Below are 72,089 nucleotides of genomic sequence, written 5' to 3'. Positions count from 1 at the left end.
CTACATCACACGCACCTGCCGCCTCTTCCCGTGACTCCTCCTCCTCCTTTTATTGTATTTAAGGCGGGTCCATTGCGCGACCGCGGGACGCGAGCAGGACGCCGGGCTAAGCCCAGGCAAAGGGCGGGCGGTTTGAGGCCGTTGGAGAACGGTCGAGACCGGGACTGGGCCACCCCCTTTGCTTTTGTCATTGTTTTCTTTACCCTTTCGCCCTGCTCCGATAACGAATTATGGTGACTAGAGAAACCAGGAGTAAGAGCACGCTGGCTGCCGGAGCAGCAAAAGGTACTATTGACAATTATTTCGTCAAAGCGGGGTCTCTCCTGATCGACACTAATACAATGAGACCACGAGTGGGCCCCAGACTATTTACAGCTACCGTTTCTTCCTGTTTTTATAGTGATGGAAAACCTAGGGCGGAATAACTACCTCCTACGGTGTTACAATCTGAGCTTGCTTTGGTACATATGTAGGTAACAGTTCGTTGCAGCCCAACGTGAGCTAAAATGTTTGCAATGTCTGTTGAGTTTGTGGTTTAAGGGGTACAATTTATATGGCCTTTGTCTTCCCCTTCAGAACTCTGATGACCATATTGGCATCATATTGTCCTCCGAATTTACAAATGAATTAATGGATTTTCATTCGGATTCCTTGATGTACCCCGTTTTCGTTCTCCTGCCCGTGTTGTGAGCTCAACAGCCCAACTTTCCATGGCGATTAAATCTTTTCAATTGATTGTGTTGTGGCGCTTTTTAGCATGTTTTTAACCAACAATTTTTAACATTGTATATAGTAATACACATTTTTACCTTAAACTTTCACAGAGAATCCAGTGTTCCCCTGGGCTTCTTTTGTCCTGATGAAGACCCCTCGTTAAGGTGTGACGTATACCTACCACTGTAGTCTTGGGGTCGAAACGTCGACGGCTACGATTACACACCAGTTGACGCAACCATCATTATAAATATTAAATATTAGCGTCAATAACATGGTTTTCTTATAACTATTGAGCATTAGTTGCTCCCCCATGCCACTGGCTCAGTGCTCTGAAGCCAGTTATATCGTTTTCGTATGAATTATATACTGATATTATTGTTTGCACTATGACCTACTTTGCACATCCCTCTCTTTTTACACAAACACTATTCCTTACCCTTCCTTCCCCTGGGGCACTACGACAACTGTGTTATTAATCTGTTATATGTAACTTGAATAAGCACATTGTGATTAAATAACAGTGTGTTGAAGTACTTGTTTGAGATTTGTTTTTGGTTAAAAATATTTTCCATAAAGTGTTTGCTTATGTACTTTTGATACTTTTCCACTGGGACCCCTTATTCATGTGAACAGTCCAGCCCGAACTGCCAAGCCATGTCTTTCCTGGACCGGAATTAAGCATACTAGGACCGGTTTCTGGCTATCAGCCGTCTTCAGCCAGGATAGCTTGACTCCACTGGTGTGGAGAGCATGGGACTCACGTCTGAGCATACCCATCCCACTCGGGGTGACAAATGCAAAAATAACAGTTGATGGACAGAATGCAGAACAATGTCATAAATTCACCCAGTACAGAGATCTGGGCCTAAATCCATCGTTTTTTTGCACTCCACACCACCCCAGTTCAGACATGGCCATATGCAAATCAGCCTTGACCCTGTGCCTCATGGGAACAGTCCAGCCCGAACTGCCAAGCCATGTCTTTCCTGGACTGGAATCAGTGTTTGAGGAAAAGTTGCCGGCAAGGGATTTGTTTAATACTTTGAGTTTCACAGTGTCGTGAAGTCTGTATTATTTAGACTAATCAGCTGAATGAAACAGCAACTGTGCAACGTTTTATCAATTTTTTCAGAGATCTATAGAAGCTACCACACTAGCTCTATAAACAGTACAAGGACTTGAACTAATTCACAGTCGCTTATATGGTTATACACAATGCAAAATGTGTTGAACAAAAGAAAAGAAGTAAAGCAACACGAGAAGGTTTGTTCTTCAAAAAGATTCTTGTTTATATTTTTATAGAAATAAATTGTCAGAAGATAAAGGGTATACAATTAATAGCGATTGCATATGTATCTTAAGTAAATGGAGCTGACAAAACAATCCATTAATACAAAAGAAAACAATCCAGTCTATAGCAAAGTAGATAAAATTGACTTCTTTTAAAAGATAATAAATAGAAAGTCAAAAGAGGACAAAAGACTTGGATTGATGTGTCGACGTTTCGGTCTCAGTGGTGAAATCCAGAGACCATCATCAGGACAAGAAGATAATGCAATGAAGATGACCCTTTTAATGTATTAAAGACCCAATTATTGGTGAACTCAGCGTCGGGTCACCCTTGACCCGACGTAGAGAAGACGTTTGTTACGATTTCCGAACTATCGTGGATCCTGACATTGATGCTACAGGTTTACTCCACCATAAGGATTTAATATTGATTTGGCCTGGACATATGGATACAACTAAAGGGCAAAACTCGTAGTTCCCTTAAGGTCATGAACCTTGATTTTCTGCCTGAGTTCACCAATAATTGGGTCTTTAATACATTATAACTATCGTGGATCCTGACATTGATGCTACAGGTTTACTCCACCATAAGGATTTAATATTGATTTGGCCTGGACATATGGATACAACTAAAGGGCAAAACTCGTAGTTCCCTTAAGGTCATGAACCTTGATTTTCTGCCTGAGTTCACCAATAATTGGGTCTTTAATACATTATAAGGGTCATCTTCATTGCATTATCTTCTTGTCCTGATGATGGTCTCTGGATTTCACCACTGAGACCGAAACGTCGACACATCAATCCAAGTCTTTTGTCCGCTTTTGACTTTCTATTTATTATCTTTTAAAAGAAGTCAATTTTATCTACTTTGCTATAGACTGGATTGTTTTCTTTTGTATTAATGGATTGTTTTGTCAGCTCCATTTACTTAAGATACATATGCAATCGCTATTAATTGTATACCCTTTATCTTCTGACAATTTATTTCTATAAAAATATAAACAAGAATCTTTTTGAAGAACAAACCTTCTCGTGTTGCTTTACTTCTTTTCTTTTGTTCAACACATTTTGCATTGTGTATAACCATATAAGCGACTGTGAATTAGTTCAAGTCCTTGTACTGTTTATAGAGCTAGTGTGGTAGCTTCTATAGATCTCTGAAAAAATTGATAAAACGTTGCACAGTTGCTGTTTCATTCAGCTGATTAGTCTAAATAATACAGACTTCACGACACTGTGAAACTCAAAGTATTAAACAAATCCCTTGCCGGCAACTTTTCCTCAAACACTTTGACTGCCCAAGCCCGCAAGGGTTTATTGGGTTACCCACCCCTATTACAAATGGACTGGAATCAAGCATCCTAGGACCGGTTTCTGGTTATCAGCCGTCTTCAGCCAGGATAGCTTGACTCCAGTGGTGTGGAGAGCATGGGACTCACGTCTGAGCATATCCATCCCACTCGGGGTGACAAATGCAAAAATAACAGTTGATGGACAGAATGCAGAATAATGTCATACATTCACCCCAGTGCAGAGATCTGGGCCTACATCCATCGTCATTTTGCTCACCACGCCACCCCAGTTCAGACATGGCCATATGCAAATCAGTCTTGACCCTGTGCCTCATGGGAACAGTCCAGCCCGAACTGCCAAGCAATGTCTTCCCTGGACCGGAATCAATCATCCTTGGACCGGTTTCTGTCCATCAGCCATCATCAGCCAGGATAGCTTGACTCCAGTGGTGTAGTGAGCACGGTATCCACGTCTTGGCACACCCTTCCCACACAGGGCGAACAGCAAAACACACAAGATGATGGACAGAATGTTGCACATTGGCAGAACATTCACCCCCAGTTACAGATCTGGGTTTAATCTATCGTCACTTTGCTCACCACGCCACCCCAGTTCAGACATGGCCATATGCAAATCAGTCTTGACGCTGTGCCTCATGGGAACAGTTCAGCCCGAACTGCCAATCCATGTCTTCCCTAGACCGGAATCATGCATTGAGTTTTAAAACGGCCTTGGCATAAACTAGATACAAATCTTTTTGGGATCTATTGCTAAGGCACAAGCCTCAGTTACCACCCAATGTAGATGCTGCCAATACGCTCTTCTAGGACTGGATTACTTAAGTCTTGGATAGTTGCATCCCTGCTAAACTGTGTGCAAAAATACATGGACAGTCCATTCCTTGGTTCAATGGATCCTTGAGTAAAGCAAAAAACATTGTAAACAACTCGAGCGAGCCTGGAGGCGCACCTATGATGGCGAAGCAATAAACATAAACCGTGCATCTATAAAGTCATACCACAAACTGTCTCGGAGAGCCAGAGCTGAGTATATTGTCGGTAAAATCTCGAGAGTAACAATCCCTCCAAAATTATTTTTACCCTGCTCAAGGCCATAAAGAGTTCCAGTCGGAAGGCCGATTCTTCTTTAACCTCCAGAAATCAGTGTGACAAATTGGCCAGCTACTTTGTGAACAAGGGGGAAACTATTTATAACAGTCTCCCACTGGTGATTGCCAACACTGTCCCTGTAGAAAGACATTGGGATAGTGGACTCACGGCGGAAAAAATACTGCCTCTTTTCCTCCACTGTCTCCTATTGAGTTTGAATCTCTGTCAGAAAATTAAATCAGGCTCCACAGCAGATCCGCTGATAAATTTCGCCAGTTTCATACCCTCATTTCACCAGTGGGTAGGAAATTGATCAATTTATCGCTGACTTCAGCGTCCTAACCTTCCTCTTGGAAGCACGCCAAAGTAATACCTCTTCTGAAGAAGCCGTCTCTGGAGCCTTCTGAGCCGGGTAATTACTGTCCCATATTACAACTTCAATTCTGGGCCAAGGCAGTGGAATCGCATGTATATACTATCCTCACAGAGTTTATCGAACATAATGAAATTCTGTATCCTTGGGGGCGTGGCCAGCCGGGCAACATGGTGGAGGCAACTCCTTAGAGCTCCGTCAGTAGGGCCCGGACTTCTCCATAGTTTATCCTTGGAGAGGAAATTGTGTTCACCCACGTCGGGCGGAGCAGCTGCGGGACTGCATGGGGAGCACACTGGTATGAGAAGCGCTCGCAGAGTCGACTGTAAGCCTGAGTAATCCGCCGGCGAACTGGGCAGACCTGCGGGCGCTGAGGGGGCGCGAACCTCAGCCGGGCTCTGGTGGTGTCAGAGCGGCCGGCGCCGGTGTTGTAGGAGCCGCGGGCGGAGGCGGGTCCGTTACACATCGCCGACCCCCTGTGAGAGCCCCGTGACACCAGCTGGTGTGAGGAGAGCCAGAACCGGGACCGCAACGGTGCACTGCCGGTGTTGTGTAATATGTGGTATCCCACGGTATCCTGTATCCCCTGCTCCTTCGGCACTTTTCGGAAACGAAACTCAGCCCGGGCAGGTTCAGACAGAAGCAGCTGATCACCGCTCGGGCAGAGTTAGGGGATACACGATTTAACAGAATGACAAACTCGGCTCTGGCGATAAATCACCTGAAACATTTGCACGAAGAGAGACAGACAGAAATAAATAGAATGAATCATAATGGCAATAGAAATTAAGTTAATAAACATTGTGAAATCAAAGAAACTATTGCTGAAGCATATCGAATCGTAACAAAATAACATGAGGGAAAGAGAATAAAAACTGGCATGGGTTCAAATAAGGGGAAAAATAATATCAAAACGAGCGAAAGATTAAAGGTCAAAAAAGCAATGAAAAAAGCATAGAATTAAAATGGGGTGTCGCACGCCCCCTTGCATAAGAAGACATGGGAGTCGAAGCTTCAGGGTCACACTTCTTTATTACCCTGCTACCAGCATTCAACTAACTTCAACTTCCCTAGTTCCGGTTCCTGTTTCCCGTTTCCTGTTTCCCCCGCCCCTTCCTACATACCTGCCTTGTCCCTGGACAGAGGTCAGGCATAACGATATGACACCTCCCCCTTTTGTACAAAGTCTTACTGTCTCTTATATCTCTTCGATGAGTCGTGCTGGCCTCTTAGCTTGTCGTCTCGGGCGGCTCAGTTGCTCTGGTGCCCTGGTGTGATGATCCGTGTTGTTGTCAGATCTCTCGGGGCTGTAGTGACTGCGGTTACTGTTGTCGCTTTGACCCGTCGAGTCGGTCGATGTTTCACGTGATTGGGTCTCGTGGTGACTATTAGGTTGCACTTTTTGAAATGTGATATGTTTCTTGTGATTTGCTTGTGGTGAGCTTTTGCTGTGATCATAGTCCCTTTTCGTCTGCATACCCGGAGGGGAAGGTCGAGATATCGACTGTCTGCTTTGGTTCTCCGGTCGCTCCGGACTATCACCCAGTCTCCTTCTTGGATGTCAGTGTCTCTGGCTCGTCTATGCCGATCAGCATATGTTTTCATTTTCAGCTTCTTCTCATGGTCTATCTCGACCAGTGTGTCATGGTCAATATTTACAGTCCGTGGTCGAAGTGTGCTGTTCATCATGGGCAGTCGAGTCCAGGGGTTTCTTCCTAGCATCACAGTGGCTGGACACTTGTTGGTGGTGCTGTGCGGCGTGGTGCGATATGCCCGCAGTACTTCATTCAGAGTTTGCTGGATGTCTCGGTGAGTTAACTCCGCTTGCTGAATTGCCTTTTTCAGAGTTCCCATAAAGCGTTCCACCATGCCGTTGGCTTGGGGCCATAGTGGAGTGATTTTCTGGTGCTTGAAATTGAGATGTTCTGCAAACTCTGTAAATTCATGGCCGTTGAATGGGGGCCCGTTGTCGGATTTGGCTCGCAGCGGGATACCCCATGCTGCGAAGATTTCGTCAAGCACTGGAATCACTGTGGTTGCTCTGGTGGATGACAGTAGATGTGCAAATGGAAATTGGGAGTATTCATCCATTACAACAATGATGTATTGTCATGATCTTAGTGGACCAAAGAAGTCAACGGCAACTTGCTGCCATACTCCTTCGGGCGGTTCTGACATTTGGAGTGGAGCAGGCGGATCTTCGCGACTCACTAGTTGGCATGTCATACAGTCTTTGAGAGTTGTCGCCACCATTTGGTCTAATGTGGGGAATCAAACACTTTCTCGTTGTGCCTTCTTTGTAGCACTTGTGCCTCTGTGACCTTTATGGGCGAGATTGATCACCCCTTGACGTAGCTTTTGTGGTATTACAATACTCCCCCCTCTCAAGAGTAGACCGTCGTCACTGATGGATAGTTCGTCTTGTACATGTTTAAATGCTGTGAGGTCACGGGCGTGCTGAGTGGATTCTTGGGAGACGTCCTTTATATGGCGCCAGGAGTTGTTGCGTATGCGGTCCATGACGTCTTGCAGAATTGAGTCTCGTGCTGATGCTTCCCGGATGACTTCCAGCTGGACTGTAGGTGGGCAAGCGGCGCCAACAACAAAATGAATATATTCTTCCGCCAGGGAGTGCGCGATACCAGTGATTGGTTGGGACTGTCGGGACATATAGTCGGCTGGGTTTTCTGCTTTCCCTGGTTTGTGGATAATAGTGTAGATGTAATCCTGGAGGCGTAGTCCCCATCGTCCGATACGTGGTGGCATTTTGGCGTTGGGATTCCCGAAGGTGGTGACGAGCGCTTGGTGGTCTGTGATGATTGTAAAGTGTTTTCCATAGACAAACAAATGGAAATGCTCACACGCCCACACCACTGCCAGGCTATCTTTCTCTGGTTGAGAGTATGCTTTTTCGGGGTCTGTGAGGCTACGGCCTGCATATGCGATGATGTGTCGCTGATCCGAGTCCTCTCGATATTGTGCCAGGATGGCGCCTAGACCTACCGGGCTGGCATCAACCGTGATTTCCGTTCTTTTCTTGGTGTCAAAATAGGCGAGGTTTATGGCTGAGCTTACGGCCTGTTTGATCTCGACGAACGCTCGTTCGCACGTGGTAGACCATGCGAAAGGTTGACCCTGACGTGTGAGCTCTCCTAGCGGGTAGCTGATGGTAGCGTAATCCCGGATGTAGCGCACACAGTAGCTCGCCATTCCAAGGAAGGAACGGAGGTCGCTAACATCTTGAGGTGTTGGGGTGTCAGCCAGTGCAGATACCTTTTCTGGGTCTGGTTTCATCCCGTCTCTGGAAAAGATGTGGCCGTAGAATTTCAGAGTGTTCTTGTGGAATTCGCATTTGCTGGCGTTTAGTGTCAGCTTTGCATTCAGCAATGCATGGCATACTCTGTCCAGAGCTGTGTCATGTTCGGTTTGGTCTTTTCCAAAAACTAGCAGGTCGTCGCTGTAATTGAATGTGTTGGGAATCCCCTGTATGACTCGCCGAATGGCCTCTTGGAAAATTTCGGCGGCTGAAGAGATGCCAAATGTAATCGCTTGTAGCGAAAGAGTCCCTGATGTGTGATAAATGTCGTGATGTATCTCGATTTGTCATGAAGCTCCAGCTGGTGATAACCTTTGTTAAGGTCATGCTTGGAGAATACGGTAGCTCCATTGAGACGCGTGATCATATCACTTATGTGCGGGCCTGGATGGCGTTTCACGCTCAATGGCAGTGTTGGGCGCACGCATGTCCACGCATAGTTGTACTTTATTGTCCTGTCCTTTCTTGGGAACCACTACGACCGGTGACACCCACGGGGTAGGCCCTGACGTGCGCTCAATGATGTCCGTTTTTAGAAGGTCTTGTAGTTCATCATCTACGGCTTGCTGTAGATGAAAAGGTACCTTCCTATGATGCTGAGCAACGGGTGTCACACGTTCTTCGATGTGCAGTTTCACTTTGAAATGGTTAAGTTTCCCTAATCCCTTGAAGAGGTTTGGAAATTTTGCGACGATGTCGGGAGCGTCCTCGGTCATGTAGAGGAGTTCTACTAGTTTTAGCCTTTCAGCAGTCGGCAGGCTGAGCAAACAATCAGCCAGATCCGGTCCTTCTATGACGTGGATGTAGGCTGGGATCTTCCGGTCTTTGAACGACAGTGTCGTGTGGAAACGACCTAGGCATGGCAACGGTTTTCTTGACATCCACATGAGTATGCGGACGGCTGCTGGCTCTAACTTGGGTTGTGGTTTCATGTTTTGGTATTCAAGCGCACAGATGTAATTTAGTGATGCCCCTGAGTCAAGGACGAATTTGGCCGGATGATCTCCGATCTTGATGTCTAGTTTTGGTTATCTTTTCAGGCAGTCAGGATCCGACACCATACAGATGTACTCGTCACTATCTTGTGACACGGATGTGTGTGATAGTGATTCGCTAGACGTTTATCTCTGGGACCGATATGAGTTTGTGGACCGACTTTGGGAGTGATATGAGCTTTCTGATCGTCCTCGTGGTCGGTATGGCCTTGTTGACCGGGCACTTGACCTCGATGAGCTGGATGAGCGTCCTTCCCTCCCTTTTACTGCTCGAACATGGTGGCGCATGGCATGCCGGGTTTTTGAGGGCCTTCGCCTTGACTGTTGAGCTTGACAAACTGCCTCAAAGTGATTGTCCCTCCCACAGCGATGGCATTGCTGACCAATGGGGCCCCTTTCACCCGCGGAAATTAACCTGAGTGCTGTTGTTGCTGTCAGAACGCCAATTCCGTCTCCACCCGGCCTCCCTGTATCCCTGGAGGGATTGAGCGTCCTGCCGCACTTTAAAAGCTTGCAGCACCCGCTTCGCGGGTGCCGCTGCGCGGTGAGTGGCGTGGGGTTGAGGCTGGTGGAGTGCTTGTGCTGCTGGCCCGAGGTAGGAGGAGGGAGCACCGCGAGACCATCGAGGCAGCGTGCCGCAGGGACTCGTAAGACCAGGAGTCCCTACGCTGCACAGGTGTGCACGGCCGCGCCCCCAGGAAGACACGCCCCCCGACTGTCCAGGCCACAAAAGCGGGAAACCTTCCAGCTTGCAGCGGGACCCTTTTACCCGCGGAAACTAACCTAAGTGCTGTTGTTGCTGTCAGAACGCCAATCCCGTCTCCACCCGGCCTCCCTGTATCCCTGGAGGGATTGACCGCCCTGCCGCACTTTAACAGCTTGCAGCACCCGCTTCGCGGGTCCCGCTGCGCGGTGAGTGGCGTGGGGTTGAGGCTGGTGGAGTGCTTGTGCTGCTGGCCCGAGGTAGGAGGAGGGAGCACCGCGAGACCATCGAGGGAGCGCGCCGCAGGGACTCGTAAGACCAGGAGTCCCTGCGCTGCACAGGTGTGCACGGCCGTGCCCCCAGGAAGACACGCCCCCCGACTGTCCAGGCCACAAAAGCGGGAAACCTTCCAGCTTGCAGCGGGACCCTTTCACCCGCGGAAACTAACCTGAGTGCTGTTGTTGCTGTCAGAACGCCAATTCCGTCTCCACCCGGCCTCCCTGTATCCCTGGAGGGATTGACCGTCCTGCCGCACTTTAAAAGCTCGCAGCACCCGCTTCGCGGGTGCCGCTGCGCGGTGAGTGGCGTGGGCTTGAGGCTGGTGGAGTGCTTGTGCTGCTGGCCCGAGGTAGGAGGAGGGAGCACCGCGAGACCATCGAGGGAGCGCGCCGCAGGGACTCGTAAGACCAGGAGTCCCTGCGCTGCACAGGTGTGCACGGCCGCGCCCCCAGGAAGACACGCCCCCCGACTGTCCAGGCCACAAAAGCGGGAAACCTTCCAGCTTGCAGCGGGACCCTTTCACCCGCGGAAACTAACCTGAGTGCTGTTGTTGCTGTCAGAACGCCAATTCTGTCTCCACCCGGCCTCCCTGTATCCCTGGAGGGATTGACCGCCCTGCCGCACTTTAACAGCTTGCAGCACCCGCTTCGCGGGTGCCGCTGCGCGGTGAGTGGCGTGGGGTTGAGGCTGGTGGAGTGCTTGTGCTGCTGGCCCGAGGTAGGAGGAGGGAGCACCGCGAGACCATCGAGGCAGCGTGCCGCAGGGACTCGTAAGACCAGGAGTCCCTACGCTGCACAGGTGTGCACGGCCGCGCCCCCAGGAAGACACGCCCCCCGACTGTCCAGGCCACAAAAGCGGGAAACCTTCCAGCTTGCAGCGGGACCCTTTTACCCGCGGAAACTAACCTAAGTGCTGTTGTTGCTGTCAGAACGCCAATCCCGTCTCCACCCGGCCTCCCTGTATCCCTGGAGGGATTGACCGCCCTGCCGCACTTTAACAGCTTGCAGCACCCGCTTCGCGGGTCCCGCTGCGCGGTGAGTGGCGTGGGGTTGAGGCTGGTGGAGTGCTTGTGCTGCTGGCCCGAGGTAGGAGGAGGGAGCACCGCGAGACCATCAAGGGAGCGCGCCGCAGGGACTCGTAAGACCAGGAGTCCCTGCGCTGCACAGGTGTGCACGGCCGCGCCCCCAGGAAGACACGCCCCCGACTGTCCAGGCCACAAAAGCGGGAAACCTTCCAGCTTGCAGCGGGACCCTTTTACCCGCGGAAACTAACCTGAGTGCTGTTGTTGCTGTCAGAACGCCAATTCTGTCTCCACCCGGCCTCCCTGTATCCCTGGAGGGATTGACCGCCCTGCCGCACTTTAACAGCTTGCAGCACCCGCTTCGCGGGTGCCGCTGCGCGGTGAGTGGCGTGGGGTTGAGGCTGGTGGAGTGCTTGTGCTGCTGGCCCGAGGTAGGAGGAGGGAGCACCGCGAGACCATCGAGGCAGCGTGCCGCAGGGACTCGTAAGACTAGGAGTCCCTGCGCTGCACAGGTGTGCACGGCCGCGCCCCCAGGAAGACACGCCCCCGGCTGCAACTCCCCCTTATCTTCAATGGTCTACCGCTCAGCGGGACGCGAGCGGGACGCCGAGCGAAGCCCGGGCAAAGGGCGGGCCCTCTGTGGCCCTCAGAGGCCTGAGGAGCCTGGCCTGGGCCATAACCCCTGGTCTATTTTCAGCAGCTCTTCGCCCCATACCTTATATCTATAGTCTCTAGTTCTCACACGTAGCGCAGGCTCGCCATGAACTGTCGGGAGACTAGAAGCATGGCTGTAGCAGGAGCCAAAAAACTTACTGGGACTCTGGACGATTTCATCGTCCTCACCCATGCACTAATCGATGAGGGAATAATATTAATGGATAGGAGAGTATCCCAAGACCTAGCAATGGCTAAGAGATCTTCTTAGCGCCTCATTGCCCAGGCACAGACACCTAATATCGACTCTCGCCCCAATACTCATGCCATAGTACATAATATTGGGGTTACCGGGGATGTTGAGGTTCCTAATTCTCAATTGGACCTGGAGGCTTCTCCTAATCTTAATCTCCTGACAGACAGTGGAGTACACAGAAATGAGCAAATCATTCTGTCATGGCTACAACCATAAATGAAAGGGGTTTGAAAGAAGGGGCAATCCCAAACAAAAACAAAAACAAAAGGCTAACAGATCAGCTACTCTGAAAGGGAAGAAAGTTCAAACTGCCCATAACCAACAAAATGTCATTCCTGACCCAGTTATTGCGAATAATGACCTGGTAGTTTCCTCTAATGACACAAGGGGGTTGCACCCGACTACAATTGGCTTACCTTTGTGTCTTCCAGATGATACAATCATTGATCATAGTCTGGAAGAAATTCTGGAGCTGAGTGGGGACGTCGCTAATTTAGCTATACAACCTCAGGAGGGGAATGGATTAAGCACGGATAACACCAACATTTTTAATATGCTAAAAGCCTTGCTCGAACCCATTGAGGTTAGACTACGTTGCTTGGAAACCATCCTAAAAAACATACATAAGGACATAAGTGCCCCGAGTTTCAACTTGAATACCAAGACACCTCATGTCACCAAATCAGTTAACACAGCCAATAATTCATCTATGGCTGGTAAAAGTGTTACTGCGGCAAAAAATAATGTGCCCAAGAAACCTACTAATACTCCAACTCAGGGTGGTAGCCAAGCTAAGCCCAACGAATTAGGACAAGTTGAGAATACAATCAAAACTAAACCAACCTCTCAAGTTACATCTAAAGATCCCACTCCATCGACTTCTAATCTCGACGCAGCTCCAAGAGCCAAGGCAGTGGCTCGCAGAAATATCCATCTTCCTCCTGACGCCTGCCCTTATGTAGTCATCCTCACCGGAGTTACTGAAATCTCACCATCGGAAGTAGAATCTTACCAGGCTTTAAAAAACAAAGTATGCCATTGGCTGTCCAAAAATTACCCCTTACCGCCCAACATACCAAGCAATATCTTAATGGTGGAGAGAACACCCTGGGTGGGGGGAAATTGAAAAAATCTACAAGGGGACTGTGTGGTGGTCACTTTTGAGAACACCGAAGTTGTAGGCTACATATGTAGCAGTAGAGCACCTAGCTATCGAGCAAGTTCTGTGACTGCTAGGCCTCTCTCCTATTTCTACCAACCAGGAAATCAAGTAGACAACAGATGGAGCTGGCTAAAGGGGCCACAAGACCCAAAACCAAGACAGAGATTTAATCCCCCATGTGAAATGCAACCCTCTGGTTGGGAGGAGGGGGGGGACTCGGAATGGAACCTGGTCAGGAGAAGAAGAGGTAGACCGCGCCAAGGAGGTTTCCCTATAGGGCCACAAAATACTCAACCCCACTATCATCACCAGTTTATAAATGGGCAAGATAATTTTTACAACTTTCCAACTGCCAATCGCTACGAATATCTGTCATCTACGGACTGGGTTGACTGACAAACACAGGACTCACCAAATGGGCAGAGGCACTGTATTCCCTTTATCAAATTGCCAAAGGAATCCAATACTCTGGATTCCCAGAAGTTAAATCCAATTCTAATCCCTGATAAGGTTTCTGTAGTTGCTGAGAGCAGGGGGACTCAGAACTCGCACTACCCGCCTAACTCCAACAAGCTAACCTGTAAAATCCTCACGTGGAACGTGGCGGGTTTAACTGCTAATGCTTCTGACCCCATTTGGCAGGGCTTTGTCAAACAACATGACATCTTGGCCTTCCAAGAAACCTGGGACACATCAACTAGTTTCTCATTGGACGGCTTTCATAGTTTTTCTATCCCAGCAGTTCCGGGTGTAAGAGGGAGAGCTAAGGGTGGCCTACTCACACTGTTTTCATTGAATTTGGCGGGGGTTTTTAAAAAAATAGAACCAGCACCCATGAACACACTAATAATTGAGTGGGTTATCTCGGACTCCCATACTTTTTTGTTTATCAATTTTTATAATTCCAGGGAGTGCTCTTCTGTGAATGAGCACTTGACTTCCCTGTTAGATTTTCTGTCAGTCTATATACACGATTGCACTTCCGTCCCAGAGATGGTTATCCTGGGTGATTTTAACATTCACCCCTGTGAGGGGGATTGTTATAATGATAGATACGGGGGATCACCGGTCGAGGGCATTCCCCATTTTGAACATACTAAGGAGGGTGAGGGGCTCGAGGCCTTTCTTGCCACCTTAAATTTATTCGAACCAGGTCATGGAAACAACGAGTTTAGAGCCCCCACTTTTATTGGGAGAGATGCAAACACCATCATCGACTATATCTTTGTATCAGCGGAGGTATTAGTAAAGGCACAGGAATATAGGGTCATGACTGCCACCTTTAGCGACCATAACCCCGTCCTATTAACTCTAGACCTAGATTGTTTTATGAATGGTAGAGAGACAGGCGTGGTAGCTCCTAGAGATCTGTCTACCAAGGACCAGGGTAGGCGAATTAAGTGGGAGAAGATTGTCCCCGAACACTTTTTTCCAAACACTAGCACAGGAAACTGAGGCAAGCATGGCAGTCTGCTTAGATCCTACTTCCCTGGGCAACGATGTCGTGGCTGCCTATGATGAGATATGCGCAAGGATCTCTAAGAACCTGGAGTCTAGGATTGGTGCTCAAGGCATTAAGAACATTCATAAATGGTTCAACAAGGAATGCTCTCAAACGCATAGTGCCCTGTTGAAAGCACTCAAACAGAGTCCCAGAGATAGGACACTAGTGGCAAACCTCCGAAAGGAATACAAACTTGCACTTGCCAAGCGTAAGATGCAAATCAAGGAGGAAGCTTGGGACAGTTTACTAGCCACAGACGTACTGAGAGACAGTAAAAAATTTTGGGCCATTGTTAATCAGCCTTTCTTCAAAGAGGATGGGAAAACAGATATGGATTGTGTGATCGAAGACGATAAATGGTTGCACCATTTCAAACAAATCTATGAAACCACGGCTTCTATTTCTCCAATTAGTGCCCCTTCCCCAAATAACATGAAGATGGAATTTAACATCCCTGAGGTGGAAAGGGCGATTAAAAATACTAGTAAACGTAAGGCCCCTGGACCTGATGGGGTCCCTGCCGATCTTTATATTCAGTATCCGCAATTTTGGTCAAAAATTTTAACAAATGTCTTTAATGCGATACCCTCGGCCGGCTTTCCATCCTCCTGGTCCACCTCCATTATTGTCCCCATTTTCAAGAAGGGAAACAGGGGGGATCCTGCCTGCTACAGGCCAATCTCCTTGTTGGACTCTGCTGTTAAAATCTTGGGCAGAGTCATTTTAGCAAGACTTGGGGACTGGCTTGAGGAGAGTGGGGTTCTCTCTGACCTGCAGTATGGTTTTAGAGCACATAGGGGGACCATGGACCAATGCCTAAACCTTCACCTTATTATCAGTAAATACACCGTGGTGAAGGAGGGGCTTTAATATTTAGGTTTCATGGATTTATCCTCCGCTTTCGACTTGGTTAATCGCTCAAAACTTTGGATTATTTTGCGGGACTTGGGTTTGGACACTACTTTGGTTAATTTTTTGCACGATCTCCACCAGAATTTGTCCGCCTCTGTAAGGGTAACAAGGGAAGGTAGGTGTACTGAGAAATTTGGATCAGGGAGAGGGGTCAGACAAGGTTGCATCCTGGCCTCTCTCCTATTTACACTATACATCAACTCCCTGGGTAAATCCCTGAATCTAGCTACTCTGGACGTGCCCCGCATGGGAGGGTCACCCATACCGGTCCTCCTTTATGCGGACGATGCCGTCCTCATAGCTCGCACTGGCACAGGCCTACAACGGTTGTTAGATCATTTCGGATCTTTTATGGAAGCCTTGGATCTAAAGATTAACACAGCAAAATCCCATGTCATGGTAACCGGTTCACGCAAGAAAAACATGAAGCTCAAAACCTTTAGTTGCAACGAAACACCTATTTCAAGGGTACCTTTCTTTTGTTATTTAGGCGTCACCTTCGACGAAGGAGGAACCTGGGGTCCCCAGTTGAAACTGAAGGTAAATGGAGTTACTAGATCTACTACAGCTCTCATGAACTTTTCTAAAAAACTTGGCTCGAGACCCATGGAGGCCATGATTCGTATTTACAATCCAAATGTGTAGCAATTGCATCTTACGGGGCAGACATTTGGGGTTATGTCTCATCCCCAGGCATCCAAATCATAGGGAACAATTTTATACGAGCTCTGTTGTCACTCCCAAAGTCATCTCCCACATTTTCAATTCATAGTGAAGTGGGCTTGGGCTACATCACTGATCTCCTAAAAATGTCCCCGCTGGTATGCTGGATTAAAACTTGGACAAACGAGGAGATCACGTTGAATCACCGCATACTCAAAGACTGTATGGCCCTGTATAAAGCGGACAGTATACCCTGGCTGGCGTATGTTAGAGCGGCATGCGCGAGGCTAGGGCGCCCGGACATGTATTCTGCACCACAGGGCCTCATGAAAGAGGATGTAGGGTGGGTCAAGTCGCATTTCCGAAATATGTTGGAGTTAGAGAGAGAAGAGGCTGAACTGGGTAAACCATTGGTGAGGTCAATATACCGGCTTTCTACCACCTCAGCTATGGAACCGTATTTGAAGCTTGTAACCAAACCATACCATTGTTTTCTTTTATTAAGGTTTAGGTTTAACCTCATTCATCTGGTGCTTGGAACTTATACAAAGTGGGGGACTCCAGTAAATATCCCACCCTGTACCTGTGATAGCTTTTCTACACAGGACACGCTTCACTTAGTGATGTTTTGCGAACATTATTTGGTGGCCTGTAAAAAATTCTTGTTTCCAATTTTGAATGAACTAAATTTTGTTCAGGTACGGCCTGCACTTTTACATCTACAAATGCGTAACTCTGTGCAGGTCACATATGCTGTAGCTAGTTTTTTGGTTGCTGCAGCTCGTCTAAATAAAACAAAATTTTCCCATACAAATAATCCCCAAAACTGATATCTCGTTAAAAAAGTCTTGGGGAAATGGGTCAAGTATATTGGGAATTGTTGCCCTATTGATTCTAGGTTAACTAGTATCTACCCTCTGTATCTAATTTTTTTAATTGTTTTTAAACTTTTTTGTACATAGGAACTGCAATCAGGCGTATAGTTGTTTAATTGTAATTTTATTCTTGTATGTTGTATGGGTTTTTGTATTGCTTTTATGGTTTTAACTAACCGAAATAAAGATGTTTGACTGACTGACTGACCAATGGCTGGGCATTGCCCTGAGTGAGGATAGTCTTGTCCACACCTGTAGCATGTGGGCGCTGATCTGCTGCACCTGGAGTGCCGCGACTCTCGTCGGGATGATGTCCTTCGGGAGGTGGTAGGGTAAGATGGCTTGCTTGGTCTGCGAGAGTGTGGTTTGTGTCTCGTGTCCTAGTGTGCCTGCGTTCGGAAAGCTTGTTCTTTCCCGTCAGGCCTGTGAGTCTCCATCCTCTTTGCGTGGTCTTCTGCCTGGTCATTAATCCTCGTTAGTTCCTCGATCTCTTCAAGGGTGTAGTGTTTCTTCAGAAGCCGCCGGCGTAGCGACTCTGATTGGCAGCCATCAATTATGCGGAGTCGTAGCGCGTCCTCAATATTGAAATTGTCAAACTCGCAGTGACGTGCTAGTCTTCGGATGCGCACAATAAAACCACTCATGCATTCATCTTTCTCCTGGGCAGCAAGATTGAACATGTAACGTTCATAGTCCAGGTTCCTCTTATGTAGAAATCTTCTGTTGAGGGCTTCTTTCACGTCGTCATAGGGGGCAGTGGCTGCATTCGGCAACTCTTTAATGATCTGCACGACGTCCTTACCTATTAGGTTTCTTAGAGCGACAAGTTTTTGCTTGAGGTCCTGTACTTGTGACCCAAACATGTAATCCTCGAAGTCTTCTATCCAGTTCTTCCATTTAGGTCCCATGCTGTTACCAGGTGTTAATTCCAGGGGTTCCGGTGGCCGCAGATAGGGTACACCCGCTTGCACATGGGGTGTCAGCACTGGGTTACCTGGGGCAGCTGGGCCTGGTGGTTGGTCGGAGCCGCCGCTCCTCCAGAGGTACTTGTGGAGCTGGGGGTGGTCATTCTGGCTTGTCTTTGTCTTTCGTTCGCTCTTGTGGCTTGAGTTTCAGTGATTTGGGGGCTTCCCACTCTTTTAGTAGGGCTCGTGAGCTGAGAAAGTGGTGGCGCCTGACTTCAAAATGGCCGCCGTATCCAAGTTGTGGGGTATCCAGGGCCAGTGCCTGACCTCAAAATGGCCGCCGATTGGGACGCTGCACTGCTAGGCCTTGGTTTCCCCTTAAGCTCCCCCTTTGTTTGCAGCAGTCTGTAATTTCCTCGCTTGCCAGTGCGGGACTCACCCCAGTGTTCTCTTCATCCTGGTGTTCGCTTCGCGATGCTGGTCGTTTTCGGCACCTGCGTCCTCTTTGCTCCGTTTCTGGCGCCTGAAAACCACTTGGTGAGGCGAAATCGAAGCTGCTTGTCTCAACTGCAGTCTTCGCTTTCCGGGCGCTTTCTCGCCGGCTCGCCCGCTCTCGGTGACTTCCGACGCCGAGTTTCGTCTTTTCCGCGCTCTTTCGCGCTGTGAAATGGCGGGCTGTGGACTCGCTGGTCGGGCCGTGCACGGACGGCTGGGGCTGTGCTTTATTTCAGTGGGTATACAGGCATCCCATCCTCGTCGCCATTGTCCCACGCCCCCTTGCATAAGAAGACACAGGAGTCGGAGCTTCAGGGTCACACTTCTTTATTACCCTGCTACCAGCATTCAACTAACTTCAACTTCCCTAGTTCCGGTTCCTGTTTCCCGTTTCCTGTTTACCCCGCCCCTTCCTACTCGCCTGCCCTGTCCCTGGACAGAGGTCAGGCATAACGATATGACATGGGGAAATAAAGGGTTTCGATTTTCATATAATGAATATGTCAGAAGGTGTTAATGGCAAACATATAACGTGCACAATAAGCTGAATAACAGTGCATGTTTAGTTTCAGTCATACAACATACTTGGCATTTTACCAGCTGCCCTATCTTTTTGTGTCTATGCTAATTAAACAAGCATTGGCAACGCAATCGGTCTCACACTTTTGTAAAAGTTAGAGCTATTGGCATTGTAAATGACGAAGGGGCATATTACCAAGCAATAGCGATAATTATCGCTATTGCTTGGTTAGCGTGAAAAAATTAACGCTGCGCTGCGGCGATTTTATCGCAGATAAACCTTGGTATTACCAAGGTTTATCGCAAATGCGATAAAAATCAGCCGCAATGCATGAATATCGCTGAGAAGTCCGCGATATTCATGCATTAGCGAGTTAATGCTCTTAGCCATGTTATCCACCTCCCATTGGATAACATAGCTAAGAACTGCTCAGGGCAGGTGTTAGCTTTTGGAGATATTCACGCTTAGTGCGAATATCTCCAAAAGTTGGTAATAGGAGATAGCGATGTTAGCGACTGTTTTCAGTCGCTACCATCTTGGCCCGCCCACTTTGCATGTCATTAGTGATAAATATCACTGACATGCAAAGTGGGGCCCAAGATGGTCGCTATCTCCTACTAGCTGTCGCTAACTGGTGTTAGCGACAGCTAGGTAATAGGGAGATAATTTTTATCTCCGTTTTCTTGGCTTTTAAAATAGCGGAGATAAACCCCCTTGATAATATGCCATGTTTTTTACTTATTTTTTAGGATGAGCCTGGGCAGCGCATGCGCTACTCTGCGGCATGATGTATTGGAGCATGGAATAGAAGCCCCGCCCACTCTCCTCTCACATTTGCCATTGGCTTGTGTCATTGTCCTTTTTATTGGCTTGTGTCATTGTCCTTCGTAAATGGTGGCTTCTGATTCATTATTAGGCTTGTAAGTCCCTCCTTAGTACCACCATGTCTTTATTTGCAACCTTCCATGAGGACTGGCCCTTTTACTTCAGTTGTTACACGCTACGTCTTTTTTAGTCTGTAAGCTCTATTTTCTTTAATGAGTTTCTCCTACTGCAGGCACAACACGCTTTCCTGCAACATTCAGTGCGCCGTGCATGCTTTCACTTTCCAAGCAGCCAGGGATAATGGCGACCGCTTCTTTGAATAGGTCTCGCACTTACAAGAGTTTGAACTATTGGCATTGTAAATGACGATGACTTTTATTTATGTGTTAATTAGCAAAACAGATAGATAAAAGTAATTGTCATTTACAATGCCAATAGCTTAAACTCTGGTAATTGTGACACCTATTGCATTGCAAATGCTTGTCATACAAGGTTCCTGGTGCACACTGGTGGCACACATTCTGATGTTCGTTTCTCACCTTGCTGGTTTTCGAACCCAGATACTGGCGTACCCTTGTGTCTCAGGCTACAAAGCACACATTCTGGGACTAGTTCCCCTACTGCCTTTGTTCGTACAAGGATCCTGGTGCATGCTGGTGGCTCACGGCATACATTCTGGTGCCGGCTACCTACGTGGCAGGATTTGGACAGGAATTCTGGTTCACGCTCATGTCACTCACTACACAGCACATTCTAATGCTTGTTTTCCACATAGCAGGGCAGGTTTTCCTACACAAATCCTGGTTCGCGTTTGTGTTGCATGCTGCACAGCACACTCTAATGCTACTTTTCCACATGTCTGGTTTTTATGCACAGAGTCTGGTGCACGCGCATGTCTCAAGCGGCACAGCACACACTAATGCTGGTTTTCTACAAGGGTATTTTTCATGCACTTATCCTGGTGCATGCTCGTGTCTCATGTAGCACTGCACCCATTTTGATGCTGGTTTTCATACACGGATCCTGGTTCACGCTTGTGTCTCACCCATCTCAGCACTTTCTAATGCAGGTTTCTCACATGGCTGGCTTTCGCGCACAGATCCTGGTGCACGCTTGTGTCTCACGTTGCACAGCACATACTAATGCTGGTTTTTCACAGGGCCGGTTTTAATGCAAGGGTCCTGGTGAACGCTCATGTCTCGTGCTGCACAGCAAACTCTAATACTAGTTTCCCACATGGCTGGGTTTCGCACACGGAGACTGGTGCATGCTCATGCCTCACGCTGCACAGCAAACTCTAATGCTGGTTTCCCACATGGATGGTTTTCGCACACGGATCCTGGTGCACTCTCATGCCTCACGCTGCAAAGCACACACTAATTATAGTTTTCATACATGGACCTGGTGCACGCTCGTGTCTCATGTGGCACAGCACACTCTAATGCTGGTTTTCCATAATGCTGATTTTAAGGCACAGTTCCTTGTGCACACTTGTGTCTCACGCTGCACAGCACACTTAATTGCTAGTTTCCCACATGGCTGATTTTCACGCACGGAACTTGGTGCGCGCTTATGCCTCATGCTGCACAGCACAATCTAATGCTGGTTTTCAAATGAGTTTCTCCTACTGCAGACAGAACAGGCTTCCCTGCAACATTCAGCGCGCCATGGGTGCTTTCACTTTCCAAGCAGCCCGGGACAATGGCGGCTTCTTCTTTGCAAGGGAATAGGTCTTTTATTTATAAGAGTTTGAACTATTAGCCTTGTAAATTACAATTTTTTTATTTATGTGTTAATTACAAAACAGATAAATAAAAGGCATTGTCATTTACAATGCCGATAGCTTAAACTCTCGCAAATGCGAGACCTGTTGCATTGAAAATGCATGTTTTTGTTTGCAGTGGAGTGATCACTTAGAAAAAGAGAGTTAGAGCTATTGGCATTGGAAATGTAAATATTTTTGTGTTATAGAGTAGAGTTGGTGTATGTGGTTTGTAGTGGAATTATGTGGCTACCATCCAGGTAATGTGAGCATTTAGGAAGCAGAGGTGCAGTAAGGATAGATGGGTTGGTGGAATGATGGCTAGTTGAATGAATGCTTGGATAGATGGACAGCTGTATGAGTACACGTATGGATGTCTGGGTGATCAGTTGGATGAAAAGATGGTAGGTGATGCATGGGTAGGAAAGTTACAGAAGGTTGGTATGGAAAGAAAAAGATGGACACATAGGGAAAATATTTATAAAAAGGAAAGTTTTGTACTTTATTGGACCTTTGGTCAAGACTGTTTGATATATCAGGCTACATGGTGGCCAAGATCTCAATAAACATAAAATCCCATTCACAATTTGGAAGTTGGTGGTGGTTTTGTGCCCTGACCCCGAAACTATGCTTCGTTGTCAGCTTCTTGGATGCCTGCCTAATCTTCCAACACAGTATTACATTTGGATGCTGGTTTAACCCATTCAAATCTTAAATGCTGTGTTCCATCAAACCTTACAAGAGACAGTTACTAATTATGATTGATGAAGGAAAAATGTGATGACTGGTCCCATTGATGGCACTTGCATGTGGTGTTCTGCAAGTTGACAATGCCCTGTTGAAAATCAGGAAGCTGACTTCTATTGTGTTAGGTGTTAGGCAGTGTTCACTTATGTGCGAAAACACGCCCGCAATTTAAACAAATGTATAGACATTAGGAAGTTGATTTCTTTTGTGTGAGGTGTTAGGCAGTGAAAACACGCCCTTAACTTTAACAAGTATGGACATACCGGTAACCGATGGCCTTTTGCATCCCATTTCTAGTATCGCAGTGTATATTGCGGAATGCCAGCAGTTATCCTGAATGCGGCTTCCTCCTACCGATATTATTAATCATCGAAAAAGATTTTTACTGGTAAGTCACCCTTACATTCTAAGCCACATTCGTATTCTGAATCAATCTTCTTGAGAATCAAAAATTGGGGTCATCTTGAATAATAAGTACTTTTGAACACCGGCCAATCTCTCTATGTACTCTGTTGTAATCCTGCGACGGGTAATACATTTGGTAAAATCCTGCGAAACAAATTTCAATATTGTATTTTTCAACATTAAGTCACCCTGTATTCGCTCTGGGTAATGCAAATAATAGATAAAAGTGACATCTCCATGGTCAGATACAGATATAACTCTAGTTTTTAATGATAGGACTTTCACAATTGCAATGAATTAGAATATACACGACGTTTAACTATAGGTTGAAGAAGATCTAAAAATCGGAAGGTTAGAAAAGTGTCACATAATTACAATTGTGATGTACATTTTTTTCAGATTAAACGTTAAGTCAGGTGAAGTGTAACTCCACCGAGACGATAGGTGTTGATATACATACAAGGAACAATTAGAGAACACTCATCCCGTGTTTCTCCTGGGTAAGGCAACAGCAAATGACTCTAGCTCCTATACCCATGCACCTTCTTTTCCTTGTCACTAGGTTACATCTTAATCATTTGTATATGTTCTGATGGGTATAGATACACTATTAGATAATCTATTTGATTCCTACTTCTTTGAATTATCTCATCTTGATTTTTCGTGTTTAATTCTAAAACCACTGCTCAAATATAAAATTATTAGTTTGTATCTGATGTAGCTATATTGTTTAGCTGCATTTTGTAGGGAGTCCCTGTTATGTAAGCACAGCAATATGTATTGTTAATTGAATGATGGGAGTTTTATTTGACTCTTTTATGTTTTTAATTTATTTCATATATGTTTTACAGATTGATTGTGGCTCCTGATGAAGGCGTTCTGTTGATAACGCCGAAACGTGCGTCGATGTTTTGTATTTTTCGCCACTGTTTTAGTATATATATTTTTGTGTAAACGTGTTATAAATACATTATTTATGTATGATTGACGGTTTTTATAATCAATTGGTGTATATGATTTTGCACTGAGTATTTTTAATATGAATATGTACATTTAGAAATAAACTTAACTTGGTACTTTTAATTATTTGTTGTGCTTTGCATACTGTTTTTTCCCTAGCTATGGTATCAATTGTCTAATTTTTCTCACAATGTTCATTTCCCTGTATTACAAATTCAGTCTTTGAACAGGGGGTCCTTGTTATTTACATAAAGATGAACACAATTATGCCACTCTGAGGCATTGAGACTGTCAAATATAGGCCTATTTGTAAAACTATTTGGTGCATGTCATGCACACAAAAGGCATGCTACATGTTTCCGGTGCCTTGCAACTTGTACCCGTGTGAGGGCAAAGAAGGGATGGCATGAATGGCACAGCAGGGGCAGCATTACAGTGTTTTTGTTCTGAGGACTGCAACATTTCCGAGTGAGCCTTCACAGCAGCAGCTTCCCAGTATCTCTGTTGCTTACTCGATTGAAAGGCCAAACAAAAGATATCATATTCCGGGGCTGTATTACAGATGACTGCGCCAGTGCTAATTGTCACTGTGCGCCAGATTATGCGCCCAACGGCATTACAGAGGATCAGTCTGTGGGGGGCGTGGCTGGATGCCGATGGAGCTTGGAGCCTGAACCAGAGCTCCTGCGGGTGATCCCCCATCGCAGTCCATCCTGCCCGACATAGATGGGCCCTTCACCTAACAAACTCATCCCCGGATAGATGAAGATCGGAGGAGCAGGCAGGAAGCGAAAATCGGGGCGCAACAGCTCACCTTCACTGTGAAACGAACTGAAAGGAGGCGACGCGGGGATAGCCCAGTTGGTGCTCGCAACTGGCGACCGTCTCCCGCACAAGGTGGATTCGAGGGGCGATCTGAGCCGGTGGAGCACTGGATGAGCAGGACTTTGCGGCCTCCAGAACGCTGAGGCAGAGAGGGAGACGCGGCCGGAGAAAATGGCACCGAGGACCTGGGGGCGACCTCCGTTGCAAAGCCAGGTACCGGACGGATAACCGGTCCCAGTTTGGAGTGGGGGCCGCTGGGATTACTGCACGTGCTGCGGGCTCCGGGCAGTGAAGGAGCGATGAGGGGAGGCAGAGGGGCCCGAGCCATTGAGGGTCAGCGTGTGGAGTGCTGCGGGGCAGCCGACTGAGTCCAGGGGCCAGCCTACCAGGATCGCGGTGCCCAGGCCACTCAGTGGAGCCGGTGGAACTGACTGCATATATGGGAGGCTCCGGGAGGAGTCGACAGTGTCGCTAGCGGAGGGGGCACACCTCCTAAGCCTGGGACTGAGAGGCAGGTCGGACCGCCCCAGCTGCGATCGCAACCCCCACCATTTATGCGACTTGACAGAAGGAGAGCAGGGGGCTGCTGCCCATGGAGCGGTGAGGAGAGGTGGCAGCCGGAGGTCTGGAGGATATTGGAGCGGCGAGGAGGGCCGTGACACTTTGACTTTGAAATTCAGGCAGGGGTGCTCTCCGGTGGCAGCAGGTGATGAGCTGACACCCACACCGATGCGGGCTGAGCGAGGGGAGTAGGCCAAAGAGAGACAGGGACCGGGGTTGGGGACTTTGCCCGTACCAACGTACTGAGCAGCCACATGAACTCCGGCCACATTGATCAAATCCTGCTTGCAAGGAGAGTGGGGAACAGGTGCCGGGTTAGATTGCTCCCTTTTCAACACTCCTTGTGGCATCACTTCTGCGCTGCCCCCACGCATCGCAGTTGGGCTCCACACCCGACGTGCTTGGACTCGACTGCCCTTTCCTCAGGAGAGGACTACATAAACCCGAAGTGGGTTACTAATCGGCCTGCTCCCACTCCGTTCCAAGTATGGGGAGAGTCAACAAAAGACGGGAGGCCGAGCAGCCGGAATCGGCGGGTGAAGACAATTGGGAGTCGTGCACATGTACCGGGGCCCGCAGTGACAAGATTGCACCCCAAGATGACATATCGCTCCATGATATACTACAGGCCATAGACACCTCATGGACTGCTGTGGAAACCAAAATAGACACGCTCGGAGAAGATCTGGGCCTTCTCAGGGCAGACCACAGGAAATGAGTGGACTGAGTAATGACAGTGGAGGGAGATGTTGTCAGCCTGAAGCCTCAAGTAGCCATGTCCACACGCAAAATTGCGGACATTGAAAAAAGGGTCCAGGTGTTGGAGCAGCGGGCTGAGGATGCAGAAAACAGGGCAAGACGAAATACCATAAAGGTCATTGGACTGCCCGAAAAACTTGAGGGGAACAATATGGTGGCCTAGCTTGAACACTGGCAATGCACTGAGGTGGGAGAGGAGGACCTATCACCATTCTTTGTATTGGAGCGGGCTCACAGGAATCCTGCCCGAGCCTGGGAGACCGCCTGTTTTACAAAGACAGGGTAAGCACGTGCTGAGCCGCGCGCCTCAAGAGCCAACTTAAAATAGAGAACAGCAGTGTTCGGATCTTCCTGGACTTTTCCTGGGAGGTACAGATGCAGCGAGCTTCCTTCGTCATGGAAAAAATGAAACTGTGACAAATTGAGGCTTCGTACTCCATGGTGTTCCCTGCTGTGTTACGGATAGTACATGCAGGGGAGACCAAGTTCCTCACTACCCCTCAAGATGTGAGGGTCTGGAAAGAGGAGTGGGGATCACAAGATCAGAGACGCAGCGGCGGAGAACAGCCCGAGAAGGACCATGCATGATCCCCTGGGAGGGGGGAAACCCAATGGCCACCCGACGATGGAGGAAGCCCGCCGAGACAGCGAGAGTGTGGTCGCAGCAATAGCCTCTCTGAGTGCCACAAGCCCATGGAGCAACCCCTCTCTCTCAGGAGAGGATCAGAGGGACTCCGACTCTGACACCAGCTTGAACACTGTGGGAAGGCCATTCAGGTGCTGCCAGACGTGGCTCATAGATCGATGGACGACTTGATATGTATCACCCAAGGCACACAAGCCTACGATGGACACTTCAGCTAGGTGGTGAGGGCTCATAGCTCGAAACAGCTTTGAGGGTATTGGAGCCACAAGAGGGGAGGCACAAGAGCGTACTGTGGGATGGGGATCCGGGGGGGCGGAGGAAAGGGTTTCCTTCCAGCCGTGCATTTGTCTAGCCACTACCTGAACGTTGGGTACTTGACTGTTACCATGCCAAAGGGCAGTTTGGATGGGGGAGATGTTCTCACTTGTCCTGGGGACGGGGAGTTGGGGAAGTTTAGTTGTTTTAAGTTGGGGGCACTGCTGTCTATAAGTTCACGGCGGCACAAGTTACAGAGCTTAGGTTCCTTCACTTATCACATAGAACAGTACGCCAAGCTTGGGCGCAGGGGCCAGGCAGCGATAGAGAGGTTACTCTGAGATGTCGACACAGAAGATATATGACCTCCTCTCTTGGAATGTCCGAGGGATGCATTCTATGCACAAACGCTACAAAAAAAATTCTCACTTGAACAGGCGAGTGATTCATATCGCGATGCTGCAGGAAGCACACACATTAGCTTCGGAGGGAGGGGCCTTACATTGAAGATGCAGAGGGCAAGCGTACTATACTTCAAATTCATTGCTTGCCAGAGGGGTCCTCATTTGGATCAGGGCAGGGGTCTCCTTTCAGGATACTGGGCACAAGCTAGACCCAGAGGGGAGGTACGTGGTGGTCACAGGACACCTGGATGGGAAGGATATTGTGCTCATAAATATATACGGCCCGAATGTGGACGTACACACCCAGTGGACAGAGAATACTCACACCTCTCACATGAACATGACTTTTATGTCCTACTGGACACCTTCCTGTGCTACCCGGATGTACATGCCCGACTACATGGGACGGAATACCTCACTCGCAAGGTGTCGGACCACATCCTGAAACTCACCAGATTACACTGGGGGTCCCAGCAGCAGCCTATCCCCACTTAGCGCCTCAAACCTGAGGCACTGGAGGACCAGGTGTTCCTACAGGAGATCAGGAATAGTATCATCACAGATTTTGCTGACAATGCCCAGACCACGGAATCTAGGGTGACAGAATGGGAGTCTTTCAAGGCTGTAGTAAGGGGATGATGCATGGCACTATCCATTGGGGTGAGGCGCACGCTACTCACAGACGTAGGATGGGCTGAACGAGTACTGCAAGAGGTGGAATTCGCCACCTGAACCACCCAGAACTTCGCCAAGAGTTGCTTGAGAGGAAAGAAGAAGTCTCCGTGCAAAAGGAAAGGTTGAGGTTTTTCGATTATAAGACTTACATGGATAGGACACACGCAGAGTGGGATAGGGCTGGCAGACTACTGGCGTGGCTGGCTAGCCCAACTCGCAGGGGGAATACCATCATAGAGCTTGTGGACTCTGAGGGGTACTCCCTATATCAGCGAGATGCCATTAACAATAGGCTCCACAGCTATTATGAACAGCTTTACAAGAAGGGGAAATAGAGAACTACGTGGCGGACCTTCCTCTGCCTACCCCGGCGGAGGAAGATGCAGACTATTTGGGAGCGGCGAACAATAAGCGTGACGTAAGGGTGGCTATTAAGGCACTGGCCAGAGGGAAGACCCCGGGCACAGTTGGGCTCCCCAAAGAATTCTACGCGGCATACATGGATGAACTAACCCCCAAACTGGTGGAGATGTATGCGGAGGCACGAGAGAGGGGGCACTTGCCGGACAACACTAGAGAGGCAGTGGTGATTCCGCTACTGAAGCCCGACATATCCCCTCTGGAGTGCACAGCATATCGGCCCTTGTGGATTTTAAGATTCTAAGTAAGATACTGGCAACGCCGTTATTACAGCATAGGATCTCCATGGTGCATGGGGATCAGGCGTTTTTTATTCCCCTCAGGAATACGACCCTGAACATACTCCGCCTGCTATCAGTACTTGAGCTTGGGGTACTGGGTGATCAGGCAGGAGCAGTGTTTACCATCAACATAGAAAATGCCTTTGATAGCCTTGAGTGGGGGTTCCTTTACGCAGTTTTGATCAAGATGAACCTTGGGTCAGGGTTCTCCGCTGTTTGCAGTTGCTGTATGCGGATCCAGTGGCGAGGGTCCACACAGGGTGCACCATATCAGAGCAATACCGGGTGGAGAGGGGCATGCGTCAGGGTATCCTCTCTCCCCCTTGCTGTTCGCCCTTGCTGTGGAGCCATTGGCAGATGAGGCGCAATCTGACACGGCTTACTGTGGACTACAGCTTGGGCGCCAGAAGCATAATATAGCATTGTACGCAGATGACCTCCTGTTGTTCCTACAGCGCACAGGGGATGTCCTGCCAGGGGCATGGAGGATGATGGACGAGTTTGGTTCGAGGAAGCCCCCAATGCACTAAGACCCGGAGGGAAAAATAAAAAGAGGGGAAAGGGAAGAGCAGTACCATTCGGACAAGGGGGAATGTTGTGCACGACCTTGCTGCAGAAGGGAACAATAAACACAGTACAGTGCAGCGATCCGACCACACAGAACCAATAAAAATTAAACGAAAGGTAACGTACCAAAACCCCACCACCCAGCTAACCCTTCCATGATAGCCACTCAAAAAACAATCCCAGATGCTTTTGAAATGCCTCAACCACCACCCAGCAATCCCATTCCAACAGACCAAACAGCAGCATCAAGAGGACCCCAAGCCCCACACTCACTCCCGCCCCCAAATCAGACGCCAGTAGACCCTCCACCCTGACACCCACTCCAACCCCCCAGGCTGAGATACCACCCCTTCCCACCCCAGGAGCCCACAACTTGGAAGAGGGGAACCATAAGGAGAAAGGGAATTATCCTGTGAGGGCATGGCAGAGCTCGGCGTACACCCCTGCAGTTAAGCAGGGTCGCCAAGCTACCAGAGCATCAGACAACAACCAGCGACTAGTAAACCAAGAAAGTACAACCAGTCAGTCATTGTTGCTAAGGTGATCATCCCCAGTAGGCTGGGAGCTGGATGGAGAGGGACGTGTTGATTTGTCGAGTTTCTTTGCAAAGGCAAGGGCATCTCTGGGATCCGGGAAAATAAGCGTTTTTGCGCCCTGCCGAACTCTCACCTTTGCTGGGTATGCCAATGAGTAGGAGACCTCGTGTTTTTGCAAAATCCGCTTTGCAGAAAGGAATTTATATCTGGCAGCCTGAACAATGAGAGTGTCGTCTGGAAAGAAAGAGAGCTTATTGCCTTGATGATTTATTTTGCCCATGTCCCGCGCCGCAGGGAGAATGGCATCACGATCTCGGAAATTTAGTATTTTTGCGATGATAGGGCAAGGAGGTGGACTGGGGCGTGGACCAAGGGAGCAGTGTGCGCGTTCAACAATAAAAACTGAGGAGAGCACTTCACTGAATTGTTCCTTGACCAGTTACTCCATGAAGTCCTCCATAAAGGCTATGTTGGTGGACTCTGGAAAGCCAGTTATGCTGAGGTTACTCCGACGGGAGCGCTCCTCCAAGTCCTTGTTTTTCTCCCGAATAAGAGCAAGAATGTTGTCCATCTGTAGCAGCTTCTAATGATTCTGCATGGCAGCATCCTCAGCGTCCGAGACCCTGGATTCGACGTGGAGGAGACGATTGTCGTGGGAGTCAAAACGGGCCTTCCCAGAGTCCACCCAGGCAGAAAGCTGGTCCAGTTGAGTCGCTATTTCTGTGACCATCGATTTGACATCCAACATGAGAGGTTTTAGGTCATCATCACAGGAGGGGGTGAGTCCATAGTTGCTGCGGGGTCACCAACGTACAAGCCAGCGCCGTCCTGGCGGGTCGACCTGCGATTTTCTAATGCAATTTTGGGCTGTTTGGGGTAGGACTTCCCCATGGCGGAGGAGTCTCACAGCAGGTGCCACCAAGAGATGAGGGTGCAACAGAGCGCTCAAGATGAGCAGATTTGCCACCAGGAGGAACCGCTAACCCTCCTCCGAGCACCCACAGTGACTGGAACAAAGGGCACCTGGACAGAGGAGAACGGCCTGCAGGGTGGACCTCAGGGTGGCAGCCCAGTCGGGAGGGCTCCACCATCGCGACTCTTCAGCGAACAAAAGCCTGGGAGAAAGACAAATGGGCAGGTAGAGAGCAGATAGAAGATTTGAAGGATCCACAGGTCCCCAAGAAGGAAGTACAGTCACCCAGCTCGACAAGGGCTCAGAGATCAAGACGTGCGCCACACTGCGCCAAGGCCCTACAGATGAAGCCTCCGCTGAGATGGGCCCAAGAGGAAAGAGGCCACCGCAATGCCAGGAGTTCAAATGCGGCACCTCAGCAGGGGTGTGATGGACCAGTCTCAAGATGCACCAGAAAGCAGCTCCGCAGCGGAACTGTGGTGATACAAGATCTAGCTAAAAGGCAGGCCCCCAGCAGCAGCTTAGGCACAGGCCCCGCACGGCCAACGGCGGGAACAGCACTAATCGCCCGGGGCCAATTCCTAGGGGAGCGGGCAAACCTCGCCTTCAATATCAGCGGCAGCAGACGTGGCGGACTGGGCAGGCCCAGCCACAGGATGCACCCAGCCCGCACAGATCCAGCGTGCAGCGTCAGGGCACAGCTTGGGGACGGGGAGACATAATAGGCCTCTGTGAGGTTAGGCTGCTGATGTTGTGTGTGGTGGGGACGGTGGCGTCACAATCCGCCGGGAGAGGCCGCAGAGGTGAGAGCGGGACCAGAGATCCCCGCACAGCACCGCAGCAGTGGAGCGAAGAGCGCACACAACCAGGGGCAAATGCGACGGGGAGGTGCGGGGGGCACACCGCTCGCGTTACCAAGCAAGGGTGGCTCCAAGCAGGAGCGAGGGTGGAATATGGTGCCGGAGCACCCTAGGCCCGGGCCAGGCAGTTCAGCAAGTGCGCCCCCAGCCCGGCCACAGAGAGCCCCCGGCGGCGGCAACACTCATCGGATGGCAGCGAAAAGCCACCAACGACCCTCAGGCTGCACAGAGCCCCAGGCAGCCCTGCTGGTGGAAGAAGCGAAGTGGTCAGGCCCCCGCAGGCCTGCAAGGTGAAAGCCCAGCGCCTTAGATTGGCGGCAGCTCCCAGTCCGTGAACGATCTCCGGAGGCGAAAACAGCTCCAAGCGATGCCGCAGGTGAGGATCTAACAGGGTGCAGAGCCCACTTAGAGTGCAGCCATCTTACAGCTGGCCAAGCCACGCCCCCATCTGTGTCATTTCTGATATTTATATATGTTTTCCTCATTTTCATTGCTTGATTTTGCTCGTGAGAAAGTGTCACTCATGGTCGTTGAATGGCACTCATAATTACACTGAAATTATGAAAGTGTCACACATACGCAATCTGAAACCTTGGTGGCTATGCTTGACCCAGAACACAGGCAGCAGGCACCAAATGCTCTACCCTTCTGCTTGTCTCTGCTCTACCCTGACATTTACGGCCAGAGCTGTCGGCAATGGAACTGAATAACCAGGTTCAAGTCTCAACACCTGCTCAATGCTCTGGGATTCTAGGCAAATTACTTAACCTACCCATGCCAAAAGAAACAAGATCATGTTTAATGTAAATATTGCTGATATAAAGCGCTCCAGTATCTTAGTTTGCGTTATATAAAAACTGCAGAAAAATTTACAAAGAGGTCAAAACAAAGCCTTAACGTAATAAGGGGACAACATTATACCCATTTAGTGACTGATTTTAACAAAGTGAAACCAGAAAGCCTGGATAAATCACGGCTTACCTGCTTACATTTTCTGATCTTAGGCATAGCACTTTCAAATATGTGATTTCAGAATACCAGCTGCACAAAAGCCTACTGTGATTGATTTAATAGACCATAATGCTGCTTGATAGTGATCTAGGACACAGACAGGGTTCAAATAAAAACTACCCTGCCTCTTATTTTAATAATGGTACTGCCACCAGTTTAAGGGCGGAGAGAAATTGTTCTAAATCTATGTTGAAGGAACTCTCACTTTTAAGAAGTACCTCTCAATGCAGCGCTGTCATGTGACCTATTAATGTCTAAGCGTACAAATCTTAATTCAAATATTTTCAAGGTCCAGCTCTTGCACAGGCTCTTCTTTCCATGTATTATCTTTAAGGCTTTGAGTATGTTTTTTAATTAAAAAGCCAAAATGTTTTTTTCTCCACTTTCCTGTCATGCTTTCTCTCTGTTCTTTTCCAATCCTGAAATTATTCCTTGCTCCCTGTTTAATGTTTGAATGATTTCCGGGCATTTTCCATTTCTGTGAAACTGTCATCTCCCTTTTAATTGTGTTTAACTCATATTGATTTCATTCAATTTCCTTTCGTTTCGTTTTGCATTCGAGATATCCTGTTATTTTTGTCCTTTGTTTAAAAAGTAGTTAATATCTCGAGGGTGTCCGTTTAAATAGTCAGAGGTCACGGCAGAGTAAAGAAATAAAAGGGTAAGTTATATATTGACACCATTTTCGAGTGTCCCAGTAAGCGTGTAAAGCAGACAGATGCATCCATTACTTACAGCTCGGTGCGCTGCTGCTTGCCTTGCTAAAGCCGAGGCTGCCTCTCCTGAGGGTGGGCGGGACTGCTTGTGGGCTCGTCCGAGGTGTCCAATAGGCAGGACCTCCGGAGTCTGCCGAAGCAAGGGGATACAGGATCCCGAGGGGATACCACATATTACACAACACCTGTTTGGGCAAGAAAGTGAGTCTGGCGAATAAGTGTCCGTGGTTAGGGTGACCAACCGTCCGTAAATTTCACGGACAGTCCGTAATTTCGGCCGTCTGTCCGTTGTCCGTGAAGGATCCTTTAACGGACGCCATTTGTCCGTCATTTTAACAGGGCACCGGTTGCTGCACCCTAAAGCCGGCACAGCTTGCACCCACCTCCCTTCTTCACACCGATGCTGCACCAAAGCTCCTCAGATGCACCGCAGCATTGGGGAGGCACAGCGGGATGGCAACCCTCACACCTCCAGCCCTTGATGACCTGTTAAGAGGTGCTTCGAAGGTGACTGAGAGGGAGGGGCTGCCGGTTCAGGAGCAGCGACATCTATTCACATGCAAACAGCCCTGAATGTGTCATGTCTCTGCTATTTAGAGGGGGGCTCACACATTCATTTCTACCCAGGGCCCCAAACATCCGAGACTGGGCCAGATTACACCCCTGATTACACCGAGGCAGCACGTGCTTCTCTTCACCGAGCTTAATTACTGTCACTAAATTGTAAGCAAACCTCGGTTCTTCAAACATGCATTCTATATTGTAATAAAATAAAGAAATGGCACAATCGCACCCACACTGATTAACAAAGTATGGAGGACAATCAGTTCTCTTAGAGTATCTCCTGTAAGTACTGTACATCACAGTGGGGGATGGCATTTTGGACAGAGAGCCTGTCTTCTCGTTGTCTTGTGCAGGAGGGGGCGAGAAGCCCAAGATACTAGAATACTGCATGCCCACCCCTGTGCCCACCCTGGTGGATCCTGTTCCCTCTCCTGTGATGGCTCCTGCCCTCCCCTCAGTGATGGCTCCTGTCCCCCCCATGTTGTGGCTCCAGTCCACCCCCGCCTGTGATGGCTCTTGTCCACCCATGTTGTGGCTCCAGTCCACCCCTGCCTGTGATGGCTCTTGTCCCCCCATGTTGTGGCTCCAGTCCACCCCCGCCTGTGATGGCTCCTGTCCCCCCCTGTGGTGGATCCTGTGTCCACCCTGGTGGATCCTGTTCCCTCTCCTGTGATGGCTCCAGTCCACCCCCACCTGTGATGGCTCTCGTCCCCCCCTGTGGTGGATCCTGTCTCCGCCCTGGGTGGCTTCTGTCCCAGTCCTGGAACGGCCCCTACAGCGAGGGTGAAGTTCTTGATGGGCCTCTTCTCAAAAGCGCTCAGCTCAAAATTAATATGGAAAGGTGGGCGAGTAAATAAGTGAAGGGATGGGTGAATGGCTGGATGAATTAGTGAAAGGATGAATGGATGAATGAAAGATTGAATAAATGGATAATGGGAGAGGATGGATGGATGGATTGATGAGTGAGGGGAAGGATGGATGGATGAGGGGAAGGATACATGGATGGGATGGATGGATGGATGGGTGAGGGGAAGGATGGATGATGGATGAGGGGATGGATGGATGAGGGGATGGATGGATGAGGAGATGGATGGATGGATGGATGAGGGGAAGGATGGATGGATGAGGATGGATGGATGAGGAAAAGGATGGATGGATGAGGGGAAGGATGGATGGATGAGGGGATGGGTGAATGGCTGGATGAATTAGTGAAATGGTGAATGGATGAATGAAATATTGAATAAATGGATAATGGGAGAGGATGGATGGATTGATGAGTGAGGGGAAGGATGGATGGATGAGGGGATGGATGGATGAGGGGAAGGGAGGATGGATGGATGAGGGGAAGGATGGATCAATGAGGGGATGGATGGATGGATGGATGAGGGGAAGGATGGATGGATGAGGGGAAGGATGGATGGATGAGGGGAAGGATGGATGGATGGATGAGGGGAAGTATGGATGGATGGTGAGGGGAAGGGTGGATGGATGGATGATGAGGGGAAGGGTGGATGGATGGATGATGAGGGGAAGGGTGGATGGATGGATGGATGATGAGGGGGTGGGTGAAAGGATGATGGATGGATGGATGGATGATGCGGGAATGGATGGATGATGAGGGGGTGGGTGAAAGGATGGATGGATGGATGATGAGGGGAAGGATGGATTGGTGATGAGGGGAAGGATGGATGGATGGATGGATGGATGATGAGTGGGTGGGTAGAAGGATGGATGGATGATGAGGGAAAAGGATGGATGGATGGATGATGAGGGAAAAGGATGGATGGATGATGAGGGAAAAGGATGGATGGATGGATGATGAGGGGAAGGACGTATGGATGGATGGATGATGAGGGGAAGGACGTATGGATGGATGGATGATGGGTGGGTGAAAGGATGGATGGATGATGAGTGGGTGGGTGAAAGGATGGATGGATGAGTGGGTGGGTGGATGGTGGGTGGGTGAAAGGATGGATCAGTGGATTGGATGGTGGGTGGGTGAAAGGAGGGATGAGTTGGTGGGTGGGTGGATAGTTGGGTGGATGATGGGTGGGTGGGTGGATGAGTGAAATGATGGATGGATTGATAAGCGCAAGGGTGAATGAATGGACGTATGAGTGAAAGGGTGGATGTAAGGATGGATGAGTGAGTGAAAGGGAGGTTAGATGGACAAAAGGATGAATAGATATGTGAAGGAGTGAAACGATAGATGGATGAGTGATAGGGTCAAGGGATGGATTTTTGAGTGGATGAGTAGATGGATGGATGGGTGGATGGATGGATGGATGGAAGGAAAGATGGCTAAGTGAAAGGGTCGATGGAGAGTGAAAGGGAGGATGGATGGATGACTAAAAGAGTGGAAGGGTGGAAGGATTAGTAAGTGAAAGGATGCCTGGATTGGTGAAAGGGTAAATGGCTGAATGGATGAGTGAATGGATGGATGGGATGAAGAGTGGATGGATAAGTGTACAGATGGATAGGGTGAAAGGGTGGATGGATGGATGGATGGATAATGGAGAGTGAAAGGATGGATGAGGGGATGGATGAAGGGATGGATGTGTGAAATGATAGATGGAAGGATACATGATGGATAGGTTTGCAAATGGTTGAATATGTTTGGAAATGGCTGGGCTTACTTATGTACTATTGCGCGACATCTGATGTGTCTGTAAAATGTACCTATTGTCCTGAAGTTTTGTCCTGAATTTTGACCTCCTGTCCTGAATTTCTGTCCAGAAATTTGACCCTTTGTCCTGAATTTTTACACTCACCGTCCTGAATTTGCACCAATGCCAGTTGGTCACCCTATCCGTGGTAAACAAAAGTCTCCTGACATAACTTTCCGTTGCGTCGCGTGTTCAGTCTGATCGGGAGTCCCTTGTTGAAGAGTCCGGGTTTTGCGCGAGGCACTACATATCATACATGCCAATAGACCCGATTCAGGCGGGAGACTACCGATTTTTGAAGCCAAAAATGGCTTTATTTTAGCTGTCTCCCGCCTGAAATTGCACTTTCTACAATAGAAGTAAATGGGAAATATTCATTCTCCCGATTTTTTATTTTAAATCTCCCACGTCCCTGTCCTAAAATGTTGGCATGTATGACATATGGTTCCGCGCTATGGGAGGTCGTTCCTTCTTTAAGGTACAGTAATGGAGGCAGCGGTTGGGACCACCACGAGCGCCCTGTCTGTGCTGCGGGGCCAGGCGGAGACCCTGCGTAGCATACTGGAAAAGTTGCGTGGTAAGTAAGTGAGCATACCACAAGCCTTACTTGTTGGCCAACTCTGAAGACCAGCACATGTCATGTGTCCAACTTTAACAGCATGTTACATACAGCGTGGCCTATTTAGCAAAGATCCGAAAATGTAGAGACAGAGAAAGAGGAAAAAGAAAGGAGAGAGAAAGAGTAAGAAAACAGGCAACAGAGAGCTGGGCTGCACAACTTAGGAAACTGACTTGCTTACAGTGTAGATTTATAAAGTGCAATAGTCTCCCTTCGGTTTCTTTAGTGTTCTGAATGTTTTGATATCAAAGTCAATCTTTATCATGGATTGCGTAAGTTGGATTTGCTTGAAGTGAACTAGGAAACTGGTTTAAATGTTCTTTAGTTTCATCCAAGTACTACTTCTTTAAATGTATTACATGCTTCCTGAGGACCATATATTACTCTTAGTACAACTCGTTCTCGTCACAGTCATTACATTTTGAGGTGATTCAACCGCTCAGCCAGAAAAAAACCAGGAGAATAGCAAATCCAGCCATCCTCTCATCATCGATCCGTTCACTCATCCATCCTTCCTTTCTCCCGTTCACTCATCCGTCATACCTTCTTTTCTCCCTTTCACTCATCCGTCATACCTTCCTTTCTCCCTTTCACTCATCCGTCATTCCTTCCTTTCTCCCTTTCACTCATCCTTCCTTCCTTTCACTCATCCATCCTTTCTTCCTTTCACTCATCCTTCTTTCCTTTCTCCCTTTCACTCATCCATCGTGGAGAAGTGTGGCTCAATGATTAGAGCGGCAGACCCTGATGCAGAGGTCTAGCCCGGGACCAGGGTTCAATTCCCCGCCTCGGCGGATCTTGGGCTCATGGGCGTAGGAACTGTGGGGGACGAGGGGGATATATCCCCCCCAGATTTTGGAGTGGGGGGGACACGGGGGACAAGATTGGGGGGGACGAGGGGACAAAGAATTATCCCCTCTCCTTTCTGTATTCGCAGGGCCATTAGCACGCGAAGGCGAGAACAAAGGCCCTGCACAGGCTGTACTTGACCTTTGACTTGCCCCCAGTTACCTGTGATCAGGCTGCACGCCTGGTGAGGCAAAAAGGGATTTAGCCACCACCACACTCAGTCATCGTGTGTCTCAGTCCGGGCTGCTTGACTTGCTGGGGCAGGGCAGAGTCTGGAGTCTTTTCTCCAGAGGGCTCGAGCTTCTCACAAGTCTTTAAAGGCCATTTACATCCCGCTTGGAACTCGTTAAGGAGGTTTTGTTGTTTGTTCACTGATTCGTATCCCCTGTGTCTCCACTCAGCCTATTCCTGTACTTTGTATTTAGTTTTTACCGCCACAGTGGGAGAATGCATTCAGTGAAAAGGCATCTCACAAGTAGGGATGCCACCTTTCCCCCCCAGAAACGGCCATTTGTTGTGTTCTCCTTTACAGAGTCTTTAATAATATATTGTTACTTAATTTTATTTTTTGTTGTCATTTAGTCTTTAATGTTGGTTTCCAGGAGCTATGACGTACTACTTTATTGGAATCTTTTAAACGTGAATAACTATTTTCCTATGTGGACATTCATTTCTAAGTCTTAAATGCAAAATATACACTGGCACCACTCATGCTGTATTCACTCACACTATTCACCATCATCCAGCGCTTACATGAGGACACCTCTTACTCTGCACATATAAAAAATACACAACTCTCATGAATCAACACATTTCTACAAAGGCACCCACAGAATACCTGCTCTTTCGGTAGTACTAGATGCCTACTTTATTCCATCTGCAGCAATGGGGCTGGGGTAAGAGGGGAGAGTTGACTGAGAATGTGGAATGGCACGAGGAGGGAGACTATGGCAGAGACTTTAGGGTACGGTGCAGGATTGAAGAACATGTGACAGCTTCAGTCATTCCTGGCTTTCCATTCACCAGAATGCTTCATTTTGAGACATGTAGTTTTTTTTCTTACATTGCAAGTTGGGTCTCAAAAACCCCAAAATGTAAAGTGTTATTTGATGAAATCCATAGTTGCCAAAGAAGTCAAACATTTCATAAGGTCAGCTGGATGCTGTGATACCACATGTTATAATTTGGATTCATTAATTTCCAATACTGAAACTGCTTGATCAATTAGTGAAACCAAACATAAGCCCCGCACAGCTATTTTAAGAAGTGCATTTTTCATTCACATCATACTTGTAACAAACATTGTCAAGGCAATATAATATTATTTTGAATAACGTATAGAGAATCTGTTTTTATTAAATTTCACTAAAAGGCAAGGCAGGTAAAACAGAAACAGCAGGGCAAGCTTTTCTAACACAACAAAAAGCAAATTTACTAAATGAAGTGTGAGTGGTAGTGTGTGTGTGTGTCATGAGGTACAAAGGTACGAATGAGTGCAAGAGACATAGTGAAAATGTGTGTGTGAGTGTATGTTTGTTGTGCATGCAAGTGTGGTGCTGGTCTGGCACACTGGAGGTTATTCTAGCCTTATGGACATGGGCACTAACAAGTATATGGATGGGAGGCGTTACCTATGGCCATCTGCAGGCCTTGACATGCTTCTATGAAGGCACCGTCAGTTTATTTATTTATTTTTTTTTTATTTTTTTTATTTTAATTATTTATATAGCGCAGCTGATACCTTGCAGGCTTCCTGGCGCTGAGGAAAAATACTATACTGAAGAGGAGCACAAGTAGGTAAGACGGGGAGGTCTAAGGGAAGAGCCAGGTCTTGATGCACTTCCTAAATGGGAGAAGATGGGGGGTTTGGCGTATTTTAATGGGCAGACTGTTCCATAACTTGGCAGCTGCGACCCTGAAAGATCTGCCCCCGGTTCTGGCTTTATTGTATCTGGGCACCCTTGCCAGATACGCAGAGGAAGACCGAAGCTCTCTAGTAGGAGTGTACCACTGAAACAAGGTTTGCAGGGGCCTGGGCCCGAGTCCGTGCAAGGCCTTGAATACAATGCAGAGGGACTTAAAAGCCACCCGCTGCTTTAGGGGTAGCCAATGCAATTCGGCCAGTGCCGCAGTGGCCGAAGACCTTCTTGACCAGCCGAGAGCCAGTTTGGCCGCGGCTGATTGAATTCGTTGCAGCCGGTCCAACAGCGTGACAGGGGACTCAAGGAGTAGGGCGTTGCAGTAGTCCAGGCGACTCAGAATCGTACACCTGACTACCAGCGCCCGGGCTTGTGCAGGGAGAAGTCAGTGGCTGTGGGGTCTCAAACTGTCTAACTGAGAAAGCTGATAACCCATTCATACCCAGCAGCAGAGACACAGAACACCCACCACCACACCTGGCTGAAGGTCCTGATATGATGCACATAATTTTTAGAACATGGGCTGGACCCATAGCAAAATGTTGGAACTGATATTTGAGGTAACTATTGTCATAAGATTTCCAGTACTCATTTTATAAATGGGTTGTTAATGGCAAAATTCTGACTTTTGTATACTGAGGGAATTTTTAAAGGTACCCATGACTGTGGCTGCAGTAACCATGGTAACATTCTGGCACTGTCATATGGAATGTAGTCATTAGCCTAAGTGGCTCACCCATGAAAAATTTGGATCTTGGTATAGTGGAATTTATTTCTGTCTTAAGACATTTAAAAAAAATCTGATTAATCCTAGGAAACCAGGCTTCCAAGGTGCACCATGAAAGTACTGGAATATTTCATGAATGCCCTCTGAGGGTCTACTGCGTTTTCGAAATTTGATCCCAAAATGTTTTAACAATTCTCCCTAGTTGATGTCTATTCTCCCTTAAATCATGTACAAGAAATTTGTTAAATCATTTTGCTTGCTGCAATTACATAGATCTTTTTCCTCTGTAATGGCTATGAGGTTAGATCTGATGGGGGCGCTGTGTTTAAAAATAATTTTTGGTTTAGAAGTAAATTAACTTCCTTGGGCATCAGGCAGTTTTCAGGCAACAATAAAAATGTCAAGATAACTCTGGTGATTAATGTTCCTAATAATAAGGTTCGAAATTTTGTCTAATGGAAATTTTGGCTCATCGTAAAGTAGTGCGGGGGGTTAATGTGCCTGCTTCAAAGAACGTGTACCCTGCAGATCATAGAACTGAGTGAACTATGAGTAGCACTATAAAAAGTATACATGATTTTTCCACATTTGTCTAATTACAGTGTGAATAGAAATAACAATAAAGCATGCTTACAAACTGTGACTACATGCCTGTCTTTCTCAATGTTTCACTTTAAAACTATCTGATTGTATAAACGGGCGTACGGTCTCATGCAACAGGCAATTTCTATAGGGTCACTGGAAAGACCACACAGTTGTCCCTGTCCCCCCCAGAAATGTAGTGTCTCCTACGCCCCTGCTTGGGCTCAAAATTCCACGGGCCTGATAATTCTCGCCTCGGTGCCTATTCCAATCATGGAGTCCCACTCTGCAACTCTGGGCAATACCTTGCTTAATCTCCACAACACTAAGGATGCCTGGCCTCCACCTTGGTGGTGCCCAGAAGTGGACGTCTCACAGGGAAAGCCAGGATGGGTTCCACAGCGGTATTCGTACAAGCGCCTTGAGACCCTTGCGGGTGAGTAGTGCGCTATACAAGTATCAATTTACAATTTTTCCTTCCTTTCTCCCTTTCACTCATCCATCCACCCTTCCTTTCTCCCTTTCACTCATCCATCCACCCTATCAATCTGTCCATCAACGCCGCCTTTCACTCCATCCATCATCCATATACCCTGTCACCCATCATCTATCCTTCCATTCACCCACCCTTTCACACATCCATCCACCCATCCACCCCTCCATCGATCCATCCCACTCAACTTCCCACCCTTTCATGTTAATTTTGAACCTTTGTCTGCCGAGTTGCAGACAGAAGAGGCCCATCAAACCCACTAAGCCTGCTGTAGCAGCCAAGGCAGGAGGTTGACGATGCCTTAGTGGAGTGCCGGGGGTGGAGTGGCGTAGATTAGAGTTGCGTAGATTGGAGTTGCGTGTAGTAAAGTGGCGTGGAGAGTTGTAGAGTGCTGTGGGGTATTGTAGAGTGGAGAGGCATTGAGTGGAATATAGCGTCATAGAGCAGAGGAGTATAGAGCACGGTGAAGTGGAGTAGAGTTGAGTGGAATATAGTTATGTTCGATGAAGGGGCGAAGAGTGGGCTAAAGTGTCTTAAAGTGCTGTAAAGTTCGAATGCAGAGTGGAGAAAAATGTAGCGTAAAGTGGAGTAGAGCGGCGTAGTGCCATGGAGTGGCATAGAGTGGATGCAGTGTCATAGTTTGATGTAGAGTGGAGTAGAGTGGAGTGTCTTATAGTGGAGTGACATAGAGTGTCGCAGAGTGAAGTGTCATAGAGTGGAGTGGAGTATGCTTGGTGTGGTAGTGCACTGTCATTACAGGCAACACTTTTTCAATTGAGTTAGCCATTACATTTGCACAGATACAGTTTTACTGATAGAATTATACAGCGAACAAACAATAATGTGTCGAAATGGCATCGCCTAGTATATTGATTTGTTTTGATTGTATTCAGATATCTCTCCAGCACACTTTAGAATTACAAAAAAAATTGCTTTGTATCTGCTTTCGTAATTCTGATTTATTCTGAAGTATTTGCATAGTTTACAGACATTTAAATTGTATTGTGTGCTTAAAAAAGCCTTTGTTAGCTAAGTAAAATCCATTTGTGGAGCGTACAATACTCAAAGTTCTCACGCGCTAGCAAAACCTAGAAGCTGCGACAAAGGCTGGTTGAGCAAATGAAAAAGACCAAAAAACTGTACACAGAATTAAAGGGAAAAACCTACCCCCTTTCACACCCCCAGATTATCATATAAAGCCTCTCACTTTGAAGTCAAAGAAAGAAAATTAAACACCACTCTCCTTTGGAATACAGAGGCTGACATATGACCTTTGTATTTGAATACACTGCAAATGTGATAAGATAAGAACAAAATGTAAATGCCTGTTTACAGAAAGCTTTCACTCTTGAAAGCATAGAGTAAAAAGGCTATGCTTGCTCCAAATGAGGAACAAAGCCACACTGGACATCCTAAAGTAAAGAGTGATAGTTATCAGGCTATATATACTCCATGGGAAGAATGAATACATGGTTGACAGCTTAAAACAAGTAAAGCCAGCAAATAGAAAGTAAGCACATGTGAGTTAAAAACCAAAGCCAATAAGAATCAGTAAGCGGAATGCATTCCCAGATTAGCTCTCTGAATATCCCCAACATGTCTTTAGCAAACCAGACAGCTTTGCTGTATGGTAGTCTTAGATCTAAAAAAGAGTGCCTGCGGCCAGTGGAAGGACACTGGCTACTGGAAGCAGTACGTGGTCCATGCGCCACAGCATGAATGAAGACTCGGAAGCCCAGGAATAATCCGGAGTCCAGAAGGAGCTGCTGGCCAAAAGGCATGAACAGAGAGTGGCGTGGGAGCCACCCAACAGTAAGGTAAGGTAAGTAATGGGCCTATTTAAGATTCTTTTTGTATCATTACAAGATATTTCGCAAGCGATGTGCAGGCGAAACCTAGAAAGCTAGAAAGAAAATCTGTTCACGAGGTGAAAAGAAACATGAGCTTGGTCACTGTAGCATCAGCAATTATAGAGGATCGAGTGAAGGGACACACAGTCAGAACCATGAGAACAGGATCAGCATTCCTCAAGGAGCGCCTTGGGTTTAAGAAAGTACATGAAGCCTGTTGTAGAGAAGAGAATGCTGTGTGTCATTGTGGCAATTCTCTAGACCGGGTGAGAAACAAAAGCAGCAAGGGGCTGAAGTTTCTGATCTTCCCATTCGTAGCTGATTCTGCTATAAACAAGTTTACATGTCTTAAACCCACCTTGGAGAAATTGGAGACTTAACCCCTCATAGTTCTGGAAATAAATGCACCTGTTATTGTGGTAATATAAGCTAAATGTCCAGGTAGGAATCATTAACAACAACAACTTTACATTTATATATGTCACGTAAGTGATCACACAAATCAATATGGTAACCAAAGGGCTTATATCAAAAATATAATTTATTTATTTTTGATTTTCAATTTTCATTTTAAATGCATGAAAAGAATTTCAGAACTGGCAACAGACAGACTACCAAAAACATGTAAACTGATTGATAGTCTACATACACCTTCAGCATAACATGTGGCTACGATATACGGACCACATGAAGGTAGCTATTTACACATACAAATTCACAAGTCAAATTCTACAGTGAATTATACAGTGTGTTGCATGACAGGTGTTAAGCGTCGACGTTTCGGTCCATACTGGTCAAGTCGATCCGTCGGACCATCTTCAGGACAAAGACGTTGCACAGCAATGTCTAATATAAACATAATAACAACAATAATAAACCCTGAGGCACACGGAGACCAATATCCAGCTCAACACAAAGAACCAATAAAGTGATATCAAAACACGTGATCTAAAAAACAACCCAATTCCAGTGTTGTTAAAAAATGGCGGATGCCATACCAATATGTAACTATAACCACATGCAACCAAAGGTGAACATGCGGGGTCAATCTAGTCAGGTGGTGTGTCTACATAGCATGCTCCAGAGAATACCAGCGTGTTACAGTGCAAAAATAACTGGGCATTACTCACGATAACTAAAACGCCACACAGGTCGTTCTGCATTTAAACCAAAAAACAACATAAATCAAAAGGGACGTTCCTAATTAATGCCTAAGTCTACATAACATTACACCAATACACCCAATAGCCAAGAAGACCAACTCACAGTTAGGACTGTCGCCACGGAGTCTAAAACAGTACAAAGTTAAAAATTAGTACAACTGCCTGCACATACAGACATGGTCAAATCCGAAAACGGAACAAGCCCCCCCAGAAACGGAGCGGGTACAAGACACTTACTGCAACAACAGCAATGCGCCGTCTCTAAAGAGTCCGTGCTGGATCCCCGGTGAATACTCGGGACGCCAAGCGATCTCCACCCATTGCGTGGTTAAGTCTACTAGTGTGATGACATCATCGATACCCGCGATATCGGCGGCCATCTTAGCCTAGTCACCTAATCTTGTAAACATATATCTAATAACAACAAATAATGAAACAGTCAAAACAGTTAAACAGGTGTAAGGTTCACCACAAATACTAGATGCACAACCACCATAGTGCATGTACAACAAATATCGGAAACAGCAATAGTAGCCATCTAAGGCTAGTCATACCTACACAGTACTAAAATAGTGAGGCAGAGAGCAACTCCCATCTCAAGTAGTGTCAATATAACCTATCAGATTACAATAACAATCCTCTTCAAAAATATATCTATCAGATGTGAAGCCAATCAGGTAAGAGTGGCTAAAGTATGCCATTCAATAAGGCTATTCAGCCCATTTTCAACTGTGTCACATAGCCAAATCAGTTTGTTTTCCCTTTGTGCCAGCAATTTTTCAACATTGGGTCTTCTCCTTGTGCCTCTTACAGACTCAATTACATACCATTTCATATCAGACGGAGCATGAGACATGTTATTATAATGCTCTACTAGTGGTGCAGTGTTGACTTTGCATCTGATGCGGGATTGGTGTTGGGTAATGCGTTTTCTTATTTCCTGTGTCGTCTTTCCAATGTAATGTTTAACTGTAACTGTTTAACTGTTTTGACTGTTTCATTATTTGTTGTTATTAGATATATGTTTACAAGATTAGGTGACTAGGCTAAGATGGCCGCCGATTTCGCGGGTATCGATGATGTCATCACGCTAGTAGACTTAACCACGCAATGGGTGGAGATCGCTTGGCGTCCCGAGTATTCACCGGGGATCCAGCACGGACTCTTTAGAGACGGCGCATTGCTGTTGTTGCAGTAAGTGTCTTGTACCCGCTCCGTTTCTGGGGGGGCTTGTTCCGTTTTCGGATTTGACCATGTCTGTATGTGCAGGCAGTTGTACTAATTTTTAACTTTGTACTGTTTTAGACTCCGTGGCGACAGTCCTAACTGTGAGTTGGTCTTCTTGGCTATTGGGTGTATTGGTGTAATGTTATGTAGACTTAGGCATTAATTAGGAACGTCCCTTTTGATTTATGTTGTGTTTTGGTTTAAATGCAGAACGAACTGTGTGGCGTTTTAGTTATCGTGAGTAATGCCCAGTTATTTTTGCACTGTAACACGCTGGTATTCTCTGGAGCATGCTATGTAGACACACCACCTGACTAGATTGACCCCGCATGTTCACCTTTGGTTGCATGTGGTTATAGTTACATATTGGTATGGCATCTGCCATTTTTTAACAACACTGGAATTGGGTTGTTTTTTAGATCACGTGTTTTGATATCACTTTATTGGTTCTTTGTGTTGAGCTGGATATTGGTCTCCGTGTGCCTCAGGGTTTATTATTGTTGTTATTATGTTTATATTAGACATTGCTGTGCAACGTCTTTGTCCTGAAGATGGTCCGACGGATCGACTTGACCAGCATGGACCGAAACGTCGACGCTTAACACCTGTCATGCAACACACTGTATAATTCACTGTAGAATTTGACTTGTGAATTTGTATGTGTAAATAGCTACCTTCATGTGGTCCGTATATCGTAGCCACATGTTATGCTGAAGGTGTATGTAGACTATCAATCAGTTTACATGTTTTTGGTAGTCTGTCTGTTGCCAGTTCTGAAATTCTTTTCATGCATTTAAAATGAAAATTGAAAATCAAAAATAAATAAATTATATTTTTGATATAAGCCCTTTGGTTACCATATTGATTTGTGTGATCACTTACGTGACATATATAAATGTAAAGTTGTTGTTGTTAATGATTCCTACCTGGACATTTAGCTTATATTTCTGATATTACCCAGTCCCGGTGGGATTATTGGGTGGCTCTATTCTAAACCTGTTATTGTGGTAACATTAAGTGGAGGGCCAGTGTTGATTTAAGCCTTCCATTCAATTGGCACCATAACTGTTGAGGTACTGCCAGCCACACCATCAAACAACTAAACACTGAAGACATAGCCACTCAAGAGCCAGGCTGCACATTGTAGCTTGCTGAGGGAGTATTTCTGAAGGGTCGAGGACCTCTGTTTACATGGATTCATTGGCAGAACCCATTCCTTCCTCACTGGACCAGGAGTAACTATAGAAGTGTATCATTAGTAGTGTTGCCCTAACCTCATGATTCTATAAGAGGCTTGGAAAGGAATTGAAAACTAGCCAGCATCGACTGAAAAAAAGTGAAATATACGTGTCCCGTGTGATGATGTGGACGTTTATACACTTATGAGTATTGACGCCACAGCAGCTCCAGTAAGATGTTGTATTTGCGTACGTGCATCCCCTCGTATTTGCGTATATGCGTCTTATCAGCAACTGATCAAGAATGGAAGTGGAAAGACACTTTATTGAGGCAGCGCTGCTCAGCAAAACAAGCTCTCGGCATTGCGTGGCGGGGCGGGTGAGCGGCATTGCGTGGCGGGGGGCTGGGGAGCAGCTTCCTTTGATGTCTGATGCCGAGGCTCAGACAAATGGTGTGCGATGTGGCTGGCGATGCGCACACGTCTGGCTCACATGAACTGTACCCGATCCGCTGTTTGGGTAGACTTTTGAAAGCCTTACTATAATCTCGCCAAAACAAGCATTGCTAAAGCAATGCTGTAGGCGAGACCTAAAGAGGAACTGCGTACAACAGGCAATGTGGCTACGGACAGGTCAGATCTACCATGCCTATGAACGATGTTTCCTGAAGTGGATAGCAGAAGCGAGGAAGAAGTGCATCTTGGAAGCCCAGAGGACCAGAATTTACCTATCAAACCTTGTTTGATACTCTAAAAGGATTTGGGTAGCAAGGGATGTCTTGAAGCAAGGGAAAGTTGTGCTTGAGGGACTGTTCCTTAAACACTATTCAGTCTATCCACCTTGTACGTTGTAAGCGTGGAGTGGGGGCGGACCGGAATAACAGGCGTGGAGGCCGTATGTAGTGGGCTATCTCTTAGCCAATTTTTATTATAGTACACGGTTCAAGGATGAGGCAAAAGGGAGAACAGAGTCCTGGGACGGTGCTGGCTCCGACGATGAGGTGACGGTTCTTCAGTCAGGGATGACACCGGGTTGTAAGCTGGATTGGCTGTTCCCGTGAGGTGATGGTCGGGTCAGCAGCGGGACAGGCCCTCGTCACCAGCCGACTGGACTACGGCAACGCACTCTACGCCGGAACCACCGCCAAGATCCAGAAGAGACTCCAGCGCATCCAGAACGCCTCAGCCAGACTCATCCTCGACATCCCACGACACAGCCACATCTCCGGACACCTAAGAGACCTGCACTGGCTCCCGGTCAACAAGAGAATCACCTTCCGCCTCCTTACCCACGCACACAAAGCTCTCCACGATCAAGGCCCGAGCTACCTCAACAACCGCGTCAACTTCTACGCTCCCAAACGCCACCTCCGATCTGCCAGCCACGCCCTCGCCGCCGTCCCACGCATCCGCAGAGCCACTACAGGAGGAAGGCCCTTCTCCTACCTGGCCGCCAAGACCTGGAACTCCCTCCCGGCCGACCTGCGCCTGACCCAAGACCACCTCTCCTTCAGGAAGAAGCTCAAGACCTGGCTGTTCGAGCAGTAGCGGCACCCCCCCCCCCCCCAAGCGCCTTGAGACCCTACGGGTAGGTAGTGCGCTCTATAAATGTCTTTGATTGATTGATTGATTGATTGATTGATTGACGGTGGCTCCTCGGAGGTATGCAAATGAGAGAAAAAAGGGGCCTGTTAGTTCTTATCCTTCAGAACTATTTATTGCCATTCACCTTCACCGGGGCGTGTGGGAAGTCAAGCGACCGTGAGGTAGGGAGGGGAGGAGTAAGAGATGGGAAGAGGCAGTACGGGTAGGGAGAAGGGTGACTCTGTGCCGGCCAGTGAGGGGTAGTATACACAATCGTGACAGTGATAACACACGGGCTATAAACACTATCTCACAGTGCGAGGTGAAAGGTGAGGGAGGAGCTGCTATACGCTACTATATTTACACTCTACTATATTTACACTAAGGGGAGCCGGTACTCACTTGGCCCGCCGCAACTCTGTCCGCGAGTTGCGGCCGCTCTCCAGCTTCCTCCACCGGACTCCACCAGTCCTCCATCCAGACGTTGTCTTCTCCTTCCGCTTCTTCGCTCAGCTCCCGGGGTTCTTCGCACGCTGTCTCCTGCCACGAGTCTTCCTGCTTGAACGCCCTGTTGTCCTCTGTTCCGGCTTTTCTGTGGTCCGCCTCTGGGCTGGGGGAGGGACTTCCGGGGTCACGGGAAAGCCCTTCCGGTATCCCGCTCGTCGGGACTGGTTCCTGTAACAAAGAGGAAAGGGGTGGAGTCCAGGTTGCTATGGACGCCCGTGGATCGGAGGGCGGCCGCCAGGACCGGGAGGGGAGGCGTGGCATCGGCGAGGTAGGGATTGTGGCCCCTTCACATCCCCTTCCCCTAGCTGTCCTTCTTGATCGGGTTGGAGGAAAAGGGTATTGGGAAAGATAATCGGCGTTCCCTTGGTCTGCGCCTTTCCGATGTAAGGTCCTGAACCTGAAGGGCTGTAGGGACAGGAACCAACTAAGAACCCGTTCGTTGTGTCCTTTGTTACGGGCCATCCATTCCAACGGGGCATGGTCAGTGTAAAGGAGAAAGTCTCGTCCTTCCAGGTAGTAGCGGAGGCTCTCTACTGCCCATTTGATGGCCAGTGCCTCTTTTTCTACTACGATTTAGAAAAGGGGGTGGTGATGAACAGAGTGACTGAGTTAAACAGACCACTCTTACCCAGTCCAAAGATCAGGGCTTGATCCATCACCGTTATTTATCTCACTGCCCCATCCCAGCTCAGAACCTGGCTATATGCAAATCAGTCTGTCCCTGGCCCAGTGCATCATGGGAACAGGGCAGACTAAACTACCAAGCCAATTCTTCACCATATATCTTTTTCTACTACGGCGTAGTTTCTCTCTCTGGGAAACAGTTTTCGGCTTAAAAAGAGAATGGGTCGCTCGTCTCCATTGTGGTCTTTTTGCGAGAGGACAGCCCCTAGACCCTGTTCTGAGGCGTCTGTCTGGAGTATAAAGGGTTGGGAATAGTCTGGGCTGATGAGCACGGGACCAGACATCAAGGTGTGCTTAAGATTGTTGAAGGCATGTAGCAAAGAGGGTTGAGGCTGCCTTAGAGGCTCTTCGGTCTTTGTGGACTTCTTTAGGAGGTCGGTTAGGGGGGCTGCGACCTGTGAAAAGTTGGGGATGCATCTTCTATAGTACCCTAAAAGGCCTAGAAATGCGCGGAGTTCTTTCCGGGTTTGGGGAAAGGGAATGGAGTGTATGGCGGTGATCTTATTGTTTTGGGGTCGGATCAGTCCCTCACCCAACAGATATCCCAAGTACTTCACTGTCTGAGCGGCCAAGGTGGTTTTTGAGGGGTTGATGGTGAACCCATAGGAACCTAGGGAGGAGATGACGTTTTTCAGGTGGCGTAAGTGTTGGTCCCAGTCATCACTGTAGATGATTATGTCATCCAAATAGGCCCCTGCATAGAGGGAATGAGGCTGTAATACCTGGTTCATGGCTCTCTGAAAAGTGGCAGGGGCACCATGAAGGCCGAAGGGCATCACCGTGAACTGGTACAGTCCTTTGGGTGTGGAGAATGCCGTTTTCTTTTTGTCTTCAGCTCTCAAGGGGATTTACCAATAGCCTTTGCAAAGGTCGAGCGTGCTGATATACTTAGCCTTTCCTATGCGTTCAATCATCTCATCAACACGCGGCAAAGGGTAAGTATCAAAGGATGAGATCTTATTGACCTCGCGGAAATCGATGCAAAACCTGATCGACCCGTCGGGCTTTGGCACCAACACAATTGGCGAGTTCCAATTGCTGACAGAGGGTTCTATGATCCCCATACGGAGCATCTGGGCTATCTCCTCCTTGATAACGGGTCTACGGGCCTCAGGGAGCCGATAGGGTCGCTGGCGTACTGTTTTGCCCGGTTCAGTAAGGATGGCATGCTCGATGACAGACGTGAGGCCAGGAGAGGAGGAGAACACCTGCTGCAGTGGCTGCAAGGTGATGCGGAGTTCCTGTTTCTGTCCGTCCCTTAGATCTGCATCCATACAGACGTCATAGGGGAGGTCCGTTCCCGGAATTCCGCCAGCGAGAACAGGACGGGGGCCCACCCATTCCTTCAGTAGGTTCACGTGGTATATCTGGGTAACTCGTCGGGTAGGGTCTGTTTCTATTTCATAGGTAACCGACGTCACCTGTCTTAGGACCGGAAAGGGGCCTTGCCATTGGCCCAGTAACTTGTGGTCTGAGGAGGGCATTAGGAGGAGTACCAGGTCACCGGGGAGAAAGGACCAGGGTTTCGTGCCTTTATCATATTGTTGTTTTTGCTTTGCTTGGGCTGTCACCAGGTTCTGTTGCACAATGTCTCGTATCTGTCCCAGACTGGGTTCTAAGGTTCTCTACGTACTCAGGGAGGGGTCTGGTGCGGTCGGGTTCGGCCTCCCAGGCCTCTCTGGCCATGTCCAGCAGGGTCCGTGGGGGTCTGCCATACAGAAGCTCATAGGGTGAAAAACCTGTGCTACTCTGGACCTTGCAGCGGATGGCAAAGAGAGCTAAGGGTAGCATTTCTTCCCACCTCTTGCTCTCCAAGGCCAATAGTTTCTTTAAGGTGGTTTTTAGGGTGGCGTTATAACGCTCAATCAGCCCGTCGGTTTGGGGGTGATAAGCGGAAGTTCTTATCTGTTTAACGCCTAATTGGGAGCATACCTGCTTCATGAGGGCTGATACAAAGGGGGTCCCCTGATCCGTGAGTATTTCCCAGGGAAGCCTACCCTGGAAAATATGGAGATTAAGGCCTTAGCTATATTCTGGGTGGTGGGTTGTCGGAGGGGTACAGCTTCCGGGAATCGGGTGGCGTAGTCTACTAAGAGTAAAGCATACCGACACCCGCTTCGGGATGGCAACATGGGGCCTATGATATCCATCCCTACCCTACTGAAGGGAATGTCTATCAGGGGCAATGGTTGAAGGGGCACTCTGGGGGGACGATATCTGCTATTCTTTTGGCAGATTGGGCAGGCGCGGCAGTACTGTTTTACTTGCTGGTGGATGCCAGGCCAATAGAATTTTTCAAGGATCGCCTGCCCGGTCTTCTCATCTCTAAAGTGGCCCCCCAGAAGGTGACTGTGGGCGAGAAACAATACCTTATCGCGGAAGGGTCCTGGTATTATCAACTGGGGTGTCTGTTGGGCTCCCCCCTTTCTATACAAAAGGCCGTTCTTTTTATAGAAGTATGGACCTACGTGTAAAGGGTCTTCATTGTCCAGGGCACGTCCCCATGCCTCCTGCAAGATGGGGTCCTCCTGTTGGGCAGCGCGAAATTCCCCGTCGATTACCCAGATCCTCCACCCGAACCGGCAAAGCCGTAGAATAGTTCCTCTTCTCCTTTTTCTTTTGTGTTTTTGTTTTATATAGTCTGGCGGCCGTTGGGTCTTTGGGTGGAGGGCTGTTGGAAAACGGGGCTTCCGACCACCACTTTTCTAAGGAGGTGGTGGTGTCGTGGAGAAGGCGGGGAAGACCGGGATAATCACTGCCCAATATTACTTGCTCTGGAAGAGAGGGTATAAGACCCACAGTTAGCGTGCTTCCGTGGTCCAGGGGGTGTTGAACTCTGATTCGGGCGGTAGGATACACCTTCGTATCACCGTGCACACACTGGATGGCTACTGTACCGGTCATTGGTCCCACAGGGTGAGGTAGCTCCTGGGGTCGGAGCACGCTCTGCCTGCAACCCGTGTCTGCAAGGGCCAGTACCGGGTGTCCATCAATTCGCACGGGGCGGTGGAACGCAGGAGGGGTGGTTTCCGCAGAGAAGCATACATAATTCCGGGCGAGTCCCACCTCCATCGGTTCTTCTTTCTGGGGACATACCCGGGCAATGTGTCCATAACCCCCACAGTTGTAACATTGAGGACCGGGTGGAGGTGGTCGGAGCATAACCGGGTAAGGAAAAAGAGGGGGAGGATCCGGTTTCCTGGCCAAGAAAGGTCTCGGGGCCCGGCTGTGGCCATGTGGTTGGGGTCGGTGGCTATGTTCCTCTTTTGGTTTCGTATAGTCCTGGGCCCGACTGTAAGCGCTGGTGATCTCTATCGCATTCTCCAGCGTGAGACGGGCATGCTGACAAACCCATTTTTGTGTGTTAGGATGGAGAGAGGCTAGGAACTGCTCCAGATATATCTTGGAGAGAATTTCTTCTTTGGTGGCCGTGGAGGACTTCAGCCAACGATCAGCCAGGTCTTTGATACGAAAAGACAGGGCCCGAGGAGTCTCTTGTGGTCCCTCTTTGACTTGGCGTAGCCTTACCCGATAGGTTTCATTGTCAATACCCAGACGTTCTAGGATACAGGTCTTGATGTCCCCATATGGGGTCTGTCCCTGGATATTGGCCTGTTGGTAGGCTGCTTGTAACCCGCCGGTCAGCAGGGGACCCAAATAGTGACCCAACGGTCAGGGGGCCAGGCAGCGGCTTGGGCCAGTCTTTCAAAATTAGTGAAGAAGAAGTCCGGGTCTTCTCCCGGTACATACTTTTGGAGAACCACAGAGGGAAGAGTGGTGGTGGGTCTTTGTTGTCCTAGGACGTCGGTGAGTTTGCCCAACGCTTGGTCCTGGGCTGTACCCTGACCCTTCAGGACGTCGTGTAACTGTCCTCTGTCGTCCTCAGCCGTTTTAAGGAACTTCTCCATCATCTTTCCCAGTTGCTCCTGGGAGTCCGCTAATTTTTTCACTGCAGCCTCCATGCTTCCGGGTAATCCCACTTCTGACACCACCTGTAAGCGTGGAGTGGGGGTGGACCGGAATAACAGGCGTGGAGGCCGTATGTAGTGGGCTATCTCTTAGCCGATTTTTATTATAGTACACGGTTCAAGGATGAGGCAAAAGGGAGAACAGAGTCCTGGGACGGTGCTGGCTCCGACGATGAGGTGACGGTTCTTCAGTCAGGGATGACACCGGGTTGTAAGCTGGGTTCGCTGTTCCCGTCAGGTGATGGTCGGTTCAGCAGCGGGACGGTGGCTCCTCGGAGGTATGCAAATGAGAGAAAAAAGGGGCCTGTTAGTTCTTATCCTTCAGAACTATTTATTGCCATTCACCTTCACCGGGGCGTGTGGGAAGTCAAGCGACCGTGAGGTAGGGAGGGGAGGAGTAAGAGATGGAAAGAGGCAGTACGGGTAGGGAGAAGGGTGACTCTGTGCCGGCCAGTGAGGGGTAGTATACACAATCGTGACAGTGATAACACACGGGCTATAAACACTATCTCACAGTGCGAGGTGAAAGGTGAGGGAGGAGCTGCTATATGCTACTATATTTACACTCTACTATATTTACACTAAGGGGAGCCGGTACTCACTTGGCCCGCCGCAACTCTGTCCGCGAGTTGCGGCCGCTCTCCAGCTTCCTCCACCGGACTCCACCAGTCCTCCGTCCAGACGTCGTCTTCTCCTTCCGCTTCTTCGCTCGGCTCCCGGGGTTCTTCACACTCTGTCTCCTGCCACGAGTCTTCCTGCTTGAACGCCCTGTTGTCCTCTGTTCCGGCTTTTCTGTGGTCCGCCTCTGGGCTGAGGGATGGACTTCCGGGGTCACGAGAAAGCCCTTCCGGTATCCCGCTCGTCGGGACTGGTTCCTGTAACAAAGAGGAAAGGGGTGGAGTCCAGGTTGCTATGGACGCCCGTGGATCGGAGGGCAGCCGCCAGGACCGGGAGGGGAGGCGTGGCATCGGCGAGGTAGGGATTGTGGCCCCTTCACATCCGTATACACTGTAGCCCCACTCATAACGCAATCTTTTTGCTTCCCACACCATCTGAAACTTTAGACAGCTGTCCCCCGTTCCGCCTAGAAGAGATGTTGGTTAACGTCTATCTGCTGCGCCTCTGAAAGAGTCACGTTTGGGACCGTATGTCACCCAAAGATTATCATTAAATGACTCCTTCTTAAGTAGATTTAGTGTACTCCATATACTGAATCCCAAAGAAACAGTTGCCCCGTTCACATAGCCTATTACTTCGCCTCCTCACATCAAAACCTTGACTGACTGCATATTCTGAACCTGATCATACTAATTTCACTTAGTCATCTTCCTCTTTTCCTGCACTGCATTTAATTTCAGAGCTGTGAAATATATATATTAGAAGTGTCTGAGTCATTGTTTTCTTTATTTTTAGAAATCTTTTTTTTTTATTGTCAGATACTTAATACATTCATCTAACAGTACTACAATCATTGGTTGCATTAACATTAACACCCTGCATTCTTCTACAGAAGCCCTACCTTTCCCATTACTGTATGGTATTTTATTTCAGTACCATTGCTCTTTTGTAAAAACTACTCTCCCCTTTGGGCCCCAGAGTAAAGAATGACTGGGCACACTCTCTACTCGGGCCGTTCTTAGTTACTAACCGTAGGGGCCCCCAGTGCTGCTTGCGACATGGATTGTTGTGTGTCATCCCATAGGTCAGGCCCAAAATGTTGTCCCCATGGACCCCATAATTTTGCAGAATTGTTTTGGGCATCCCCCTACTTAGGTATGTGGTGTGCTTCAAGGCCATATAAAGGTCCATCCCTCTTGTCCATTCCTGGACTGTGGGATTCTCTGTCACTTCCCACCGCCTGGCCACATCTCTCTTGGCCACCAACAGTCCTAGGGAGGCGAATATTAGTTGGGCCCTCAAAATGTCTACCTTACTTGGGATTCTCAATATGACGAATCTAGGGTTGACCAGCAGTGTCGTTCCCAGTATTGTCTCTAGTTTCTTGATTACGGTCTCCCAATATGCCTGTATCTCGGGACATACCCATATTGTGTGGAAAAAAATCACCTTTGACAGTTTTTCAGATGGGACAGTATGGTGTCTCTGACCATCCCATTTTGTGTAGTTTGTCTTTATCATAGTAAAGTCTGTGTAGCTCCTTATATTGTACAAGGTGTAACCTTGCCTTGATAGCTATCTCTCTGGGATGCATCAGTACTACCTCCCAATCTATGTCCTCCAAGGGCCCTGCCCCCCCCCCTCAGTCTGGCATGTTATTATTTATAGTTTTGTATGTGATGTCCAAGTCATAGTTAACATTTGCTCTTTTCCTACAGAAGGAGAATCTAGGGAGAGCCGTGATGAATTTGATCAGAAGCACTTCTGGGATTTGTTGGGTAAGAATTGCTCCCTCTCTTTAAGGTGGAAGTGGCAGAATGATAAGGATGTGTACAAGGAAGATGGGTACATGACGTTAAATTATTATGTTTTAAAAAATGTACATGGAACTTTGCTAGAGTTACATTTAGCTGACCAGGATACTGAAACTCCTTAAATCGCAACATTACAACCATTAATTAAGGAACAAATATGGTATGCTTCCGAGATAGCTGCTTAGGCATTGTTCTTTAGAGGCAAAGATAACATTTACTAACTGAATAGTTATAAGTTATTTATAATGCCTATTATTTATCTAATAGGCATCTAATCAATACTTTGATACCACAACCGGGTGCACTGTTTTAACATTAAGTAAAATGCACAACCTCAGGTGGCTAAATATTATATACAAGTTCAAGTGTGTCTTGTATTATTTTTTGAAGATTTAGTTTGACCTGGAGCAGTTCAGAGGTTCAGAGAAATTAGTTTACAGTAGATCAGTAATTCCCTCCAGAACTAAACATGTTACTTGGCCTTGTACTTGAGGCTCAGCTGACTTATTACGAGGGCTCCTCGTTGGTCTCTGTTCCTGCGGTGATGTGCATCCTGTGACATAACTCCTTTTGCCGCTATCACCCGACTCCTTTTCCTATCATGGGATGGAGATATGCTGCAGGTGTGGGGAGATTAGGTTAGATAGTTGTTCATACACTTTTTATTTGTTTACTCTTCTGTGCCTAATATGTCTTACCTGACACACAGCAAGTCATTGATCACAGGACCTTTTGTTGATATATAAACATTTCGACTTACAATGGTGCCTTTGTTTATAATTCACAATTATTTACTTTTGGTGTTCCTGACGGTGAATGTTTAAACATCATATGATGTATGTGCATGCTACATATACATTTTAAAGTGCTGCTTTTTAAAATCAATAAATCTTTGTTTAAAAAACAAACATCTTACTAAGCTTTGTCAAAAATTCAAACTGTGTAATTACATGTGAGAAGCAGAAAAATGCCAAATATAAGCCTGTTGTATCATTCATTTGCTGCCGTAACCCTAACACCACAGAACCCAACTATTTAAGAAATGCCTGTGGGAGGTGAACTGCATCAATTCCTTATCTAGAGAACTGGTGTCATACGATTCCTATGAATAAAGTAGGACTGTTTATCTGAACAACATAACCCTCGGAATATGGTGGACTAACTCCACATATATCATTTGAGTATGTTGGCCTAATTCCTAGCTCGCTCACTGTGCGTCATAAGTGCTCCTAACCGTCCAGGGTACCATATGGTATCTGGAACCTCAGAACATGACCACTTTAATTCACCAAGGAAATTGGGGAACCAGATGTACCCTTTCGTAGTTACTCCGGCATGCCCAAGGGAAACACATGAATGATACGAATTGGCTTTTCAAACACTTATTGAAACAATTATATTCTTGTGTAAAAAGCATGAGCTGCATATATTAGTTGGATGAAACAAAGCATTGTAACCAGCATTACAAGAATGGTGGAAATTATAAACAGTTCAATCATTATAATGTTACAGTGTAATTGATTATATTTGTACTTTTACTCTTACCTAAAACTACGTACACTATCGAAAGCATAGTGGGAGTACCCCCTGCCAGATCCCTTACTACAACCCAAACTCCCCCCCCCCCCAATAACTGTGTATTATGTATCAGGAAGCTGATCTGGTGGAGAGCAGGCTACCGTTCTTTGCAGGATAGAGTCTGCTTGGCTGCATCTCAGTCACAGGCACATTGTTCCAGGATAATATGCAGAAGTGCTCCTCTGCCGAATTTGGAACAGATGTGGTTTAAATAATAAAAATACTGTTCCAGTCGCACTGTCGGGTGCAGCACTGATGTGATTATTTGTCTTGCGACTCAGAGCTGTCTCCAACTTGACAACCAAATGCAAAGGAATCACTTTCAGTGCTCCTTAGTGGAGACACTCTAGGGAATCTTGCTATCATATTAACATACTTTGTTATTAATCACCAATCACCCAGGCAATGGGCCAGTTAGGGTTATTGAAAAACTGAATAACATAACTATGAAGTTGAACAGCTTCTTGTTTGCTTCCTGGATTCAGGCACCTGTCTTTCAACTACCATAATGCACATTCTCTGTGGCTCCCTTTCTATCTCTCTACCTCTCCGTTCTGTTCCTGCACCCCCTGCCTCTGCACCTTTCATTCTAGGTCTTGCCGCCCCTCAACCCTGTCTTCCCCCTCTTTAGCTTTCCCTGCCTACTTTCCATCTCTCTCCGCTCCTGCTTTGGATCCTGGGGTCACTGTATGCAACTGGGCTGTATCAGTATTTTATGGGTGCTGCTGGTTACTAATGGTGTACCAGTGTCTCAATTATCATTAAACTCCAGATGCAATGTATTCCCCATAGGCACCTGATTCCCCATTCATACCAAATTTAAGTCAACATGGCTTACTCTCTTAGGGGGTTGTAACATTGTAACATGGATAATGCATGACACATTAAACCTCACACAATAAACGAAATGCCCAGTGAGATCTATTAGATCTGGAATGATTATGTCCTTATTTACAGTTAGCCAAAGTAGGGCAGTTAAAATTTAGAATGGAAAGCACCTTCCGGAGCTTGTTATAAAATGATAGGCACTTGATTTTAATAACAAGTAGCCATATTGCCACTTTTTTAAAATGGAGGTAAACCTTTGATGTTCTTGGCGGGCTTCAAAAGTCCTTTTGTTAAGTAACATTTGATTGCTTTCAGGCAGTCAATGGAGCAAAAATAAAGAGCACCAGAAATAAAGAAACAAGACTTCAAGTTGCTTTTCAGATGTCTGATCTTTGCCCTGATTTCGTCCTGTCCCTATATTCAAAGTGGGATACCCTGTTTGATTTAAGCCTGCGTGTTAATGTTCCCCACTAAACATACTAAAACACGTACACCCTAAAACCTGCCATTCAAACTGAAACAGCAATCCCACAAAAGACAGCAAATAATATGGGGTGCCATAGTCAAGTTCACCACATAGACTGTCAAATCTAATGTGTCTACTGGTGGTGCGCTGGGCGCAATCACTGGAAGGGGAGACCAGTTAGGGTCACATAAGGTCTGATGTTGCATCTGGAATGGATGCTAGTTGAAATAGATACCAAGAGTAAAGTCCCCAGGAAGATGCAAGGATTGAGTGTTTTGCCCCATTAGATGGGTGCAACCAATGTATACATAGACTCAACCAGTACCAAAAGGGATTTATGGTCAGTGGCCAACCTTGACCTTAAATGGATATTGCACAAATGGCTAGGAAAACAATTCTTGTTATTCTGGATTCAGGTTGACTTGCTACAGCTAATGGGACACTGCTGTAGACCTGGGATGTGAGGAAAAACCCTTTTGCTCCTGTGCTGCTGGATTTTAGCAATCCAACGCTACCTTGGAGTACCAGGCACATTAGCGTTTATGCAGACTCGCCACATGGAAAGCAATACCCTTATGGCTTCTGGGCAACTTATATCCTCGAAAATCCTCCACATAGGCTGGACCTTCCTTTTTCACTTCTTGGTCAGGAGCGCGTCTCTTTCTGGTTAAGTAGCAGTCAGGCTCCTCTTCTTACAAGCTGGGATTCAGTAGCAATGTTACTCACCCATGGATGTAGATGGGGCAGAAATCATCTACCAGCAAGATCCAATCCATGACTTGTCTACTACTAAGAGTCTCCACAAAGCAGAGATGACTCACTTGGTGGTGGTTGAAGGTGACTGGTATTTGGACTACTCAGGAGCAAATACTGGAATTCTTTGTCGGGCAAGGTGCAAGGTCAGTTTGAAATCCAAACACTCCCCAGGCAGGATTTTTCTAATACATTTCCATTTCCTTCCCAGGCTTTGGGCTTGTGGGCAGAGGAAGAGCTGGTTACAACTGGTCAAAGTAATTGTATTGTATTGCAATTGCATTTATATAGCGCTTACCAGCCCTGACGAGGCGTTATAGCACTCTTTCGGCGAGTAGCACCCTACTCCGGGACCCATAGAGGATTAGTGTTGAATTAGTATAGTGAAAATGCAAGAACATTTTAAGTGGTGGATAGGGTAGTCCGTTATTTGGATTTGAAATGATAGCAGAAGGATAGAGGAGAAAAAAGGTTTGTATTTATAAAGCGCTTGTTGACGCACGCTATTCAGGAAACCCATAAAGGATTAGTGGTGAATTAGTATGGTGAAATTTAAAGTAATTTCAGTGTTGGATATTTAGTCAAATTATTTGGAGTGAGAGGGATAGCGGAGGGATAAAGGGGAAGAAAGGTTTGCCTTCATATAGCACTTGTTACCCCTGATGGGTGTTGAAGCGCTTTTCTGGCGAGTAGCACGCCACTCAGGAACCCATAAAGGATTAGTGTTGAAAATTAGTATAGTAAAATATGAAGTTATTTGAGTAGTGGATATGTTATTCAGTTATTTGGGTAATGGTTGCTAGATGATGGTCAGTAAACCATTGGAAATGAGACTGGCAGGATTTAGGTAGAGTCAATGGAAGCTTGTTTTACTGGGAAATGGGTGTAGATTTACACCCAGTTCACTTGTCAGCTACCATTTTGGAGGGGGGCCAAGGTAACAAAAAACAGCCATATTGTCATATCAGAAGGAGGATAAAGTGATCCTTTTAGGAACGCTTCCCTGTGGCAGCTTATTCGATGTGTCCTTTGTGGACACAATTTATACTAATGGGAGGGGATGGGGTAGCAATGTGTGAACATGTGTGTGTTAGATGCACACCCTACTTCCACATGATATATGCAAAGAAACAAAGCACATTGCACTACATACCCCTGGAGGATGGCAAGGTCACTAGATATTGGAGAATGTAAAGATATTACAGTAGTGTGTCACCTGCACCAGTATTCAGTTGGCAACTGTTGGAAATGGCCCTTTCTAGGAGGCTTTGCTTGACTTTTTGCTTTTCTCCTTCCCATTTGTCCACTGATCTGGATGCTAGCCTTACGACTTTGAGCACGCTTAAGACTGCCATTCAGTGTCAAAGCACTGTGCTCGTCATATACAAGATTGGCTGAGTCAAGTTAGCTGTAAGTCTCTTGTCAAGTGGTAAGACGTATACCCAGGGCAAGTATCTTGAATGCTCCTCCGTGGGCCTGCAGTACTGGTTGTGTGTCCACTGAGGTAGCTGGTCGATTGTACCACAGGTTTGCCCTGGTGGGGCCTGCGTGCACAGGTTACTGTTTCTTGGGTTGGCATTTAAAAAGCTACGTGCCAGGGTTTTGCAGGTCTCTTGCTGTATCTGAGTTTTCCCTGGGTACAGGGTGCGTTGTTGGGAAGGGTGTAGTGCGTGTGAGTGATATATGCAAAGCTTGTGAATGGCACCAGGTACGACGGGACTTCTTCTCACATTGGATTAGCATGTGGGAATGTACAGAAAGGCTATTAAGCAGCATTTCCTACAGGCAGAGTAGTAGCAGTATCGTGTTTGATATTGATTAGTTCTTAATGGTGAATCCTCTCTGGTAGTGCAAGTGGATCTGACATAACTTGCGTGGAAATGTAACTTTTGGGAAAGTGGGGATTTCGATGCTCATGGCTCTGTGTGCCTGTCTCTCTATTCACATCTGGGTGCTAGAGGGACAGCTACATCTGTGCATTCCTGATTAAAGGCCATTACCTAGGGGCTCAAGGGAAACTGTGGACTTCTGACCTGCCTTTCTAGTGTGGTTATGTGGGGGTGGAATTGGCACCTGCATTCCGAGGGACAGGATTAGGATGGCAGACAGGACGGAATTTAGAGAGGGCCTGTTTATTTCAAAGGTGGCCTCTTGATCGAATTCCATCTTCAAAGGCCATCGTGGGTTATAACTACTGGGGCTCTGGCCTCAGCAGTTAGAGACGCTTTTGGATTTGGAACCATACTACACTAGTAATATGTTGGTTTGACACTGGCACATCGACACAAGGGATTCTTTAGGTACGAGGGACTGCAACTGGATTATCCGCAGACTTGTGGTGGCCTATGCTGGTCGTGCTCCAGGAAGGGGAATATCTTTTGGTGCATTTTGCTGGCCTGCAGCTTAGCGACAACTGTTGTGGCGTGGGTCCCTAAGTACTCTCCAAGGGCCGGTTAGCAGACCTCATGTTCATGAGATCCCAGGACACACAGGATCTCACTGTTTTCACAAGACCATAAGGGCGCTAATGGGTGCGGCGGAAACGGAGAATTGGAATACTAACCCCTCGCCAATTCTGGCGACGGGGTTAGCATTCCACCCTTCTAGAGGGACACGACATGTATGTAACTGTGAACCCCGGTTAAAGTTAACTCGAGCCTCAGCATCACAAAATGGATGCTGCCACCACAGACACAAGTCTGACCTCCTGCTGCTGGGAGTCCTTCCAGCGAGGGAGGCTTGGACAAAGGGTTTCCTGTCAGGGGCGGTGCTAGCACCATCCCAGACAGGGTTTTGTGTATCCTGGGTAAGCAGGGTTTTAGAGGAAGGTGACTGCAAGTGGCACCCCGGTGCTCACTATGCATCTGTCGGCTAGAACCAGTTCCAGGGGCACACCAGCCCCTGAGCTGGGGAAAGTCCGGCATGGGAGAGGGGTGTAACCACCCCCCTTCCTGGTCCCACCCATGGGCAGGACCTAGTCGCGTGCCAGCCCCTTTTCCTAGTATAAAGATAGGAGCGGGCCCCCTTCCAAATTAGATCATCTTTGAATCCTGAAACTACTTTCTACGAAAGGAACTCTCGACTTCTTCTCAAGATTTCTCCCTTGTGACTAAGGAGTAGTCACCCTGCACCCGCAGGCACCATCTAAGAACACTGCGGTTTGCTGCACGTCCTTCCTCCGGAATCCGACCGACCAGCATGACGAGACCCGGCTTCCCTGGCACCTCTGACCTCTACCTACATCTTCAGCTCAGCTGAGATCCGTGGGTAAGACGAGACCTCGAGGGACCGGCCATCTTCAGAACTGCATGACGCTTATCCAGCACGACCGCCGAGGGATCCTCGAGTGAGTGCTTTGGGGTTCGAGAAGCCCTAACCCTGAGCAGCTCCAGCACTGAAGTCCAGCCCCCCAGCATCCACCAGATCTGCGTGGGGCCCTTCTGCTCTTTGCTGCTCACCGCGTTGTCCGGCTACTTGCCTGCTGGCTTGTGACCCTCTTGACGACGCTCCACGACGACAACACCGCTGGTCTGGTTGCTCCAGACTGGCCCTTGCTCCCCTCCAACAGAGGAGCACCCCGGGCCCTCCTGGTCCACTCCAGACGCCATTTTAAATCCACCGCGTGGGCTTGCATTTGCCAAGACTTGTTGCCCCAATCCTGGGTCCAGCGACGTCGACAGCAGATACCATCGTGGGACAGCTCGCACCTCCATCCTGGTAGCCGACAACACCTCCTGGTCCGTGAGACTGCAGAGCCCAGCGTCGCCCCCTCACCTGGTCGAGGTGACTCCATCCGGTGCCATCCTGGTGCCCATCTAATCACTGGCTAGTGATTCAGAACTTGGTCCCCTCTGCTTACAGGTGTCTTCCATCTTCGATCCAGGCTTGGATCCCTCCGAATCTCTTCACTGGTCGCCTGCCAGCAACTTCTTCTTTCAGGCTCCATAGACTGCAACGAGGATTCCCAACGTCTTTCCAGACCTATGCATCCGCAGCCCCTGGGCTAGGTAAACTCAGCATTTCGGTGCTCCAGCATAGCTTTGCTATCCAAAGGTCCAGATCATTTTTCGTTTCAGCTCTACCTAGTCGGATTCGTCCGATAACACTAACTTTACGAAATCTAGCATCCATAGACTTTGTCCCGCATCCCGCGTGAGAGTGCACACTCTGCACCCGATCTCCCTAGGCCTCCTGCTAGTAATCTGAAGGTTCAGTAGTCAAGTCCTAGCGATCCCAAAGCCTATTAGAGTAGTACTTACCTGCTAGTAATTTCGCATTCCATTTTTAGAGTATATGGTTTTTCGTGCCCCTCGGGCATTTGTGTAAATTGTGCGACTTTGCGTATTTTCCTAAGAGCTTTGTATTGTGCTTAGCGCCCTGTCCTCATAAAGAGTCCATGGCTGTTGTGTTCTAAATAAATATACTTTTATTTTCATAACAACTTGTGTGGTGTCTTTTCACTTGGTGTTCAAGGGGTATATGTGATGGTATAACAGCTGGCTTAACACGCCCTCTAGAGTCTGTCCATGCTACTAGGATAGCTGGTCTACGGTTGACTTACAACCAATCATCAATAAGGGTTGTTTGGACTGATACATAGTGATCACTAGAATAATGAGCACTGCATATCAGGCCAACTTCTCACATTCACGACCAACAGGTGGACCTCCAGTCTCACGCCGAGGACCTGGAGAACCGCTCCCGGCGGCACAACATCAGGATTCGGGGAGTGAAGCAGGCTCCCGACACAGACGACCTCTTCCATGTCACCCAAGGCCTCTTCAACCACATCCTGGGCCGACCGGCGGACTCAACGCTTCGGTTGGACAGGGCCCATAGGATGGGCCCGCCCAGGGCGGCCTCGTCCCAACCGGCCGACATCTTGGTCTGCAAGCAGGACTTCCGCACGAAGGAGGAGATCCTTAGCAAAGCGCGCCAGATGGGAACCATCTCATATGGTGCCCACTCGCCGACTCTTTATCAGGACCTCGCCTCCATCACCCTGGAGAAACGACGGTCATTCCGACCGATCACGGCAGAACTGCGACGCGACATCCCATATAGCTGGGGTCACCCCTTTCGCCTGGTGTTTAAGCTGGACAACAAGGTTCACCAGTTGCGGTCTTTCAGGGATGCATTCAAATTGCTAGGCCTTGAGGAACCGATGGAGGATGACGATCAGCCCGGAGGGGGAGCAAATGGCACGGACGGCCCTGGGCAGAGGAAACAGCAACGGCGACGACGAAGACCGAGGCGCCCGGCCACGCAAGAGATCGAAGATGGTCGCCGTGCTGCGGTAGAAACCGTAGCGCTGGGACTGGCAAACTCCGACAGCGGATAACCAACGATGAGGTGGCACGAGGGCTTTTGATGAGACTGTGGGGATTGGGGCCGACTGAGTCGGCGGCGGTGGCGGAGGTATTGGACTCCGACACATTCCCCCGAATGTGTCCCAACCTCCTCGTCTACAACTATGGACGTTGGACAGGACTATTTTTGGTATTCAAGTTGGGGAAAGGGGATGGAGGGTGGTCTCCTTGGCAGGTGGAGGGTGGGGAGAGACTGTTTTGCTTCTTTGGCCAGTCAGGAAAAGGGGGTTTCTGGACTGGGAGAGACCTTTCCTATTCATCTCTGGATGAAGGACTATCAATGTTGGCATCTTGGGATTGCGGGGGGGGGGGTGGGGGGCTGTCAAGGGTTTTGTTCATTGTGGGGAGGGGGGTGGTGTTGGTAAGGGGGAGGAACTCCGGATCCGAGTGAATGTTGGACTAAAAGGGTGTGGCGAATTGCGCAGATCTGAGGGTCCTGGGTGGCCGGGGCAGCTGCGAGACAGGGCTTGGCTGATGTTTTGGCCACTGGAAGTTTTCTCAGAGAGCGTGTGGGGTATGACTCCTTATGCCTGCGACTGAGTTGAGTGTGCTCACGTTGAATGTGCGTGGGCGGTTAAGCGGCGAGAGGTGCTGTCCCTGCTGGAGAATTCAAAAGCAGATATCGGTCTCCTCCAGGAAACGCATTTTCTAACTAAGGATTGTCATAGGCTTAAATCCCGTCACTTTCCGACACCACTTTTCTCATCCACGACCACAAAGACTGCTGGGGTGGGGCTCCTGGTGTCAAAGCGATTTAAGGGGAAGCAGTTACACCGGGGGACAGAGGTTAAAGGGCGACTCCTATCCTGCAGGTTCTCACTGGGTGCTCAGACCTTCACAGTGATTGCGGTTAATGCGCCAAATGAGGGGCAGGAGAAGTTCTTCCACCAAGTGCTTACTGAAGCAGCGGCGGCACCTGATAGACACGTTCTGGTTGGGGGGGACCTCAATTTAGTTTTTGACAACCTACTTGACAGGTCAGCGCAGCGATCCACGCAGGCAGGCACTTTATCGGAGGGGGGACGGAACAGATTGTCAGAACTGGGTATGACGGACTTGTGGCGCTCCCTCCACCCGGATGACCGGGACTACACATATTACTCCAACGCCCACAAATCCTATGCGCGCCTAGATTATTTTCTGCAAACACAACAGGTGATGGACCGAATTTGGATCAATGTCACACACTCACCCCAGTCCAAAGATCTGGGCTCAAATCCATCGTCTTTTTTGCACTCCACACCACCCTGGGTTAGACAATGGCGATATGCAAATCAGCTCTGACCCTGTGCCCCATGGGAACAGTCCAGTCGGAACTACAAAAGCCATGTCCTGGAGTGCAAAAAAACGATGGATTTGAACCCAGATCCTTGGACTGGGGTGAGTGTGTGACATTGATCCACATTCGATCCATCACCTGTTTTGTTTGCAAATACCGCCATAAGTGCGCTGGGGATGCTCAGACGTGGGTCCCAGGCACTCCACACCACTGGAGTCAAGCTAGCCGGGCTGATGAGAGGTGTTACCTCGAAACCGGTCCGGTCCTCGGATGCTTGATTCCGTTCTGGGAAGGACATGGCTTTTGTAGTTCGGACTGGACTGTTCCCATGGGGCACAGGGTCAGAGCTGATTTGCATATCGTCATTGTCTAACCCAGGGTGGTGTGGAGTGCAAAAAAACGATGGATTTGGGCCCAGATCTTTGGACTGGGGTGAATGTGTGACATTGATCCACATTCGATCCATCACCTGTTTTGTTTGCAAATACCGCCATAAGTGCACTGGGGATGCTCAGACGTGGGTCCCAGGCACTCCACACCACTGGAGTCAAGCTAGCCGGGCTGATGAGAGGTGTTACCTCGAAACCGGTCCGGTCCTCGGATGCTTGATTCCGTTCTGGGAAGGACATGGCTTTTGTAGTTCGGACTGGACTGTTCCCATGGGGCACAGGGTCAGAGCTGATTTGCATATCGCCATTGTCTAACCCAGGGTGGGGTGGAGTGTAAAAAAACGATGGATTTGGGCCCAGATCTTTGGACTGGGGTGAATGTGTGACATTGATCCACATTCGATCCATCGCCTGTTTTGTTTGTAGATTATTTTCTAACATCCACTTCATTTAGAGCGCTGGCGTCAAGCGTTGAGATAGGAGCGGCAGCCCTTTCCGATCATGCACCACTCACAGCGGTGTTTACCTTTCCACCGGTGGGGCGCAGTGCCCGTTGCTGGAGGCTTAGGGACACGCTGCTGCACAGACAGGGGGTTGTGGCCAAGATCAAGGAAACTATAGCTGAATACCTGGTACACAACACACCGACGGACACTTCACATGCAACACATTGGGCAGCACTCAAGGCAGTCATACGGGGCGAGTTCATTGCAATCGCGGCAGCAGAAAATGCGGAGAGGGCCCGTAAGAGAGACAAGCTCTCTGCCCGCACGAAGGAATTGGAGCAGGTACACCAGAGGACCGGGGCGCCGCGGGTGTGGAAACAGTTGTGAGTGGCAAGTCAACAGTTAGCAGCACTAGATCAAGATAGAGCAGAATACGCAGCATTACGGGTACGACATGCATACTACACGGGAGGCGACAGATGCGGGAGGCTGTTGGGTCGGGCACTCCGCGAACAGCAGCAACGACACTCGGTGCAGGAAATACACACGCAGGACGGAGTCACAGTGACGGAGGACGGAGCTATAGCGCAGGCATTTATTGACTTTTATACCACACTATACGAGGGGGCTGCTCTGGATCCAGCAGACGGGGCGGCCTTCCTGGACTCTGTGTCCATACCCGCTTTATCGACGGAACAATCAGAACTCCTGGACAGGGAGATCCGTCCTGAAGAAGTCATTGCCGCGATCTCCCCCCTCAAGCTGGCCAAGGCGCCGGGACCGGATGGCTTCACCGCCGCCTTTTACAAAACATTCTGCCCCCAGGTTGCTCCGTTGTTGACTGCCCTCTTTAATTCCTTCTCGGAGCCCGGCGCCATCCCAAGAGATCTGATGAGTGCCATGATCTCGGTCATTCCCAAACCGGGGAAGGACCGAACGCAATGCGGGGCCTACCGCCCTATCTCGTTACTTAACGTAGATCTGAAGCTTTACACCAGTATACTGTCGAAGCAGCTGGGCCCACTTATGCCTGGTCTGATTGATCCGGACCAGGCCGGCTTTATACCGGAGCGCCAGACGGTCGACAACACAAAAAGAGCACTCCACTTAGTGGAATGAGCCTCCAGGTTGCCAGGAGAGTTCATGATGTTGGCAATTGATGCGGAGAAGGCCTTCGATCATGTCCACTGGCCGTACTTGGAACAGGTGCTCATCAAGGCAGGGTTAGGCGCGAGATTTCGTACGTGTGTTCTGAACTGCTATACCTTCCCCATGGCGTCGGTTCGGGTGAATGGCTGCTCATCGTCCGTATTCCCCGTCGAACGCGGAACTTGGCAGGGGTGTCCACTCTCGCCCCTGCTCTTCGCGCTGTATATGGAACCCCTGGCGCAGGCCATGCGATCGCATCCGACCATTAAGGGGATTAAATTCGGGGCTGATATCCACACGATTAGCTTATACGCTGATGACGTCTTGCTTTCCTTTGCTTCCCCTGCGGCATCCCTGCTGGCCGGGGCGGCCATCCTGGATGCGTTGGCGAAGGCCTCTGGCTTTAAGGTGAACATGACGAAATCAGTAGCACTTGACCTTTCCTTGGAGGCACACACGCGGGCCTCCCTAGAAGCACAATTCCCCTTCCAATGGGCAGATGGTGCAGTCCCCTACCTGGGCATACAATTGGCGGCCACGCTACCAGAAACGGTGCGTCTCAACTACGCTAACCTTAGTCGCTCTATCCGCGCGGAGGTCGGGCGGTGGCGGCACCTCCCACTATCTTGGCTGGGCCGAGTGGCAGCAGTAAAGATGACAATCCTCCCGCAAGTTTTATACGTTTTTCGGGCTAGCCCGCTCCGTCCCCCGGAGGGATGGATTCGCCGCACGCAATCGGAGCTGGCTCAGTTTGTGTGGAACGGGAAACGGCCCGGACTCAAGCTGAGGCTAGGGATGCTTCCCCCGGAGAGTGGTGGGCTGGGCCTGCCGGATTTGCGTCACTATTACCAGGCGACCCAACTCAGAACCCTAGTGGAATGGAGCAAATGGGAATCGGAGCGCCATTGGTTGTTCCAGGTCCAAGCGGTCGCGGGCGTCCACTCCAGGAGGTGCCTTTCCTGCAGCGACAACACCGACCCCCTAACCTATACGCCTCCTTCGTCACGAGGGTACCGCTAGAGGTATGGGATCGAACATGCGTCTTACACGACCTGACGACCTTCCAGTCTCCCCTCACACCCCTGTTAGAGAACCCTGACTTCGGCCCGGGTAGGGATGTCCAGGCCTTTGCACGGTGGCGCCCAGCAGGATGCCGATGCCTCTTTCACATGTATTCAGATGCGGGAGTGATGCCTTTTGAGGAATTCCGGAAGACCTATGACCTCCCGGAGGCTGAACACCTTAGTTATCTACAGGTCCGACATTGGGCGCTTCAACCCCAGATCCGTGGAGACGCTACACGCAAGCTCAGTAAATATGAATACTGGCTTCTCTCGCGCACCACAGATAAGCGACTCATTTCAGACATTTATCGGCTCCTCTTGGACAGATACTCGCGCGTTTATAATGCAGGACGGGCTAGATGGGAGAGGGAACTGGGGCGGACTCTGCGCAACAAAGAATGGGAGGACATTTACTACCGCGCCACACACACACGAGATGCGTGAGGTTTGGCACCTCACACGAGATGCGTGAGATTCAGTATCTCACGCGGGATGCGTGAGGTTTGGCACATCACCCGAGATGCGTGAGGTTTGGCACCTCACGCGAGATGCGTGAGGTTTGGCACCTCACCTGAGATGCGTGAGGTTTGGCACCTCACCCGAGATGCGTGAGGTTTGGCACTTCACCCCAGATGCGTGAGGTTTGGCACCTCACCCGAGATGCGTGATGTTTGGCACCTCACCCGAGATGCGTGAAGTTTGGCACCGCACCCGAGATGCGTGGGGTTTGGCTCCTCACCCGAGATGCGTGAGGTTTGGCACCTCACCCGAGATGCGTGAGGTTTGGCACGGGGCGTGCCTACAATGATGTCAGCGGCCGTGCCCAGTTCCCCGTGCTCACTATTCAGCGTCTTTTGGTGAAGGAGGAAGAGGATCTTGGGGCTCCGTTTCTCTGCAAGGCCAGCTTTGTTCTTTTGATCGGTGGAGAGTTCTGGGTGCCTGAAATCTGCTACAACGCTCGCTGAGCTGCAGGAGGAGTTTAGAATCTGTAGAGACTTCTCTTCTTGATGGGCTCCCGGTGAGGCTAGGTTTTGGGGGGATTACCTGTCACTAACCCAGATTCAGAAGTAGAGTCAATCCATCAATCAGGAGTTTGTTAAAGCGTAACTACTCACCCGTAAGGGTCTCAAGGCGCTAGGGGTGGGGGGTGCAGGTTCCATTCCATCAAGGAGGGGGTCTGTCGAAGAGCCAAGTTTTGAGGTTTCTTGCGAAGATGGGGAGCGATGTTGTCTGTCTGAGGTGGAGTGTAAGGGCGTTCCATGCTTTGGCGGCGAGGAAGGAGAAGGAGCGGCTTCCCGATCTGGTCTTTCTGGTGCGGGGGACCACGGCGTAGGAGAGCTGGGCTGATCGTAGGGTCCTTTGGGAGTGCCTGGAATTTGAGCCGCCTGTTCAGGTATGCTGGTCCGGTGCCGTGGAGGGCCTTGTGTGCGTGGGTGAGCATCTTAAAGGTGATTCTCGCCTCGACGGGGAGCCAGTGGAGTGTGCGCAGGTGCTGAGAGATGTGGCTCTGTTTTGGCAGGTTGAGGACCAGTCTTGCGGCGGCGTTCTGGATGTTCTGTAGCTTGCGGATGATGATTTTGTTTATTCCGGCGTAGAGTGCGTTGCCGTAGTAGTCTGCGGTGACCAGGGCGTGAGTGACTGTCTTTCGGTGTTCGAGGGGGATCCATTTGAAGGTCTTACGAAGGAGGCGGAGGGTGTGGAAGCAGGAAGATGAGACAGATTTGATCTGGCGGTCCATTTTGAGCTCGGAGTCCAGGATGATTCCCAGGTTGCGTGCGTGGTCTGTGGGGGTTGGCGGGTTTCCAAGGGCGGTGGGCCACCAGGTGTCGCTCCAGGCGTCGGGGTTTGGGCCCATGACGAGTACTTCTGTTTTGTTGGTGTTTAGTTGTAGGCAGCTGTTTTTCATCCATTTGGCGACGGCTTCCATGCCTTCTCGAAAGTTGCGTCTGGCGGTGTTGGGCTCGTTGGATAGGGAGAGGATGAGCTGGGTGTCGTCTGCATATGACACGATGTTAAGTCCGTGGGTTCTGACGATGGGGGCAAGTGGAGCCATGTAGACGTTGAAGAGCGTCGGGCTGAGGGAGGAGCCCTGGGGGACTCCGCAGGTGTAGGTGTGGGGTCTGAGAGGAAAGGGGGGAGTCTGACCCGTTGCGTCCTGCTGGAGAGGAAGGAGCAGATCCAGTCGAGGGCCTTGTCCTGGATTCCTGCGTCGTAAAGTCTGCGTATTAGGGTGCGGTGGGAGACTGTGTCGAACGCCGCTGATAGGTCTAGGAGGATGAAGGCTACTGTTTCTCCTTTGTCCAGTTGGGTGCGGATGTCGTCTGTTGAGGCGAGGAGGGCAGTTTCCGTACTGTGGTTTTTTCTGAAGCCGGATTGGGAGGAGTCGAGGATGTTGTGTTCTTCAATGAATGTGGCGAGTTGGCTGTTGATGGCTTTCTCGATGACTTTCGCTGGAAAAGGGAGCAGGGAGATGGGTCTGTAGTTTTTGAGGTCGGTGGGGTCCGCTGAGGGTTTCTTTAGGAGGGGGTTGACCTCCGCGTGTTTCCAGTCGTCGGGGACGGAGGCGGTCGCCAGGGAGCGGTTGATG

This window comes from Lissotriton vulgaris, unplaced genomic scaffold, assembly GCF_964263255.1.
Source record: "Lissotriton vulgaris unplaced genomic scaffold, aLisVul1.2 SCAFFOLD_1521, whole genome shotgun sequence".
NCBI classification, from domain to species: domain Eukaryota; kingdom Metazoa; phylum Chordata; class Amphibia; order Caudata; family Salamandridae; genus Lissotriton; species Lissotriton vulgaris.
Note: the sequence above shows the minus strand (reverse complement) of the source record.